Source organism: Eucalyptus grandis, chromosome 4 (genome assembly GCF_016545825.1).
Source record: "Eucalyptus grandis isolate ANBG69807.140 chromosome 4, ASM1654582v1, whole genome shotgun sequence".
Taxonomy (NCBI): Eukaryota; Viridiplantae; Streptophyta; class Magnoliopsida; order Myrtales; family Myrtaceae; genus Eucalyptus; species Eucalyptus grandis.
This window is the reverse complement of record NC_052615.1, coordinates 30,083,563-30,154,013: the sequence shown is the minus strand read 5'-3', so window position 1 is coordinate 30,154,013 and position 70,451 is coordinate 30,083,563. Positions and strand designations below refer to the sequence as shown.

General features: G+C 39.7%; 6 protein-coding genes and 2 pseudogenes across 8 annotated transcripts; 6 read left to right on the top strand and 2 right to left on the bottom strand.

The window, feature by feature from the left end:
- The first annotated feature begins 14,795 nt into the window (after nucleotides 1-14,795).
- Nucleotides 14,796-19,439, top strand: LOC104441763 (probable copper-transporting ATPase HMA5). The gene is made up of 6 exons (XM_010054978.3): nucleotides 14,796-15,209; nucleotides 15,676-17,019; nucleotides 17,195-17,449; nucleotides 17,756-17,878; nucleotides 18,023-18,502; nucleotides 18,670-19,439. The coding sequence occupies exons 1-6, from the start codon at nucleotides 15,108-15,110 to the stop codon at nucleotides 19,084-19,086; spliced, it is 2,721 nt and encodes a 906-aa protein (XP_010053280.2). The 5' UTR covers nucleotides 14,796-15,107; the 3' UTR covers nucleotides 19,087-19,439.
- Nucleotides 19,440-20,367: 928 nt separating this feature from the next.
- On the bottom strand, nucleotides 20,368-24,985 carry LOC104441761 (glutathione S-transferase T1). Its single transcript, XM_010054977.3, has 7 exons — nucleotides 24,824-24,985; nucleotides 24,618-24,691; nucleotides 23,667-23,727; nucleotides 22,883-22,936; nucleotides 22,396-22,475; nucleotides 21,375-21,580; nucleotides 20,368-20,828 (listed from the first exon to the last, which is right to left on the bottom strand). Exons 1-7 carry the CDS (start codon nucleotides 24,886-24,888, stop codon nucleotides 20,622-20,624), a joined length of 747 nt encoding a protein of 248 aa, XP_010053279.1. The 5' UTR covers nucleotides 24,889-24,985; the 3' UTR covers nucleotides 20,368-20,621.
- Nucleotides 24,986-33,949: 8,964 nt separating this feature from the next.
- On the top strand, nucleotides 33,950-34,881 carry LOC104441756 (annotated as a pseudogene).
- Nucleotides 34,882-39,333: 4,452 nt separating this feature from the next.
- Nucleotides 39,334-44,748, top strand: LOC104441758 (FT-interacting protein 7). 3 transcript variants are annotated; one of them, XM_010054972.3, is made up of 3 exons: nucleotides 39,334-39,453; nucleotides 40,753-40,873; nucleotides 41,510-44,748. In XM_010054972.3, the coding sequence occupies exon 3, from the start codon at nucleotides 41,525-41,527 to the stop codon at nucleotides 44,552-44,554; it is 3,030 nt and encodes a 1,009-aa protein (XP_010053274.2). In that variant the 5' UTR covers nucleotides 39,334-39,453; nucleotides 40,753-40,873; nucleotides 41,510-41,524; the 3' UTR covers nucleotides 44,555-44,748. The 3 variants fall into 3 exon arrangements, with proteins under 3 accessions (XP_010053274.2, XP_010053275.2, XP_010053273.2); XM_010054973.3 differs by lacking the exon at nucleotides 39,334-39,453 and adding an exon at nucleotides 39,653-39,982; XM_010054971.3 differs by lacking the exon at nucleotides 39,334-39,453 and adding an exon at nucleotides 39,653-40,024.
- An 813-nt stretch (nucleotides 44,749-45,561) lies between these two features.
- LOC104441755 (probable xyloglucan galactosyltransferase GT20) lies at nucleotides 45,562-47,346 on the top strand. The gene has a single exon (XM_010054969.2). It carries the CDS (start codon nucleotides 45,586-45,588, stop codon nucleotides 47,218-47,220), a length of 1,635 nt encoding a protein of 544 aa, XP_010053271.2. The 5' UTR covers nucleotides 45,562-45,585; the 3' UTR covers nucleotides 47,221-47,346.
- A 1,681-nt stretch (nucleotides 47,347-49,027) lies between these two features.
- On the top strand, nucleotides 49,028-51,748 carry LOC104441754 (probable phospholipid hydroperoxide glutathione peroxidase). Its single transcript, XM_010054968.3, has 6 exons — nucleotides 49,028-49,296; nucleotides 49,910-49,986; nucleotides 50,273-50,334; nucleotides 50,830-50,948; nucleotides 51,159-51,326; nucleotides 51,421-51,748. The coding sequence occupies exons 1-6, from the start codon at nucleotides 49,249-49,251 to the stop codon at nucleotides 51,451-51,453; spliced, it is 507 nt and encodes a 168-aa protein (XP_010053270.1). The 5' UTR covers nucleotides 49,028-49,248; the 3' UTR covers nucleotides 51,454-51,748.
- Nucleotides 51,749-54,511: 2,763 nt separating this feature from the next.
- Nucleotides 54,512-58,099, top strand: LOC104441753 (probable glutathione peroxidase 8). Its single transcript, XM_010054967.3, has 6 exons — nucleotides 54,512-54,662; nucleotides 55,865-55,941; nucleotides 56,232-56,293; nucleotides 57,129-57,247; nucleotides 57,510-57,677; nucleotides 57,833-58,099. Exons 1-6 carry the CDS (start codon nucleotides 54,609-54,611, stop codon nucleotides 57,863-57,865), a joined length of 513 nt encoding a protein of 170 aa, XP_010053269.2. The 5' UTR covers nucleotides 54,512-54,608; the 3' UTR covers nucleotides 57,866-58,099.
- Nucleotides 58,100-59,019: 920 nt separating this feature from the next.
- LOC104443124 lies at nucleotides 59,020-63,529 on the bottom strand (annotated as a pseudogene).
- Nucleotides 63,530-70,451: the final 6,922 nt, after the last annotated feature.

Sequence of the window (70,451 nt, the reverse complement as noted above, 5' to 3'; positions counted from 1 at the left end):
TGAGTAAAAAAAACGCGTTTGATAACTATCCAAAATTTCTGATTTTGTAATAAAATTGTGTTTGGTACCGTACTCATTAATTTTATTCCAAATTAATTTCTTTTAATTTTTAAATAAATTTTTTACTTTTTCATTTTTTCTTTTTCTTTTTCCTTTTTCTTATTCTTCTTCTTCTTCTTCTTGTGGCCGGTTGGATCGGCAAACGGCCACAAGAGGGTGGTGACCTCACTAGAGCGTTGTCGACCCTCGACAAGGCCAACCCTCATCGGCCGAACCTCGCCGGTGGCCGGGCCGGCCTCGCCAAGGCTGGGCAAGGCCTACTTGGCTACCGGCGGGGCTAGGTGAGGCTTGCTTGGCCACCGGCGGGGCTGGGCGTCACGAGGCTTGCCCAGGCCCCTCAAACGAGCTCAGCTTTGGGACGGCGGGCGACAAGTGGGGGTGGACGGCGATCGCGAGATGGCCAAAGGGAAAAAAGAAGAGTTGGTTTTGATTCTCAGATTTGTTTCCAAACAAAATCAACTTTTTTTTTTTTTCTTGATTCCACTCCAATCTATTTAAACAAAAATTTTACCAAACGCGATTCTCAGCCCATACTGATTCTGGAAACAAAAAATCAGAATTTAGTCCTGTTTGGATGGTTACCAAACAGGGCCTTAGTGATGAACATTGTCCACCGTTACAATGAGCACTAAAAACCATAAACTATGCCACTTGTAAAACTTTAAATGTTTCGCCTGTTCATTACTCAAAATATAAAACTGCAATAATGCTCGTCCTTTCAATCATGAGCAAAGATGTTCGCTTTTCTTTGGTTCAGAAAAATAATAATAATAATAATAATAATAATGCACAAAAGATGTTCGCTGAGACCGAGCAAAATCATTTTATGATTGCGTCTTCTTTGCTTTTTATCTCTCTTTTAGTGCTAAAGTCTATTTTTTGGGCTGAAGTGACCATGATTGATAGAGGAAGAGCCATATACTCTAGATGAGAGTACTGGGTGGGACACAAATAGAGGCAGATAAAGACAGTATCTGAATTTGAAGTGGCATTGACTCATAAGAGACCTAAGCATTCCAACAGAAGTATTAGAGGTGAGCGCAATGTTTTCGGCGATCAGAATGAGGAGCTCTGCAAGCGCTGGGTCGGTGGTGAAAGTGGTTGAGTGACTTCCAGGAGTCCAGGAAGCCGTTGTGTATGTCCAAGTAAGTTGGTCCGAGTCCTTGCTGCACTGTAGCTTTTGGTGCGGTAGCAATGATGTTTTTCCTGTTCCACAGGATGCATTACAATATAAGTAACACAATTTCTACTGAGAGTGAAATATTCAACGACCAATCTTGTGTTGTCAGATTATTAATCTCAGAAGAATCATTCATTGCTAGCAACAAAAGCTGCAAATGTTTTACTGGATATTTTAGAGAACAAGTTTTAACTAGTTCAATCCTACTACTACAACAAGTTGTCAAACCTTTTAGTAGAATACTGCAGTGTTTTCATAAGTACATAATATCTGGAAGAGCCGCAGCCTTCTGGCCTTTTTGACTTCTTCAGTCTTTCCACCTAAATAAACATTTCTGAAGATTTTGACAGGAGATGAGTGAGAGATCAGTCCAGGTATATCGGATCCGCATCAATGGGATGACTAGCACCTCTTGTTCTTCCACAGTTGAATCAGCTTTACTAGCGGTTGGGGGTGTGCGGAAGGTCCAGGTGGCTTTGTTCATGTATGAAACAAAAGTCTATTACAACTTGAGCATCTTAAACTACGACTTGCTAAGGCCATTGAACATACTGGATTTGAGGCCACTTTTTTCAGTACAGGAAAAGATATTCTCAAAGTTGAGGGCATCCAAACAGATAACATTTCTCGTACAATGAAAGTCGTCCAAAATTCTCTCCAGGCACTTCACAGGTTCAATCCATGGATACAGAGCAGGCAATGAATAAAATCTCCATATGCTGTAAAGCGGATTTGACAGTACTGGGGAACCTCATCAAAATGATTGAGTGGATGGGGTCCAGCCATTTCAAGGCGAGTATATCTCTTGAAGGAGAACGAGAAAGGAAAGTTCAAAAGTAACAAGAAACCGAGTAATACTGCAGATCTTTTCTATGGTCGTCATGTATATTCCCAGGATTAACTATGTATAAGATGCCAAATTTGTCAACATGCTGACTTTTGGAGAAACTTCGAGATGAATCCTGTCCACTCCAGTACAATTCATCATTGGAGGGAGATTTTATACCAGGGTTTTCAAAGTGCTGCACCGTGTTTCTTCTAAAATGAATGTTCTGATCGCTTTAGGGATGAATGCTGCATATTTATACTGTATTTACTCATTGCTGAGATCTGTGACTTCTCAAAGTTTCAAGAGCATGGATTTCTTTGACACAAGTTGAATGCTTATCTCAGTCATACTCTTAGGGAAGTATCTAGAGGATTTCTTCCCTATTATCTGAAAACCAAAAAGTACTTACATATTTCTCTCCGTGTATTTTATTTAACTGTTTCACTTTTAGGGAATTAAATGATAAAGCTTAAAGTCAGCAAACAAGAAATGAAGTTTTTCCCAAATCCCAGTAAGATGTCTTTTCTGCTGAGATCAAAAGATATGATAAGTCATGAAACAGGATTTGTGAACAGAATAAGGTCTTTTTGACTGAACCCAACCGATTTTTTCAGACATCACCTGTATAATTCAGCAGCTACCTAGGCTAGGCCTGTGTTTGATTGCCATAGTGATTTGAACAACATGATCAGTAAATTTTACCCATTAAACTGGTAAAGATTGAACAGAGAATCACTAAACCTTGATATTTAACAGCACCAAAGAAACAAAAAAAAAGGGAAGAGAGAGAGAGAGAGGGAGGGAGGGAGGGAGGGAGAGAGAGAGACTTCAGTTGTTCTGCCAGATGGATTGGGTACGTTTATGGTACCTGAGTGTGCCGAACAAAATCACGGTATCATCTTAATTAAATACAAAAATGATATAACACGCCGTAAGACTAATTTATGATATTAGGACGAATGGTGTTTCAAACAATCGGAGAAAAGTGAAGGAGTAAGATCACACTCATCAAACTAATCTCTTCGGCCACAGTCAAAAACCCAAAAGACAAGTCAATAAAAATCAGATTTTTTCAAAATTCCACGTAGCAAAATCACTCCATATAGCACCAAGCACCTTTTTTAACATCACACAAGCTAACGAGAAAGTTGCCGCTGCACAGTAAGCCGATTTAACCAGGCATGGATGAAAACCAAGAGTATTCCATGCAAAGCAGCTCATGAAGCTCTACAAACTCTGCGTCTGTACATGATTTAATCTCCAACCGAACAAATGGGTTCAGAAAGTAGAAGAAGTTCAGAAGGGGTTTCAAGAACTTACGCCTTTGACTGGGAAGAGATGATTGCGTAGAAGAACCAACGCATTTTACCAGCTAGCTCTCCGGTATGTATTGAAGAATGGTTAACTGAAGACCTGAAGAGAAGATGACGAGAAAACGATGGAGAGAGCTACGAAATGGAGGATCTTTAAGGACAAAACTGTGGCGGACAGAAAATTCAATAAGTATACCTTGCTCATTTTAGTGAAAACAAAAGTAAACAAAATGATAACCAGATAACCAGCCTATCTTTATTCTGAAATTATCTGCAAATAGAGCTTAGAACGATATCTACTTCTTTCAAAATGAAACAAGAAGAGAACTCAATTTTCTAGAAGAGTACTTCATGTTTCACATATATCTTTTGCAACCTGAGAATAAGGTATGGCGCATATTTCTTCACAACAGATCCGGCCCACTGCTTCCGGCCTCCCCTCTCGATGGGTACGTGTTGAAGGAATGACGGCGGGTGTTGTCCTCTTCACCTTCGAACAAGAGCCTGACAAGCTTCAAGTTGAGCCGCGGGGCCCCTTGGACTCTGGTGGGAGCTCGTCTCATGCTACGCCCTTGGGCCTGCGCTGCTGCGCATGAGGAGTTTCCCACCACTTTACCATGGTGGGGAACTCCATACATTTTATACGGGAAAATACCAACAAAAAAATAAAAAAATAAAACATATTATATTGATATTAATTAAATCTAAACTTTTTAATTGAACCAATTTAATCCTAAAATTTTTTATATTGGTATATTTTGACCGGTTAAAACGTGAACGTCGGCCAATGGCAAACGGACGTTGACATTAGGGGTGAGCATGGTCCGGGTTGGTCCGAGCCACCCCCTAACCCTAGGACCAATCCGTACAGTGTCGGTCCTCAATTTTTAGGACCGAGGACCGACCCTATTGAGTCTGGGACCAAGGACCGGACCAAGGACCGGACCGACCCAATAGGTTCGGTCCGGTTTCAGGATCAACCCGGGACCGATCGATAATTTTTTTCGTCTTATTTTTATACTTTCTAAAAAAGCAAACCTACAAATTCAAATTACACATCCATCGACAATACGGCATTGTGCAATTAAACTATAAATACCAATACATATTTAGCAAATCTAAGATGACACAATAATAAAAATTTCATACCTACTAACCGCTCATCGAGATATAGGACAAGATGGAAAGTTCTTGTAATCATCTATCTTTAATATTCATAATCACGTAGAGTTCACTCAACCTAAAAATGAGCTTCGCACCACTTGACTAGCAAATCACTGTATCCATTGCAGTACTACTCTACTCTTCAAAAACTTCTATCATTTGACACAAATTGAAAAGCAAAGTGCAGCTAAAATTCATTAGTACAATTAAACCATAAAAAGTCAAAATACTTAATATAAACCATGAATATATAACTTCACATCTTGTTAATTCACTTGAACTTCTAAACACCTGAAAACAAAACAAACTACATATAATTAATACTCAACAAAAGTTTTAAATTGAAATTACTATTAGTGCTATTAATAGAACAATCTCAATATAATATAATATAACAGACATTTTACTTAGGTTTGAATATATAAAAAAATTATAAATAATATAATATAATACAATATAATATAATATACGGGGTTGGTCCAGGGGTTGGACCAACCCAAAATCTTAGGATTGAGAACCCCCGTACAGTGTTGGTCTTGGAATTTTAGGACAAAGGACCGACCTAGTCCCCTTGGGGACCGGACTAGGACCAGCGGGGTTGGGCCGGACCAGGTCGACCCTAGACCGCTGCTCACCCCTAGTTGACGTGAAATTTTTTAATAATTTTTTTCTTTTTAATATTTTTTTCTTTTTCCTTTTCTTTTCTCCCTTCTTCCTCCTTGGACTGTCCTCCCAGTGGCTGGCAAGCCTCTAGCGAGGCTCATCGGCCACCGGGCAACAAGGCCCTCGCCGGCATGGCCCTCAACATGGCCCTCGCCTAGGGCCATGGATGAGGTTGTCCTCGCCTAGCCCTCACCGATCGATGGCAAGGGCTTCGAGGGCAGCTGGCAGGAAGCTCGACTACCACCACGAGGATAGACCAAGGAGGAAGAAGAGAGAAAAGAAAAGGAAAAAGGAAAAAAAAAAAAAAAAGGAAAAGAAAAGAAAAAATTCAAAAAAAAAATTAAAAATTGCCACATCAGTATCCGGTCACCGGCCGGCATCCACGTCACCGCCGCTCAGCAAAAATTAGCCGATGGATTAAATTGGTACCAATATAAAAAGATTTAAAATTAAATTGGTTTAATTGAAAAGTTTAGAACCAAAGTAGTATCAATGTAATAGATTTATGACTTTTTTGATACTTTTCAAATTTATACGTTTAAACCTAAGCCGCTTACACAGGGAACATTTTACCACCACTTGGTTTTGGATTGGTTGCAAATGTAAGGAAGTTTCCCTTGATATGCAATACGTTACCCAGAGCTCGTATCTCCACTGTCCAATCATTAAAAGTGGAATTAGCGATGCACAAGTTCATAAGAGTCAAGTTTGAATTTGATGTCTGTCAACACCAGAGTCCATTGTGAAACAAATTCTGCTGTGAACGTCTCGTCCTATTTCAACTGTGGAAAACTGGGGCACCAAGCTAAGGACGAATTTCTAGGCAATTACAAGATCCGGACCAAACCTCAAAGCAGATACCAGCACAACCTATTTCTCTCAAAAGCATAACACATTGGCAATTAAGATATTAAGTTTAGAGCGAAAAAATCAAGATTTGGGCAAATACGACCCCGTCTTTTGCATTGATTTATACTTGATTTTATGTTGAAAACCACATAGAAAGAGAAAATAATAAAAGAAGCCACGTCATTTTTTTATTATAAACTAAATTAGACAAAATTAATAGAGAAATTTGATTACAATTTTAAAAAATTTAGAACTTCATTGTACTTTTACAATAGGTTTTAGGATTTCTAGTACTTTCATCCCAAAAAATGAAAACCAAATCAACTGCCTACTTAATAAGAAAAGTATTAGCTAATGAATGACATCATTGTCTATTTTAGACTTGTCACGTGAAATTTGTGGGCGTAACTTTGAAACAATCTCATCAACTTGAAATAGCATCTAATGTTTTCGAGTACACGTCTGTAATTAAAGCTAGTTCATCAATGTCGACTTGCTTTCCACTCTCAATGGGATTAATGGTAAGGAGTTAGTTAAAGAGAAGAAGGGAAATTTCAACAAAGCGGGCTTCACTACATACACACGCTCCTAGGAACAGGAAAGTTTCAGCTTCTGTGCTTCTTCCTGGAAGAACATATGTAATTTGACGGACTCAGTCTTTTAAGTTGGGACCAGAGGCATAAAGACAACTAGAAAATTTCAAACTGAGAAAATCGTATCGGCGTGCTTCTTTCTCTTCTCTCTGGACATGACCATCCCAAAACCAAGATCACATATAATCTAAAGGACCCTACTTTTTAGGTAATATGCTGTGCACGTGTACTTTGTCGATCCGTTTCTTGATAGTTCAAATTATTCAGAAAAAAACGATTTGTTTAGTATGGTATTAGAATACAAGTAGATAGTTCAAATCCCTGACACTCACTCTCAGTGATTCACTCATAGGCGATGGAAGTTTATTAGTTTGCTATATATACATTGTTGATCCATGCCGTTCTTAATAATTTAAGGTTTTAAGAGAAATGGTTTGTTTATCGTTGTAAGTGATTCTATTTTTCCTATTTTCCTATGCCTCTCGGTGTTTGTATGACACAATTACGTCCACATTCAGTATCTCATGTGCGAAGTCCAACTTGCCCGAAAATGACAAAATATATTTTTGTTCAAGAATGAAATCGTATGGAACTGTTTATATGTTTAGATTCAGTTTGTATACTTGATGGAATTTGACATACCTTAGCCAAAACGTTTTGTATGGGATAGTCCTGCATTTGTACGGTTTGGGGGGTTTGAGTTTTGAAGAAAAATATAGTTGTCGCACAAAATTTATTCTCATCCTCTGTTCTCTCTCTTCCTGTCTAATCTTAACCTAACAAATTAATAATTTGGATTTCTTCCCAACACATTAAAATGCCACTAGGCCTTCCTAGTCGGAGAAGCATCGAAATTTGGCCTGCCTTCTTCACTAGTCCCTACCACCATGACATTTTCACTTTCATTATTCAAGTCCTAGCGAATCTCATTGATTTGAAGTACCAAGGCAAGCCAGGGTCTCCTTTGACATCCATCCCATCACCGCCTCTATTACCATCTTTAGCCTTCTATTACATTACTTCTTGGCTCTTCTTGATCACCTATCTGTGCCACTTATCACTCCAGGTGCCCGTCCTTGTGCTCAAGTCTTAATTCGAAGCCTCATGACCCTCACTGCCTCGTTCTTGATGGCTTCCCTCGCGTCATTGTTGTTCCGAGGCTCCTTCTTTTGCCTCTTTTTTCCCCTATTTAGTGCCGTTTTGTATTGCTATTTGGGCTTCACTTGCGGGGGCTCTTTCGAAAGCTTCATGGGTGGTTCGGCGCCAGATTGTACTGATTTTCTTGAGTGTGCTACTTTCGCGTCGTCTGCAGGACAGAAGATTAGCATGACCAATTTTGCCACGTACAATTACCAATATTTAGATCATATTGGCATGAACAAATATTGTACGTGAATGATATACGTAAATGGAACAAATCACAGTGTAGATTGACACTAATTTAAGTGTATTTTGATAGGGTGCTTCTTTGGTAACGTGTTGTATGAATCGTCCGGTGAGGCTGCCTTGACCTCGCTAGATCTAACCTGTGCAAGGCTGACCCTTGTCAAGTCTCGTCTATGGTGGGCAAGGCTAGCTGGCTCGCCCATCACTTGAGGCCAGCCATCAGCAAAAGGAAGAAAGGAAAAAAGAAGAAGGAAAAATCATTAAAAAAAAGTAAAATTTTTACACATCAGCGACAGTCATATCATGTAGAAGGTTGGCGTTCACATCAATGAATTCCGATCAAAATTGGCTAGATTGACTTAGTTGGCAAAATGTTAAAAAGTTCGAGACTGAATTGGTAAAAATGCGATAAATTTGTAACTTTTTGTACAATAATCTTAAGGTATTAGTTTCATAGATATCTTTATTGACCAACATTCACCAGTTTCGTCAAAAAGCATCAATGGAATACCTTTCGAAGTGTTGATCAATGAGTAAATCAATAAAGGCTGTACAATTGTATAGCATTTTGCAATAGTTAATATATTTCTTACCTTTACCAAAGAAAAATAAAGGATGTGGATAGTCCTTTGTTGATTCTTGGATTGAAAATGTAAATGATGAAAAAAATAAAAATACTGAAACTGGAGACAATTGTGTCATGTAGAGGAACTAAAAATATAAAGATGACTAGGAAGGTAAAATGAATAAATGATGTTCTTTGATTGATTAGTGGTCTTTTATACAAATTATAATTCAAATATTTTTATCTACTACTGATAGTTAACAACTACTGCAAAAAATAAATAAATAAATAAATAAATAAAAATCAAACATGTGTACGCGAATATATAGGAGTTCATCACGAGAGAGAGAGAGAGAGAGAGAGAGAGAGTTAAAACCTTTTCTTTATTTTTATCGTAAGTAAATACACTCAAACGGGGGGGAAAAACCAAGCTGTTGACTAGGAACAGATGATTTCGAAGTAGAATCGATGCATTTTAATAGCTAACTCATCAGTATCTATTAAAGAATGGGTAACTGAAGACCTAAAGAGAAGATAACATGCGAAAACGACGGAAATAACAATGGCGGATCGAAAATTCGATAATATATACATTTGCATTTTTTTTCTCAAGTATATACATTCTCATTTAAGTGAAAACAAAAGCAACAAAATTAATAACCAGAAAACCAGTGTATCCTTATTCTTAAGTTATCTGAAATTTAAAAGAAAAACTAGAACTTGAAAGGATATATCACTACTTTCAAACTGAAATAAGAAGGGAACTGAATTCTAGAAGAGTACTTCATGTTTACTGGCTTGGAATCACATATATCTTTTGCAACCTAGGAATAAGGTGCTGCGCATATTTTGCAAGAAAGAACAAAAGTTGAAAAAATCCTCCCTTTCTTAGCTCTCTCCGTGGTATAAATGAAACGAGGTGGTAATAGTTAAAATTTGATTATGACCACCGGTTTTCATTATGTTTTTATAGTGATTCACACCGTTTAGTGAATCGCCTTTAGAAAATAATTCAGGTATTATAATGTCACCTTGCAAGCTTTGCAACATTCCCTATGAAGCAGCTAGTGAAGTGAAACAGATGAGGGTCAAGATTTGGAGCAGATCAAACCAATGATCAGAGAGCTATTAACGTCGTTAATGTGGTGTTGATAAGATGAGCATGACCAACATGAGTAGCTGAGAGGAGGGCAAAAGGTGGGGGTCACTAATTGGTGCTCGATTGATCTAATACGATCCTCAAAGTGTTCGAGTCCTAATAAATTATAGTTGTGTTTTAAACTTTAGAATTGGTTTAGCAAGCCTCTACCACCAAATGAGGTTGTGGCACTCATTGTGAGTTAGATCGTGGTCCCATCATAGCTCTCTATCACCAAACCCAAAAGAAAAAAGATTAAATATTGGCCAAATGCTCCACGGCTAACTTTGAATTGCTCTTTATAAAAAGTAGAAGACCAAATCAAATGCCCACTTGATGAGAAAAGTATTCGACGACAAATGACAATCTTTGTATATTCTAGATCAGTCACATAAAGTTGTGGGAGCGCTTTCTAAACGATCTTTATCAATGTGGGATAACATCTAAGAGTATCAAGCCCATCTTTGCAATTAAAGCTAATCAATCAAAAAGTCAGGCTTGCTTTCGACTTTCAAAGGGAAATTTCCACAAATCGTCTTTCCCTGTATGCGCACTCTTCTAGGATTAGAAAGTGGAGCTTCTTCGTTTCTTCCTGGAAGACCATACATTTTCGGGACCAGAGCGATAAAGACACCACCATATATAATCTCAAGCTGAGTAGATTGTATTGGCGTGCTTCTTCTTGTTCTGGGTGGACGTCACCATCCCAACCCCGACACATAATCATATGTAATTTAATGTACCCTTCTTTTTAAGTGATATATTATGTACGTACGCATTGCTGATCGTGTTCCAATTATGTAAGTTTTTAGGAAAAACAATAGAGAAAAAGCAATCAAGAAATCCGAAAAGTTATGTTTACTATGACATTTTTATCATAATTTTTCTTGAGATATCAGAAAATTTAAATTATATTAACTATAATAAATTTACCCTAAACTTTTTATTATAACATTAAAAATTCCAAAATTATATCCACATGGCATTTTTACACCATGTCAAGATTTTATCAAATAATTTTCTAGCTAAAATGACATTGTTTTTTTTTATTGGTTTATTTAAGTCATATGAGCACCATAGCAATACCATTTCCCTTCTATCGTCCAAGTAAGTAGAGTTTTAATTGTGCTCATTGACGGAACATTGACATGAGACAAATATATTATATAGGTACAAATTTAAAGTTCTTTGTATTACAAAAAGATATTTAAGGTAAATATGTCACATTGGGCATAGTAATAAATGTGTCATATGGAGTATAATTTCAAATTCTTAATGTCTTTTTCCAAAATAATTTGTTTAATATGGTATGGAAACACAAGTCTAGTGTTCAAATCATCATACTCTCTCTCAATGATTGTCTCAAAGGCAATGGGCGTTAATATAAAAAGCCCTCCCCGGCTCTCTCCTTAATTAATTATTATCTCCTCTTCTCTCTCTTTCTGTCAAATCTTAACCCAGGAATCAATTATTTGGGCTTTCTTCCCAACACATACTAAAATGCCATTAGCCCTTCCTCAATGGAGCATCGATACTTAGATTGCGTTGTTCATTAGTTCCAACCACCATGGCGCACTCACCTTCATTATTCAAGTCCTAGTGAATCTCATTGAAGTGAAGCACCAAGAGAAGCCAGAGTCTCCTTTTGACACTCATCCCATCACCACCTCCATTGCCATCTCTAGCCTTCTATCGTATTGCTTCTTGGCACTTCTTGATAAACCATCTGTATCAGCCATCACGCCTGTTCCACGCTCTTGTGCTCAAGCCTTAATACGAAGCCTCATGGTCCTCGCTGCCTCGCTCTCGGTGGTTTCCCTGGCATCGTTGTTGTTCTGAGGCTCCTCCTTTCGCTTCCTTCCCTGCATAGCGCCGTTTGTATTGCTCTCTGGGCTTCACTCGCATGGCCTCCTTCGAATATTTCATGGGTGGGTTCAACGCCAGATTCTGCTCATTTTCATGGACATGCTACGTGTGTGTCGGCTACATGGCAGAAGATTAGGACGGCCACTTTTGCCTCGCACAGTTACACATATGCAGATGGTGCTAGCATGAACAAATGTCTCCGTAGACCGGTGCTGGTCTGAGTGTTTTGTAGTAGGGTGTTTCCTTGGCCATGTTATGTTAATCTGCAAAGTCGTCTCCTTCGTCTCGTTTGCTCTACTGGGGAAATGAGATGTTCGGATATATGCATCATCCATGGGACTTTCCGTCTAAATGGTCTACTTGGTATTTGTTTTCTTTGCCCTTTTTGGGGATGTTAAGTTCCTTTGTTTTGTCCCCTAGGCTTGTAGTCCACGGGCTAAAGCCCAGCTATCTCAGCCTCCATTTTGGTGAATTTCTTGCCTGAACCGGAGTCCAGTGGATTAAATTAGTGACAGCCATTGCTCATGTGGGTCTTTGGTAAGAACAAAGAAATGCTTATATAACTGTCCTTAACCTATCATGAAAATAATGACATTTTGGGTCACAAAAAATAAATAAGAAATAATTATAAATTATTATGAAGTCTTTTTTTTTTAAAGAATTTGTGGCTCATAACATGTTATTATTCTCACGATAGCCTAATAACTATTATATTAATAAATTCTGTAAGAATACTTGTCAATTCACAATATCAATCCAGAAATCAAGTTTAGGCAGAAATTCCTCAATCTCAAGGTTCTTGAAAGATAATGTTCTAAGAACAAGAATATATTCATATACATTCCCATAACCCAGGTTTCTTCGGAGATGATATTCTAAGAACAAGAATATGTTCTCAAATATTCTAGGAATCAAGGTTAGGCAGGAAAGTCCCCCATTCTGGGGTTCTTGTAAGGGAAGTTTCTGAGAACTAGAATATATTAATATACATTCTGGTTTGTGGACCAAGCCACGTATACTATCCTTGAATACCTTGAACGCAACTCAAATGGACACAGATGCCGCATATACTAAGGGTTGGGTGCCTTGAACGCAACTTAAACGGACATAGATGCCGCAGGTTTCGTGCTCTACGATCGGCTTCGCTTATCAAGTCTGCAATCAAACGGATTCGTAAACTTGAGTACGAGAACCTTAACGACAAGATACCTATTGACGTTGCAGGGGTATCGGTTTTACGACATATTTACATCGACCAGCGTACACAAGTCTATACATGGATTATATACATATTGCGTGATCATGCAATTCTGTCATTTCTTAACAAGCGGACAGAAAACCACGTATGGAGATGGCCGTGCATAATCTTCCCTGACGTCTTCTAACCATTTTTCGCTTTCACTGAGATTTTTCTAGATATTGTTTGCTTAGATTCAACTATAGATTGCTCTAGACACGTCAGGATTTTTTAAAAGGAGTTCTATTCTGTACTCCGCCGACTGTATTAGGAAACTGGCGTATGTTCATGTGAGTTTTACCTGCAAAATCAAGTTAACAGTCTATAATTAAATTGAAGAATTTTGAGAAAAGAATTGTGATAATTCTATTGTTTCGTCAGTTTTGTTCCCACGACGAAACATTTTTCACCGAGAGTATTCTTTGGTTTATATTTAGAAAAGATAAAAGTTGCTAATTCCGAACAAAAGATATCAAATGAAATGCGAATGTTGAATTTCCAATTTCGAACGGCAAATTGTACAACCCTAATAATGAACTTACTAAACCTGAGAACAAGTTCAAATTATGCATCACAGGAATCTAATCAACATCACAGTTTGATGATAACTTGATATAATGTCAGAATCTAATCAAAAACAATACACTGGGATAAATGATACAACCCCACAATTTAATTGACAATGTTGGACTAGGATAGAGGATACAACGCTAGAATTTAATCAACAACACAACACTAGAGTATAGATACACACCAGAATCTAATCAACAACAAAGATATAGAAGTTACAGTTATGAAAACTAAATTGTAGTATAGGAAATGTAAAGAAAAAGATATAACATGTTGATTGATTTGTCGAAGACTTTCTTATTGGATGACTTGTGGTATTTATAGAAAAGCTTGGTAACCATTGTACAATTATTTATCTTCTAGTAATCACTTCAAACCTTATGCACGTTCCTTTTTTCTTTGCAATTGACTTGTCCATTTCCTCTGCAACCGCTTTGATCATGCTCTAATGCTCCTTGATTTATCAACAACGATTTCATGGTTGGGTCTTTGGATGTCAACCGCTCCTTAACCATGCATACCTTTGGCGCTTTCCTGAATATTTCAAATGTTTTCGTCCAAAACTTATCACCAGCATCACTTAAGCAGACCCAAATATTTGTCATTATATTTCAACAGTTGAACACATGGTAGCTCCTTGCTTTGCTATCGATTATTGAGTCTTTATCCTTAAGCTCATCGATAATTGATCATATACTAATAGTCCTCTTATAATATTCATGTAATTTCACTTGACTTTTATTATACCTCCCATCCTCATGATTGGCACATGATAGTATAGTCAACTTTGAGTGTCAACATTTACATATTTTTGTACTACGATTACAAAGCTATTTATAGGACTACTTTAAATACCAACTAGGAAAAAACATATCTAAAAAGTATAGTTATAATCCCGCAAAATTAAGGGATACTAATAAATCATTTTCTAACTAATTATTTACAGCTATTTCCTAAAAATCAGGACCTAAAAATCATGATTGAATGTTCCTAATAATCAGGTCCTAGAAATCAGGATAATACAGCATAAATAAATTGTCAACTGTCAATCCGGGGACACCCAAGTTGCTTGTTGAAACCATTTTTTCAGGATTTAGTGAGAATTACGTTACTTGTTTTCTGAGAGCAGTTGATCATGGACTTTTGCTTGATGTAGGGACAGAAAGACATTGTCCTAGCAACAAGACTTCCTTTTTTTAATGAGCCAAACGAGAGCAAATCGATCACGGTGGGATTCTTAGTGGTGAACATTGTCAACCATCATCAACAAGCACTAACAACTTAAAAGTTATGCCACTTGTAAGCCGTCTGTTCATTGCTCAAGATATAAAACTGCAATAATGCTTGCCCTTTATCATGAACAAAGTTCTTCGCTTTGCAAATGAGAAAAAGCAGAGGCCATGCACAAAAGCAGATGCCCTTTTCTTGGGTCCAGGCCAAAAACCGAGATTGAGCAAAATCATTTCATGTTTTCGTGGTCTTCCCTTTTTATCTCTCTTTTAGTGCTACAGTCTGAGTGCTCTTTTCATGGGCTGAAGTGGACACGATTGATGAGGGTGAAGAGCAATATTTTGTATATAAAAGAGTTCTGGTTGGTACACAACTAGAGGCAGACAAAGATAGTATTTGAATTTAAGTGGAATGGACTCATAAGAGACAATAGCATTCCAACGGAAGGACTAGAGGCGAGCGCAATGTTTTCAGCAACCAGAATGAGGAGCTCTGCAAGTGCTGGATCAGTGGCGAAAGCAGTTGAGCAACTTCCAGGAGTGGGGGAAGCCGTTGTGGATGTCGAAGTAAGTTGGCCTGAGTCCATGCCGCGGTGTAGCTGTTGGGGCGGTTGCGCTGATGTTTTTTCCTGTTCCACGAGATGCATTGCACTAACTTCGCAGCTGATATTTTAAACTGTCGCAGTGATTCAGATGCACCATCTAAAGCATATTGTTTAGTGAATACAAAATTTCCACTTGGAGTGAAATCTTCATCAACCAATCTTGCATTTCCAGATCATTAATATAGGAAATCATTCGTAACGAACGACAAAAGCTGCAAATGTTTTACTGGATGTTTTTGAAAAATGTGTTAACTAGTTCAATCCTGCTTCTTCTGGAGTTCTACTCCAAGAAGTTCTCAAATCTTTTAGTAGAATACCGCAACGTTTTCATGAGTACATGACAATTGGAGAAGAGCCCATACTGTTCTGGCTTTTTCTGCTTCTCCAGTCTTTCCATCTGAACTAACATTTCTGAAACATTTTAACAGGAGATGAGTGAGAGATCAGTCCAGGTATGCCGGATCCACATCAATGGGATGACTTGCACCTCTTGTTCCTCCACAGTTGAATCAGCTTTACAAGCGGTCAGGGGTGTGCATAAGGCTCATGTGGCTTTAGTAACGGAAGAAGCGGAAGTATACTACGACTCAAGCATCTTAAGCTACAACAACTTGCTCAAAGCCATTGAGGATGCTGGATTTGAGGCCTCTCTTGTGAGTTCAGGGAAAGATATTAGCAAAATACAGCTCAAAGTTGAGGGCATCCAAACAGATAACCCTTCTTATACAATGAAATTAATCCAAAGTTCTCTCCAGGCACTTCCGGGGGTTCAATCTGTGGATACAGATCACGGAATGAGTAAAATCTCCATATGCTATAAAGCAGATTTGACAGGACCCAGGAGCTTCATGAAAGTGATTGAGTTGACGGGGTCTGGCCATCTCAAGGCGAGTATATCTTCTGTAGGAGAACGAGAAGGAGAAGCTCGTAAGCAAAAAGAAACCGAGCAATACCTCAGATCCTTTCTCTGGAGTTTAGTGTTCACTGTTCCTGTCTTTTTGACATCTATGGTTTTCATGTATATTCCTTGGATTAACGGTGTATTAGATGTTAAAGTTGTTAATATGCTGACTTTTGGAGAAACTTTGAGATGGGTCCTGTCCACTCCAGTACAATTCATCATTGGATGGCGATTTTATACTGGGGCTTTTAAAGCTTTGCGCCTCGGTTCTGCTAACATGGATGTTCTGATCGCTTTAGGGACGAATGCCGCATACTTATACTCTGTCTACTCATTGTTGAGATCAGCAACTTCTCAAAGTTTCAAGAGCATGGAATTCTTTGAGACAAGCTGTATGCTTATCACAGTCATTCTCTTAGGGAAGTATTTAGAGGTTTTGGCCAAGGGAAAGACTTCTGAAGCCATTGCCAAGCTTATGGACTTGGCACCTGAAACAGGAGTTCTCTTAACAATGGATGAGGAGGACAACGTAACTGATGAGCATGAAATTGATACCCGGCTGATCGAGAAGAACGATGTGATAAAGATCATGCCAGGCGCAAAAGTAGCCTCGGATGGCGTGGTCATCTGGGGGCAAAGCCATGTCAATGAAAGCATGATAACAGGAGAACCCAAACCTGTGATGAAGACCAAGGACGATGTGGTGATCGGAGGCACGGTGAATCAGAACGGAGTCCTGCATATTATGGTAACAAAAGTTGGATCAGCCACTACCCTTTCACAGATTGTTCGACTGGTCGAGTCAGCCCAAATGGGCAAGGCTCCTATCCAGAATTTTGCCGATCACATTTCCAAGTACTTTGTGCCTTTGGTAAGCAAGTGCTCTCTGTCTTTTGCGCTCTTATGAACTATATATATGAATTGAGCCTTGCACGGATCCAACAACCTCAAACCATGAAAACAACTTGAACCCAAATAACAGCACCTTCACCTACAGCAACCATTGAAAGGAAAGAATCTCGCTGAGCAAATGGTCTTTCATGCAGGTCGTTATCTCTTCAGTATCTACGTGGACTGCCTGGCTTTTTGTGGGGAGGTATCATGGCTATCCACAATCTTGGCTTCCAGCTTCCATGAGCAGCTTCGAACTTGCTCTACAGTTCGGAATAGCCGTGATGGTCATAGCCTGCCCATGTGCCCTCGGCCTTGCAACACCAACTGCAGTGATGGTCGGCACTGGACTCGGTGCATCTCATGGTGTCCTGATCAAAGGAGGCCAAGCATTGGAAAATACACATAAGGTTAGCATACAAGATATTTATGCAGCCATGGGTGACAGGACAAATACACGGTCTAAACAGCTTAAACTCTGTAGCAGATTTAACTCAATTTAGCCTTATATTAGAGAGTTTCCCCTGTTTTTCTTGTTTCTCTTTGTAAGCTCGTTTCTGGTCAAAGCTGTGATGAAAATGTGTGTATTTTCCATTCAAGTAGGCCAATGAAGAGGTGGCAGAGATGGACTGTTCTGTATCCTCCGTCCTTCCATACTAACAAACTTTGGCATGAATTCTTCCTCCATCTTAATCTTGTGTTCTGCTTTATCCTAGGTGAACTGTGTCGTGTTTGACAAGACAGGAACACTCACGATGGGGAAACCAATGGTGGTCAACGCAAAACTCTTGAAGACCATGGAGCCACAACAATTTTACGAGCTCATCGCTGCAACTGAGGTGGCCTTTCCACCTCCAGACTAACATCAGTTTAATTAGATCAATGAAATCTTTGTTCTTCACATATTGCCCACAAAAAGTTTTTTTTTTTATTATCTGATTTCTTTGGAACTGATTATCGTCAGTATAATGAATGAATGTCAGGTCAACAGCGAACACCCATTGGCCAAGGCTATTGTCGAACATGCCAAAACATTTTGGGAAGAAGGGGACAAATCAATCTGGCCAGAAGCAAGAGACTTTGTCTCTGTCCCCGGCCATGGAGTCAAGGCCATGGTTAGGGACAGAGAAATATTAATAGGAAACAAGAGCTTGATGCTGCAACACAACATGAATATTCCTGAGGATGCCGAGAACATACTAGCACAAGCAGAAAAAATGGCTCAGACTGGGATTCTAGTGTCCTTTGACCGAGAGGTGACGGGAGTGTTGGCCATATCGGATCCATTAAAACCGGGTGTACGTGAAGTTATCTCCATTCTCAAGTCCATGAAAGTGATGAGTATCATGGTGACAGGTGACAACTTGGGCACTGCTGAATCCATTGCCAAGGAGGTCGGCATTGGAACAATTATTGCAGAAGCCAATCCGGAGCAGAAAGCCGAGAAAGTCAAGGACTTACAGGTACTTAATCCATCTCCATCCATTCAACTATAAACAATCAGCCATGTCCATTGTCTCGATCCACTTAGAGTCAACATGAAGCTCCAAGTCTCTACTCGCTATCTGCAACTGATAGGAAGCTGTTGCTAGTTACACTATTAATACAATTTCACCTGTGACAATGACAGGCTTTAGGTTATACAGTTGCAATGGTAGGAGATGGGATCAACGACTCGCCAGCGCTCGCAGTAGCTGATGTAGGAATGGCAATCGGTGCTGGCACGGACATCGCAATCGAGGCTGCCGACATTGTCCTCATGAAGAGTAATCTGGAAGATGTGATAACTGCCATCGATCTCTCCAGGAAAACATTTTTCCGGATCCGTTTGAACTACATCTGGGCCTTCGGTTACAACGTCATAGGAATGCCAATAGCAGCGGGGATCCTCTTCCCATTTACAGGATTCCGGCTACCACCTTGGATTGCTGGAGTGGCAATGGCAGCCTCCTCTGTCAGTGTTGTTTGTTCTTCCCTCCTGTTGAAGAACTACAAGAGGCCAAAAGAACTGGACTCTTTGCCAATGCATGGGATAGCGACAGAATGACTTACCGCGAGGACCATTCCCATCAAGTGAACGCGCATAAGTGAGTGATGAAGAGCTACCTGACAGATCACTAGAAGTATGCAAGCAAAGTATATATTATTTACATATTAGTCCCTCAGTAGAAAGGAAATATTCTTCCAAGAAAATCCATTCAAAGATACGTTCTTAGTATCAGCATGAGTAGGATGATGGGACGGCATCTCCGACTCAACTTCTAAATGATGCAATCAAGTACTAAAATTTAACAAATTGGTGCAATCGAGTACCTTTCTTTAAGTCCATCCAACTTAAGTGATGGCAAATGCAAATATGACATTTTCTATTATTTTTTAAAGAGCGATGTTGATGTGGCATCTGCAACTCTAGCATATTCTTCTTCCTTAGTCCCTCGCCGCTTAAATCCGTCCACCACCATCATCGCCCGACTCTGGGACTGCTCCAGCTATTGGATCTCCCAACTCCAATCCACCCATTACTATGTCCTCTTTCATGGTTAATTTCCACGAAACACATTTGGAAGCTCAAGTGACCATGGCTAAGCTTAACAAAAATTGAGCAGTCATGGCGGTGAGCTTGAAGTAGCCTGGAAACTGGAGCTAGGGTGGCTAACTCAAGCGGTGCAAGCTCCATGAAGCTCGCGGCCAGAAGCTTGGAAACTGGAGCAACCATGGCTGAGCTTGACAAAGCTCAAGCGGTCATGGCCGCCTGGAAGCTGAAGCCACGGCCATGGTTGAGCTTGTAGAAGCTTCGAAGCCACCGTGATTGCCACAAGGCCAGACCTTGGCCGATTAGTGGTAGTGGCGGCAGCGTTGCAGAAGCAGTGGTGGCCGGGTGGCCCAGCCTCCTCACGTGAGCTTTGTTGGATTTTTATGTCAAACTTTTTTTTGTGACGCGACACCCATCAAGCACCACATTATTACTGTGTTTTAAGAATATAATTAAAAAGTTTACCTTAACTTTTTTTGGTTACGAGAAGACTTCGTTAATTTAATTTGCCTAGTCCTCCTCGAAAATGAAATAGATTTATATCCCACCCAAGCGACAATCTATGAATGAGTACTCTTTGCCGGGCGGCTCTCCCCACCGACCGGTCAGCCATTGCCATTGGGTTCTCGTCTTTTGATGCGGCAACATTGAGATTCCAGAAATGCACTCCCTTCTCTCTTTCAGCGGCCCTTACTCTAATTAGCTTCTAGCTTCAGAAGCAAGAGTTTTGGCTCTCCAACGTAGCAGACTTCCCCTTTTTTACTCAGTCCATCTGTACATAGGATTTGATTCCACTATTTGAAAATTAATGTGCACTTTCACAACAAACTTTAATACTGGAATTATCCTAATGTAAAACATAAATAGTTTACAGGATGGAAATCAGCCAGTAGCCAGTAAGCTGAGCTTCAACTCTGCAGGTTCATTCAATTGAAGCGTAGCGTTGCATACATTTATTAAAAGCAAACATCCCTAATCCTGGGGTAGAGACCTTTGGAGGAGAACCAAGCATCGTCACCCTAATTTCAGAAGGACATCCTTACAAGTTCTCACATTTTCGAAGACAATTTCCCTCTCGAATCAGCCCCGGTGTTTCCTCCTGCTGATCGCTGCATTTGAAGTCTTGTCTTTAATTTCATTATGACTTGATGTACTTCATCAAACTGTGGCTGCGTAGCCTTTCTTGTGCTCTCCACCCACTTTTGAACTTTCTTGTAGGGAGCTAGAATGCGATCACGGTCCTGGTCACCAAGTACCTGAAGTTAAAAACAGCATTATTAGCTTCCTTAGCAAACCAGCGTCCTCTGGGCGACTGCGCCTACCAAAGCCTCACGCAACCAATATGGTACTGCTTGAAATTTTTTTCTCGAGGACAAACTATCTTCTGCACAGCATAGTACAAAACTAGTTTTGCTAAGTTCCGGTTACTATTTTTAATCTTAGTTTACATATAATTGTATGCACGTTCCATATTCAATCCGAAGTGATTACATAATTATTACCAGAAACGAAATGTACTGAAGGCAAGCAGCTGATACATAAGTTAGGAGATAAATAAGGAAGAAAGAATGACATGCACTGAAGGCAAGCAGCCGCCCTCTTGTCCAAAATGTGATGCAATAAATTAGTCACTGATAACCATAGGAAGGCAGAATAGCCATAGCTAGATTAGCTTTCTTGGCCTACATCTTCTAACTCAATATTGACCTTATAATGCCTTAATTTCTACTCTGTCACAGGGTTCTGTCTCCCTTCAGATTTTTTTCTGTAATTATTACAAAAAAGTTCGGGGCTGAACTCACCTCTAGTTGCGTTATTTCACATACTAAGCTGAGATCAGCAATGGATGGCTGAAAGCCACCTAGCAGAAATGGACCATTGCCTTTGAGCCAGATAGACTCTATCTTCAACAAAGATGAGGACAGAAGTTTCTCACCCTCAGCAGCAGCTGCTGGGTTCAATGGTAATCCAAGCGCGGGAGCCAGAGTAGTATTCAGTACATAGGCAGCTGAAACAAAGAAAAGTTATGTAATGTTTGATTATGGTGTCTGAAGCAACAATACTCGTAAACTATAGGAAATGTTTTTCGAAGTTTGCACAATAGGCAAAGAGCCGCAACACAAGCAAAACAAAGTTAAAAATATTACATGTCAAATGTTCTACCTTCGTATGGCTCTGCAAGATCACAAAATTCAGAGGCATCATCACATTCTAAATCAAGGCAATCTAACACTAGCTCAGCTCCTATTTCACTAGAAAAGGTACTTTTCTTAGGTGAATACTCTGACACCCTTCAAATTCTGGCAAAATTCCAGGGATGCTGCCTGTCTTTTGAAAAATTAATCTGATACCCATCAAAATTGTTGGATGAACTAAACTGACGAAAAATGTACTTTTCTTAGGTGAATACTCTGACACCCTTCAAATTCTGGCAAAATTCCAGGGATGCTGCCTGTCTTTTGAAAAATTAATCTGATACCCATCAAAATTGTTGGATGAACTAAACTGACTGTACTTTTCTTAGGTGAATACTCTGACACCCTTCAAATTCTGGCAAAATTCCAGGGATGCTGCCTGTCTTTTGAAAAATTAATCTGATACCCATCAAAATTGTTGGATGAACTAAACTGACAAAATATGATAAGATGGCATCAGTGTACATTTCTTTCGCTTCAAATGGACTGAAAAACTACAGACCCCAAAACAAAAAAAAAAAAAAAGACTGAAAAACTGACCTAGAAAGCATCAATTTGTGTTATTCAGATTGAAGTTTAAAGGGCCAATCCTGTGCCACATTATCTAAAAAGGTAAAGCATTTTTAACCTGCTCCCCGTCGTAAATTGGAATGGTGCCAATCCAATGCTGAGTGTATCTTAGCTCTCCGGGAAAGATCAGCAGGGTACCTGTCAAAGATTCCAAGTTATGAAACAGCAGAATGCAGAGATTAACATAAATAAATTGTGAAAAGTATTTGAACATGATAATCATCCATCGAGTGAAAGAACACATGATCATATGGCAAAGGAAGTAATATAATTGCAAAGTGAATTTCCATATTGAACTGAATGTATCCTTCTGTCGCCACATATAAAATACAAGCTCTACATTTTCACCATGAAACCTGAATCATTAATTCCAGAATTTCCTGGTACAACGGAAGGAAGGAGCAATAGCACAGAAAAAACTTAAATTGCTTAAGATTGCTCAGCAGGAACCGAGTGATTAAACATTAATTTGAGTCCAATTCCGAACATGCACTTCCTACAGTTTGAAATGCTTTGAGTAGATTAAAAAGGATTACTGTGCTTACCAGTGATCTGCAACCCCAGGAAATGAACAACTAAGATAGATGAGAATAGCATGACTGCAAACATGAAAGTGAAACAAAAGATTATAAATCTCTGGAATATCTGCGGATAAATATAATGGCAAATAAATACATTCTAATGCAGAAGAAGATGAAAACCGGTCAGAAATCTGTTCAAGAGCATTTACCACAAACGTATAAATAACTCAAAACACAGCTGATAAGTTCACCCATGCATCAAAGATGACCTTTCATTTTCCTTCAAAATATTCTGACACATTGACAAAATTACAGGAAATTCTGAAGGTGTGTGCATGTACCATGATGTACATATCACCTTCCCCACAAAACCATATAGTCGTACTTAAATAGCAATATGGAGCAGTTCACACCAAAGAAAACTTTAGGAGGAATTAGAATTAAAGATGCACACTTGACTGCAACTAGTGATGCCTGTGAAACACACAAACATATATACCACCTACGATCCAGGATAAATATGGTCTAGTAGAGTCTTGGAGGGAATTAGTGCCACTTAATGTCAAGTTAGAATAAGAAATGCTGAAGTCAAAAAAGAAAAACTTATGATGAACCTAGGGCCTTCAGCGCATCTAACCAAGAAGCTATTTAGGAGGCGTGTTAATTTTCTAATGGACTACTTAAGATGCTGTATTTTTTTTGCCCCCTCATTTTAGGCAATCTTATGAAAATCAGAAAAAAGGTTCATTGTCTTACTCTTTCACTTCAACCTTGACAAAGCAAACAGAAAAATAAATAACTCCAGTACCTCTCAAAAAGTTTAAATCTCCCATCAACAATAGCTGGAACTTGTCCCATTGGGTTTACGTCTGAAAATATGAACCACAAAGAAGTGCATACATAAGCTTTTCTCAGCAGTAACAACTATGTTAATTGTAGCCAAGAAAGAAAAGCTGTCTACAGAAAAGCTATCTACCATTAAACAGACATGTGATGATATCCAAGTAGAGTGTCATCTAATAACTCATGATAACCTGGAAAGTACAAGGGCAGATGTCTGATCCTAGGCAGAATTTAGGGGTTATCCCGCTACGATACGAGCAACTTGTAAACCCATCAGGAAGAACAGAGCACAACCTTGAACCTTTCATCACATCTATGACTTGTTTCAACATCTTAACAATTTTAGTCGAGGGAAAGAGATTTTACCCAGTCAACATCCCATATTTAATTATCACTACTCAGTCATATTCACCCAGCTATTCAACAAAAGAATCTCATCTTTCCTTGCATCCCATATTTCTTCCTTTATGGTGCGATTATATCTGCTCAATCAGCTGACTTGTACAACGCAAAAATGGGCAATGCATTTATCATCCATCTTTAGGAGGCGTGGAGGCTCTCGAACTTATAGTGAGAGTCGAACAAAATCTGCGCTTTCCTAACAAAAGAAAGCAAAGAAAGAACCACTTCCACATAGAAATTCAACTGGAATTCAATGAATTTCCAAGCTTCATTTCCAGTTTAAGATAACACTCAAAGATTTCCTTCCACCTACTCCAATCACTAGCACGAGTAGAGACATCAGAAGCCATTAACCCTTCTAAATGTCCAAACATGGACCGGCATACCGCCGCGTCTGATCGCCATCCGATGATTATCAAAAAGATCGCATCTTTGCAGCGCCCATTTCTTGCGAATCAACAAAAAAGCGCTCGAACCCAACAAGACTACCAAATCACGGTACTCGGAGGCGCACCCTTGAATTCGGGGGACCGATGCTGGCGCTTAGCGAGGTCTATCTTCACCTCCTCGAAGTCGATTCCATTGACCCTGAATCACGCGAGCTCAAAAGACCAAATTAAAAATCGGAAATTTAAAGAAGCGGAAGAAGATGAAGGAGAAGGGTATTGACGGTGGCGAGTATAAGACGGATTTGACGAAAGGAAACCGGGAAATTCGTACTTGCAGAAGATGATGACGGCACGAGACGGCTGCGACATGCGATCTGCGTAGACCTTGAGCGTCATCTTCGCTGCTCTGTTTCCCGGCTCTCTGCCGCTGCTGCTGTTGCTCTGCTTCGGTGGAGGGAGGAGGAGAGAGAGTCAAAAAGGAAAGACTTCTGGATTGGGCAGGTGCCGTTTGTCCTTTTCTGCGGGCGCGTGTGCTAACCCTTCACTTCTCACAAATAATTTCTCATCAGAAATTATTATTTTAAATTCTATTTCTTAAAATAATTTATAAACATTTTAAGTCGTTTTTAATAATTGTCCAAAATTTCAATTCTCGAAATAAAATTACATTTAATATTATACTCAAAATTTCTACTCCAAATCATTTTCTTTTCTTTTATTAAATAATTTTATTATTTTTTCTTCTTCTTTTTCTTCCTTTCTTTCTCCTATTCTTCTTCTTCAAATGGTGAATCACTGGCCAGACGAAGGTTAACAACCTCACATGAGCGTGGCCAGCCCTCAGCAAGGCTAGCCCTCATCAACCAAGCCTCATCAGCAGCTAGGCGAGACCCGCCTAGCCACTGGCAAGGCCGAGCTAGCCCAGTCGTTGGCGAGGATTTGGCGAAGCCAAGCCTTACCGATGGCTGGGCTTGCCTCCAACGAGCTTGTTAGACTAGTTGCCAATGACCAACGACGGTGGGTCGCGGATGGCGGACGGCAGACGACAAGCGCAGTGATGGTAATAGATGAAGAAGAAGAAAATGGAAGAAAAACAAGAAAGAAGAAAATAGAAGGAGAAAATATGAGCTTAATTCTAGAATTATTCTCAAGAATAAGAATCAATTTTTTTTTATTCTTGATTTTGTTCCAAATCTACTTTCAGGAACAAAAATTTTACCAAACACGATCATATTCTAAAACTATTCTCGAAAACAAAGTAATATAAATTTTTACCATTTGGCCAGTTACCAAACAGAGCCTAAGTAAAGTTAGCCTATCTCTTCTGCTTCCTTCATTTCTTTTGACTTGAATCTTCCTTCCTCTGCAGGTTCAATACATGCGGAAAACAGGGTAAAGCCCACGAGGGGGTTCGATAACTGGGTGATACTCAACTTATTTCGAGAGTAAGGAAGAAGGTTTTTTAATTTTCTCTACACCGATAATGTTTGCACTAAGTACACAACTTTTGTAATGTTTTATAAAATTTTCCCAAATTTTTGTACTTTTCATATTTTATACTTTTTTTTTCCTAGTGGCAGGGGCCAAGTGAGTGAAGGCTTACAATCTCTCACTAGATTTGTGCGAGGGCTGCCTTGCTTGCTGCCAGCAAAGCCTTGGCCTTGCTTAGCTCTCGTGGCACTCACCAGCTACAATGAAAAAAGAAGAAGCAAAGAACAAAAAAGAAATAAGAAAAAATAATAATAATAAAAAAATCAGAAATTTCTTTTAAAAAGTTGCAAAAAAATTTAGCATAACGTGGAATAAATGACATTCATATTAGAGATTTCCAATCAAAGACTATATTGACAAATTCTCAAAAAAAATTATAATTAAATTGATATCCGTATAATAAATTTTATTTTTTTAAATAATTCTCCCACTAAACTTGTCACCTTAGCCCCATTATGTGTGACCAGAGATGACTACAACCGACACACCTAAATCCAAGCCCGCCCTTCACACACTAGACGAGATTTCCTTGAGATCGACAGTACATTGAGGAATCCAGCCTCCAACCCTCAACTTGAAAATCAAGTCATGAATCGTTAGACCGACCGTCGCGGTTGTGGGGGGCATGGCCCTTATATCTAAAGACTTGGAGAAGCCCATGCGTTTCCCCTCTGCCCTATTTTCAATCTGGGTGAAAGGCACGATAACTCTCCTTCCCTGCGTGGGACGCACCACGTATGAATTACTTAGTGCAATCCATGCTCCAAAATCTGCTACGGACTCCCATGATCTCTTACCCATAATGTTCGCATTCGCTCCTCATTTACTGCACATCATCTCACTCCTGTTCACCGGTTCGGAGCATAGAAGATAGGTTTCGTGCGGGCCAGTCTCGTTCGCACCGTCTCGTGTAATTTTCGATGCATTGATGTTTAATTGAGCTGGACGTCTAATATTCCAATCTTTTCTGTGAAACGGAGTTCATTGCGCTCGTCTCGTAGCGTAGGTTCCCATTTTGGTTTGGTTGTTGTCATGCTGTATAGCACATTAAGTATAGGTTGTGTCGTGATGTGTCGTATTTTTAGACATGTCTTCAATTAGTGTGGAATATGATATGTTGTACATGAGACTTTTTTAAAAAAAAAAAATTTCAAAACCGGATATGATAATTTATTGAAATTAATATTTAGGGCGTTGCGATAGGCAGTATTGTAATCGTAACGTGTTTATCGATCACCTTAAAAAGAAAATCAAATCGCTTTTTCTAAGAAGTTAATTGTCATTAGTAGGCATTTTAAGCTTTTTGTCACATACATATATCAACAACCCTATAAAGCTAACTATTAACCTAGGTTTAAATCAAGAAAAGAAAATCTTAGTTATAACCTAGATTCACATTAGCCTTTCAAATATATGCAAATATTGGTTTTCGACAATCATCTGTCACAATCACATGTTGCATCGCTCTTTCATTTGTTAGAAATTTGTTTAAAAAGATACCCAGTATATACTCATTATTAAATAAGAAAATTTTACGATTTTTAATGTATGATTTTTTTCCTGTATTATATGTAACTGGTATCTTGAAATTAAAATATTTCTCTGTAGAGTATGCTTAGCAAAAGTTTAAGCTTGTTTAGTAAGACCATGTTTCATTAGATTTTGAAATGGGTTTTGCTACCACTATTCCAAAGGGTACCGAAGTGCATGGTAACGAAATGGGGCAAACCGCACGCTAGCTCATTGAGGCTTCTTTTCTCGTGAAGCGAAGCAGGAGAAACTGGTGGATCCAGGAGTAGATCAGACCAGTCCGTCTCAGGCCTTGAATGACTCTCTCTCTCTCTCTCTCTCCCCTCTCTGGGACCCTCATTGTAGTGGCTGCATTGCTGTAAATTTGGTTCTCTTCTTTGTTCCGAGTGCGCACCCGCAACTCTCTCTCTCTCTCCTTCTAAAGTTCCCATTTTGGCTGATGAACGGTATAGTTTGCTAATGTAGCACCGACGTGGACGCGCGATATGCGACACGACACGACACGCCGACACGTCATTTCTTAAAAATAGAAAATTCCGATACGTTCCGACACGTTATATATTAATATATTTTTATATATAAATACATAAATAAATAATAATAATAAAAATAGCCTAGAATTAATTTACATGAAAAATATTAAATAATATCATTCATTATTTTAATTTATTACAATAATACATAAAACTTAGAGGAAATAAACATTGTTTAAAGAAAAATGCTGAAATGATATTTTTAAATTTATTTATTTATCATATATAGCATTTTTCATTACTTCTTTCATAGTAAAAGACTTTTAAAAAAACAAAACTGAAAAAAAAAAATTGATCCCGTGCGTGTATATTTATAGCAATTTTATTACTTCTATTATTATTTCTTTTTTGTATATTTATTATTTTGACCCCTCAAGTATTATAAATTTTTAAAATTGACCCCGTGCATGTCGGAATCACGTGTCGGAATTCTGAACTCGCGTGTCAGAACATGTTAGAAAGATTGACCATGTGTCAGATTTTTCGACACTCGTTGATCGCATGTCGGAACGTGTCGGACACGTGTCGAAGTGTCGGACACGACACGAAAGCTTCCGGAGAGTGTCCGTGCTACATAGTAGTTTGCCCTCTCCTTCCTGCATTCCATCACTGCTTCAGCAACCCTGTCAACAACGCGTGCTGCAGTGTCCTGTTCTTGGAGTAGCTCCAATACGTATGCACGTAAACATAGCTTGTTATGATCAAAGTTGGTTTTTTTTTTTTTTTTTTTGCACATTTTGATCTTGCCATTCCAATAAGAGGGTCCATTTTTACTTGATCTCAGCACTGGAATTCGCATTTTGGTGAGTCACGCGTCTTTGGAAAGTTCTTTATGAGTGATCGACAAACGATAATGCAATTCAGCCTTTTGACCTTCTCTCTCTCTCCCCTGCACTAAATGACAAACAGGCGTTTCAACGTCCTTATTTGGGCGCATCCTTCGTTTTCTCTTTTAAATTTTTGCCCCGCCAAACAAACATGTGGTTGTTTTCCCAGAAAAAAAGAGAACACCGGCGCTAACGGCTTCTGAAAAATCAAGAATACTTCGCCTCTGCGACGGGTTCTCTGTGAAGAGATCGTGAAATGATCCAGAGCTTCGTGGGTTTTTCCCTTTCTCCGTTCTTTCCCCCTCTGTGAATCTATCAGAAATTTTTTCATACCGCAACAGAAATTGAGAGAGGAAACGGGAAAAATTATATTTAGTGTATTGTGTTGTATCATGTGCAAGGTTCCTGTATAATGTAAAGGAAAGGAAGAGAAAAAAGGAAATAATATACAAGATTTATAATTTCCTATTCTCTAGACTAATTATGAATTAACAAAATCAATTTGTCCGTAATTGATATCAGAATATCCTAATATAATCGATGTCAGAATCTCTGGATATATTTCCAACACCCCCTCAAGCTGGTGGCTCATATATATTGAGAACACCTAACTTGCTTAATCCATTTTGCTTTAGGGCCCACATTTGTTGCATAACATAGACATCCAAAAACCTAAACATGATCATTGGCGAGCCTTACCTTTGAAAATCTGAGTTCGCATGTGATTAATTAAATAGACAGCCATGACCATACAATCTCCCCAAAAAGACTCAGAAATAGAAGCTTGATATTTCAATGCGCAAGCTACTTCCAATGAATGTTTGTGCTTGCACTCAACAATTCCATTTTGTTGTGGAGTGTAAGTGCAAGTACTTTCATAGATTATTCCATGAGAAAACAGGGATTCTTTGCAATCAGAGGTGAAAAATTCACGATCAGTATATGTATAAAATTTTTGCACAAATTTATTAAGTTGATTCTTAATTAGGGAAAGAAATCTTGATAGCAATTGAAAGTTTGACCTTTTGATTATATAAGATATGCTCAAGTAGCACGCGAATAATCATCAACAATAGTGAGAAATAATCAAGATCCATCACAATGAGGGATATGATAAGGACTCCAGATGTCCATATGGAGCAAGAAAAAATTCCACTAGCTCGAGATGCACTAGTTGGAAAGGATTTTCGAGACTGTTTAGCCAAGGGGCATATTGGACATTTTGGGTACGAAAAGCTTGCACTATACCCAACTGCGGATGAAAAAGAAGATTTTTATTCTTGCTAATCGCATTACAATAAATGCTCTTATTCAAAAAATCTAAATCTTATGGGGAATTAATCCAAAAGTATAACCCTTGCGCAAAATTAACCAAGCCCATCAACTTACCAATCGAAAGGTTCTAAAATAGACAATTTTCGAAACTAAATATGGCACAACGGGAATTTTCCTTGCAAACTCTAGAGACAAAGAGAATGTTGAATTCAAAATCAGTAATATATAAGACATTCTTGAGGATAAGATTTGGACCAACTTGTACAATGCCAATTGTGGTAACATAGGTGATATTACCATTTAGGAGTCAAATTGAAATAGGAGATTGTGTTCCTTTGTGAATATAAGAAAAGAGCTTCTTATTGTTGCATATTATATGGTCACTAGCCCATGTATCAATTATTCATGTATCAACTAAAAGTGAATTCTCTTGGTATAGAGAGGTACCTAAGAATCCAGCATTGTTATCATGTGTCTTCAATTGGCCCAGAATTCATACATTATTGTCATAGTGCTCTTGAGCAATTGCCTATGTGGCCCATCAAATTTTTGTGCCGAGACTTGATAAACGTTCGATTCCTTCTCATTTTTGCCCCTTTCATTAGGCTTTCCATGCAATTTCTAGCATGTATCTATAGTATGATGTGAATGCTTGCAATATTCACAATATTTATTTTTGAGTTTTTAATTTTGTCCACTATCCTTCCTTGATGATGTGGAATTTTTGGAGCCATAGGACCCTTTATATGCTAGGGCTAACGTGGCTAGATAGGGAGGGTCCAATTCAATTGAAGAGATGGGAGATCGGTAGCCATGTGATCCAACGCGCAACTCCCAACCATCTAATCATGTTCGCAAGTCCTAGCCATCTGATCTCCCGCGCACATCACAACTATTCAATCTAGGGTAAGGTGCACCGATCTCCCTTTTCATTGTTGCAACTACAGAGGCGACATTTCTAGAAGTTCCTTTTCTTCTCCTTTCTCCCGAGGTGCTACCAAAAGGAAATGTTGTCGAAAATGATGCCAAAAATGCCACGAGTGACACATCATCACCCACTCGCCCGTGTTCGGCTGTGGCTATATGTTGGCTTTCCTCTTGGATAGCCAATTGGTAGTTTCAACCGAACAGTGGCAGAGGATCCATGGCCAAGATTTGAGACTAGAAGAGGAGTATGAATCGTTGAGAATCAATAAGAATCTCGTGACTTTTTTCCTTTCCTTAATTTCTTTATACTGTCTTAGGGTATTTCTAGGATCCTCCAGCTACTCTTATGCTGCCTTGAGCTCGTTTTAGAGAGCGGAGAGGCAATTAAAGACAACGTGATGGTGAGATTTCCTTGTTTCAATTCTAAGATTGCCTATATTATTGCAAAAAGCTTCACCCGATCTAGACAACCATACATCCCTCTAATATTCTCCCAAAACCTTTATGCGTCTTCAATTGGCAGAAGCCTTGCTGCAACATTGGAGGCAAGGCAGTTGTCGGTCCAACCGTGGACCAACTAATTGCATTTCCGCCATTGCTACTTAAGTCACTCTTCGGCAGAGAATGGGACAACTCCGTTGAGGAAGCTATCCTTGTCCCTGGTGATGAGGGCCCACCAGAGATCCTAAGACCATGTACTATAGTTCTCCATTCTAGTAAGTAGCATCCCAATCAGTTTTAGTTTGGGTCTGTCAGCCAACGACACTAGAGGGGTTCGCTAGGCTCGGGGCGGCCGCCGACGCCAAACAAGAAGAGAAACAGCTTGAAGCCAAGTGAATATGACGGGTAGGGATTCGTCCCTTGCCTTTATCTGAATTCGATTGTTTGACCTGAAATTGTCTGGCCCGATTCGTTATTCGGGTTAGCATCTAATAGTATGTGGGGTTGCTTATCTCTATTAGGTTGAGCCCCAAAACCAAACGCTCCGAATAAGTATTGGGCACATGGCACCGGTCCAGTGGCCCATTGGCCTTGGACTAGGTACCATTGGAATTGAGGCCATAGATTCGATCAAGGTTCAAAAACAGTAGGGTTCCGATCAAAAGGTAGGGTCTGGATCTACTCTTCCTCTTGTGGTTGAATCTATGTTGATGATGAATTGGGTGTCTCTTCTACAGATGAGTTTTCGGCCATGATATCATAAAATAATTTGAATTCCTATTCAGTTTGTTGAATTGTTTTGTAGGATGCAACAACGTTTAAAGAATAAATTGAGAGAGAAAACTTGAAAAATTATATTTAGTGTATTTTATTGTATAGTGTACAAGGTTCCTTTATAATGTAAAGGAAAAGAAGAGAAAAGAGGAAATAACACACAAAAATTACAATTTACTATTCTCTAGACTATTCACAGATTAACCAAATCTATTTGTCCGTAATCGATATCAGAATATCCAAATATAATCGATATCGAAATCTTCGGATATCAACACGCCATTCGATGCATATTTTATCAGATCCCAATGTACTATATGCTAGTATAATGCTTGCATTAGTCGCCTCAAGCCATGTGTCTTAACCGCTCTTTCAGGATCTTTACACTCGTCGTGTAATGCACTTGACTCAATTATTTTCGATTATTTTACACCCTTTTTTGGCTCCTCGTTTGGCGTTGTTAAAGGTTTCAGATCATTTTACGAGGGAGACATCACTCGCATCTAAACAACTGCTGACTCTGTTTTGCTTTCTTATTTTAATCGGCTCACCTTTTCATCACTTCAAGTTGCAATCTCTCTTTATTTTGGCGATACAAATATAATATGCAGTACAAGACAGAAAACGGAGAGATCTTGTGGGCTCTGTCATGGTGCTAGTTATCATTCGACCTGTGATTCTGATGATTTGAGAAGGCAGGGTGCTAACTTCTAGCTTGTTTTTAATTAAGTATTATGCTTGCTCTTGTTTTATTTAAGAGGTTCGCTTTTGTCTATGTCCAGTGCTTCAAATTACAATGCCAGTGATAAATTTTTAATTGGTGTCCATTGAAACAGTAAGAAATTTGAAAAGCTATATGTTCCGTGCATATATGGCTAGGCGATCGATGTTCTGTCGAATTTAGATTTGATCTCGGGTTTATCTTTCATGGTTTCAGAAATTGGAGCTACTGCTGGAGTGGGTTGTGTGTGAACTAGTGTCTCGCTATTCAAAAGCTCGCTTCTTCAACAGAAAGACCCTTCTTGGATTCTTTCACTGCTAGACTTGAGCTTTAGAGGTAACAGTCGATCGTAGTCTTGCTAATCACTGATTCCTAGCTGATTCTCAGAGTCAGAAGGCTTTAATTTGTTCAGTGTGCCTTATCTTAGCGTCATGCTGAAGACTATTGTTCTCTGACTATTGATTTTTGACTGAGTTTGCAAACTATCGAAAGTTAGCTAAAATGAATGTGGATCTTGTAAAGAGACAGCCATTACCCCGTCCGCCATCCCTCTGTCTCTTGCCTTCAGCGCTCTGCAGAAGTGTTCATGTTGAATGCTTATTTGCAAATTCATTCATGTGCGCCTAGGTTTATCTCTTTGGTCTCTTTGAAAACACTCGTTGATCTCAAACTTGTTCTCAATTGAACACCGCCAAGTATAACTTGATTTCCTCCACTGAAGATGATAATAATCTCTCTCTACTTGTATTTCCCAGAACTCAAATTTGCGCTGCCAAGATCACTTTTTTATCTTTTCTTTTCTGTGTTTCTTTGTGCCTTCTTTTTTTAAGTGTAATGGTTGAATGTCTTTGGTCCTCTTACCGTGAATATGCTGTTGTTAAACCAAAAGGTGATTGCTTGAAACTTTTTCTGCTTTGCAGGCAGCTGTGATCTCGACGATGTGTAACCTCAAACTAGGAGTTGATGTTGTTGGTGCTCACGATCTTTTGCCAAAAGATGGGCAAGGTTCAGCCAATGCACTTGTGGAGCTCTTTTAAGATGGGAAGAAGTTTCGGACCACCATTAAAGAAAAGGATCTCAACCCCGTTTGGAACGAGAGCTTCTATTTCAACATCTCCGACCCTTCCATTCTCCATCACCTCACTTTGGTCGCTTACGTCTATAACACCATCAAGGCCACCGACTCCAAAAACTTCCTCGGGAAGGTTTCCCTTCCCGGTACTTCCTTCGTTCCCTACTCTGACGCTGTTGTGTTTCACTATCCACTGGAAAAACGTGGCATTTTTTCGCGTGTGAGGGGAGACCTCGGCCTGAAAGTGTACACCACCAACGACCCGAACATAAAGTCTTCCAACCCACTGCCGGCAACCGATGTCCCTCAAAAGGATCCAAGTGCAAATGTCCCAAACATGGTTTCTAACACGGGCCATGCTGAGAAAGGTGGGGTGAGACACATTTCACCACCTCCCAAACAAGTCATCAGCAACAGAAACAGCAAGCCCCTGAGCCAGAAATTCCTCACAGGGACCATGTGCCTCAACATGATCACGGGCCAAAGTACGGCATCGACCATATGAAAGCAGAACCGCATCCTCCAAAGGTGGTCCGGATGTAATCTGCAGCGTCGTCCCAATCGGTCGAGTATGCCTTGAAAGAGACGAGCCCATTACTAAGAGGGGGACAAGAGAGCGAGTACTTCAACAGATACGTCATAATATCCAGGCAGTGTCATTTAATAACTCATGATAACCTGAAAGTACAATGGCAAATGTCTGATCTCAGGCAGAATTGAGGGGTTATTCAGAGCACAACCTCGACTTCAATGACTTCAAAGCACCTTTCTTCGCATCTATGACTTGTTTCAACATCTAAACAAATTTTGTTGAGGGGATGAGATTTTACCCATTCAATATCTCATTTAATAATTGCTTATCATTCCGAAATCAATACTGTAAATGGGCAAGGTATCTATCATCATTCTTTAGGAGGAGTGGAGGCTCCCGAACTTACAGTGTGAGTCGAACAAAATTTGCGCTTTCCCAATAAAAGAAAGCAAAGAAAGAACTTCTTCCACATAGAAATTAAATTGAAATTCAATGAATTTATGAGCTTCATTTACGGTTTTAAGATAATATTCAAAGATTTTCTTTTGCCAACTCCAATCACTACCATAAGTCATCACACCCCAACTCAACAAGAACAAAGACATGACACGGCTACCCTTTCACCAAAGGACGCCTAAACATAATCAAAATTCAGCATAATATTAACATATATACATCCACATATGTATGTATGTATGACAAAAAAAAGGCAGTTGGTTATAATATTAGAGGTTTTTTATAATTCAACAAAAATATATATACATCTCTAGCAAAAATGATCTTACAAATTGACCAATTATATTTAACTCATACCAAAAAGTCTCCACCATCAAAAGCCCTCCCCGATAACGCAACTTACAAATTGACCAACTATACTTAACTCATACCAAAAAGTCTCCACCATCAAAAGCCCTCCCCGATAACGCAACGCTCACGTCCTACTTGTAGCTCGCTAAAAAACATGTAAACATAAGTACATGAGAGGAGAAAATTATCACGGCCCAATGAGTAATACATTTATTCTAAGCCAATCGAATAATTACTATGCACATTTAAAATTAAATATAACTAATTAAACAACCCTCAAGGCCAAAGTGTAATATTTCTTACTTTAACATATTATATTTATAGTAGAAATATCCACGATAATAACAAAGCAAACCCTAATGGTCCAGCTCATTAGCCAATCTCATAAAAACATACGTTAATGATCCATTCTATTGACCAATCTCATGCTCAAATATTTAAACATGTCACGAGTAACGCCCGTGACAAAGCGACCAAAATTCCCCCTAGATTAGGTCTTCGCATATTATTATCCGGTGGCTCGGCTCATAAGAAAATCCTAGACTAATATGCACATACCCACACTCCTTAGGGTTCACAGAGACATCAACCATCAACCATAAATCTCTAGTACTCCACAACCAAAATCAGAATTATATCACAAATCAAGCAATCGATATTTAAATATCAAAGCGCTTTTCAAAACCATATTAATAAATCATGAACTTTTCAAGGTTATTTCATAAGAGGTTTCACAAATCATTTATAAGCAATCATTCAAGTTGAAGTGAAAAAATGACTTCCCCTTTCAAACAACAAAACAGCATTGGAGGCTTGATCCTACTGGAGGCTTAATCCATAATGCTTTTCAAAACACGAGTTTAAAACATAAAGAAGAAATAATACCACTCATCTGTGAAAGCCAAAAACCAACCATGATTATTCGAGTCCACGCACTCAAATTTCTAACAAATAGCTAAAAAACGATTTTTAAAGACCAAATAAAACAATATAATAATGAGTGACTCGATCACACTACTTCTATTTTTCAATAAAACGACATCTATGAGCCGACAAAACACTCGCCCATAGCAGAGACCTATTGTTATCCCTTATGCACAGCTCGCACGCTAAACTTCTTAACACCATAACTTCCTCCACAGAACACTGTTTCAAGCAAGTGTACAGTCCATAGAAAGCCATTCCAATCTATTACAACAACCCCAACTCAATTGCCACAAAGCCTCACCGAAAATGCCTGAAATTTAGGCCCGAAAGTTACTATTCAGAATAGACTAGCACGCGCGACGAATTTTGAAATTTCATTCCAACAAACTGTAAGCTCGATCGGTAAAATCATACGCCTCCACTACATCACAAACTATATATATATGCGGCTCAATGAACTTTCTTTGCAATAAGGAAATGTATTGAGCGGGTTTGGTTCCCACCTCACCTGCTACTCAAGCGATTACTTTAAGATGCCAACAAAACACAAACCCAACTAGGCAAGCCAGGGGGTAACTACCAAATGAAGCCCAATGCTTATCGTGGAGATGTCAATCAGTTTTAAACTTTTTAATTTTACCAATTTAATTCTTAACATTTTAATAATTTGTCAATATGATCCTTCCAAACAATTTTGGTCGAAAATATTTAACTCAAGTATTGACCAGCCTACATAGTTCAACCAATACTGAGTACACAACTTTTATAATTTCTTAAAAACTTCTATGAAGTTTTTATATTTTTTTATCATTTTATTTAATTTCTTTTCGTTATGGCATACCATAAGGGGTGAGAACTTGCAATCTCTCACTAGATCTGTGCAAGGGTTGCCTCGCTTGCTACGAACGAATCCTTGGCCTCGCCTAGCCCTCTCTCCCTTGCTCACTACGATGAAAAAGAAGAAGAAGAAAAAAGAACAACAAAGAAATAAGAAAAAAATGAATAATAAAAAAATCAGAATTTTTTTTCAAAATGTTCCAAAATTTGTTGGCATCATGTAGAGCAATCGGCATTCACGTTAACAGTTTTTGACCAAAATTAATCAAAAATCAACATCAACAAGTCCTCAAAAGATTTAGAGAGAAATGTATTAGAAATCTTAAACTTGTCACAAAAATGTAATTGAATCCTAAAAATTTAAAAAAGTACAGTTAAGTCTTAAAACTTGTCACGAAAGTACAATCAAATCCTAAAATTTGCTATAAAAGTGCAATTATATTTTAAAACTTTCAAAAAGTGCTATCAAATGAAGGACTTGATTTGATTAATTTGACAAATTTTAGGATTTAATTACAATTTTTAAAAGTTTTAAAAGTCGATTACACCTTCTTAATAAATTTTAAAACTTAATTGCATTTTTTTAAAAAATTGGGATTAAATTGCACTTTGTTGACAAATTTTAAAAATTTCAATATACTCATTCCAAATATTTATAATTAAATTGATATGTACACAATAATTTTTTTAAAATAAATCTCTCGCTAAGCTTGCCACCTCAGCCCCAATATGTGTGACCGGAGATGACCAAAACTGACACACCTAAACCCAAGCCCGCCGTTGACACACTAGACGAGATTTCCTTGAGATCAACGACAGATTAAGGATCCAGCCTATAGTCCTCGACTTGAAAATCAAGTCTTGAATCGTTAGACCGACCGTCGGAGATGTGGTGGCCCTGGTGGGCATGGCCCTTATCTCTAAAGACTTGGAGGAGCCCATGCGTTCCCTCCCTCCTCCATCTTCAATCTGGGCGAGAGGGACAATACACTCCATCCCTGCGTGGAACGTACCACGTATTAATTACCTAGTCCAATCCATGCTCCAAAATCTGCTACGGACTCCCATGATATCCTAGCCATAGCCTTCGCATTCACTCCTCATTTACTACGCATCATTAACTCCTGTTCACCGGAGCAGAAAAGAAGTAGGTTTCGTGCGGGGCGGTCTCATTCACACCGTCTTGCGTAATTTCCGATGCATTGATGTTTAATCGAGCCGGACGTCTGATTTTCCAATCTTTCTGTGAAATGGAATTCATTGCGCTCGTTTCATAGCTTAGGTTCCCATTTTGGTACGGTTCTTGTCATGCCGTATAGCTCATTAAGTATCGATTGTGTCGTGATGCGTCGTATCTTTAAACATGCCTTCAATCATCGTGAAATATTAAGGGAGCGTTGCACGTGAGATTTTCTTTTTATTTTTTTCAATATTAGATAATATAATTTCTTGAAATCAATATCGAGGGTATTACAGTCAGCAATACTGTAATCGTAAAGTGTTTATTGATCACCTTAAAAAGAAAATCGAATCTCTTTTTCTAAGAAGTTAATTCTTATTAGGTAGTTGTATTAATCATTTTGTCACATACCTATATCAACAACCCCGCATAGCTAATCTTGCTATTAGCCTAGGTTAAAATCAAAAAAAAAAAAAAAAAATAGTTATAACCTAGATTCACATTAGCCTTCCAAATATGTGCAAATGGTTTTCGGTAATCATTGTGACGTTGCATCATTCTTTCATTTGTTGGAATTTTGTTTTTAAAAAAAATACCCTTTATATATACTCATTATTAAATAAGAAAATTTTACGGTTTTGATGTATAATTTTTCCTTGTATTATATGTAATCGGTATCTTGAAATTAAAAAAAAAAATTCTCTGTAGAGATTGCTTAGTAAAAGTTTAAACTTGTTTGGTAAAATCATGTTTCATTAGATTTTGAAATGGGTTTTGCCCCTACTATTCCAAAGGGTACCGAAGTGCATGGTAATGAAATGAGGCAAACCGCACGCTAAACTCATCGGGGCTTCTTGCCTCGTGAAGCGAAGCAGGAGAAACTGGTGGACCCAGGAGGAGACCAGACCAGTCAGGCTCAGGCCTTGAATGTCTCTCTCTCTCTCTCCCCTATGGGACCATCATTGTAGTGGCTACAGTGCTGTAAATTTGGTTTTCTTCTTCGTTCCAAGTGCCCGTCCATAACTCCCTCTCTCTCTCTCTCGCTCTCGCTCTCCGCTTCTGAAGTTCCCATTTTGGCTGATGAACGGTATGGTTTGTCCTCTCCTTCCTGCATTTCATCACTGCTTCAGCAACCCTGTCAACAACGCGTGCCACAGTGTCCTGTTCTTGGAGTAGCTCCAAGACGTATGTATGCACGTAAACGTAGCTTGTTCAGCTCAAAGTTGGTTTTTTTTTTTTTCTTTTCTCCGAGTGTATGTTCTGGACTTGCACAATTTGATCTTGCCATTCCGAAAGGAAAGGGTCTATTTTACTTGAAAAGATCTCAGCAATGGCATTTGCATTTTGGTGAGTTTGGAAAGTTCTTTATGAGTGCTCCATAAACGATAATGCAATTCAGCCTTTTGACCTTCTCTCTCTCTCTCTCTCTCTCTCTCTCTCTTCTTTCCCCCTGCAATAAATGACAAACAAGCGTTTCAACGTCTTTATTTGGGCGCATCCTTTGGTTTCTCTTTTAAATTTTTGCCCCACCAAACAAACATGAGGTTGGTTTCCCAGAAAAAAGAGAACACCGGCACAAACGGCTTCTGAAAGATCAAGAATGCTTCGTCTCTGCGGTGGGTTCTCTGTGAAGAGATCGTGAAATGATCCAGAGCTTCGTGGGTTTTTTCCCTTTCTCCGTTCTTTCCCCTTCTGTGAATCTGTCAGACATTTTTTCATAGCGCAATTTGATGCATATTTTATCAGATCCCAGTGTACCATATGCCGGTATGATGCTTTGCATTAGTCGCCTTAAGCCATGTGTCTTGACCGCTCTTTCAGGATCTTTGAACTCGACGTGTAATGCACTTGATTCAATTTTTTTTCTCGATTATTTTACGGTTTCTTTCGGCTCATCGTTTGGCGTTGTTAAAGGTTTCAGATCATTTTACGAGGGAGACATCACATGCATCTAAACAACTGCTGACTCTGTTTTGCTCTATTATTTTAATCGGCGCACTTTTTCATCGCTTCAAGTTACAATCTCTCTTTATTTCCGCGATACCGATATAATATGCAGTACAAGACAAAAGAACGAAGAGATCTTGTGGGCTCTGTCATGGTGCTAATTATCATTCTACCTTTGAATCTGGTGATTTGAGAAGGCAGGGTGCTAATTTCTAGCTTGTTTTTAATTAAGTATTATGCTTGCTCTTGATTTATTTAAGAGTTTCTATTTTGTCTATGTCCAAAGCTTCGAATTACAATGCCAGTGATAAATTTTTAATTGGTGTCCATTGAAACAGTAAGTTGAAAAGCTATATGTTCCGTGCATATATGGCTAGGCGATTGATGTGTCGTCAAATTGAGATTTGATCTCGGGTTTCTCTGTCTTTCATGGTTTCAGAGATCGGAGCTACTGCTGGAGTGGGTTGTGTGTGCAACCAGTGTTTTGCCATTCAAAAGCTCGCTTCTTCAACAAAAAGACTTTTCTTGGATTCTTTCACTGCTTGACCTGAGCTTTAGAGGTAACAGTCGATTGGAGTTTTGATAATCACTGATTCCCATCTGATTCTCAGAGTCAGAGGGCTTTGATTTGTTCAGTGTGCCCTTGACAGATTCAGATTGTTATAGCTTATTCAGTAGATGCATGTATGTAGCTACTTAATCATGTACATGCTGAAGAGTACTATTCTCTGACTATTGATTTTTGACTGAGTTTGCAAACTATTGAAAGTTAGCTAAAACGAATTTGGATCTTGTAGAGAGACAGCCGTTACCCCATCTGCCACCCCTCTGTCTCTTGCCTTCAGCGCTCTGTAGGAGTGTTCTTGTTGAATGCTTATTTGCAGATTCATTTGTGTCTGCCTAGGTTTATCTCTTTGGTCTCTTTGAAAACATTCGTTGTAATAGAACTTGTTCTCAATTGAACACCGCAAAGTCCAACTTGATTTCCTCCACTGAAGATGATAATTATCTCTCTTTACTTGTATTACTCAGAACTGAAATTTCGTGCTTCCAAGATCACTTTATTATCTATTCTTTTCTGTGTTTGCTTACTTTCTTTTTTAAAGTGTAATTGTCGGATGTCTTTGGTCCTTTTACCATGAGTATGCTGTTGTTAAACCAAAAGGTAATTGCTTGAAACTTTTTCTGCTTGGCAGGCGGCTGTGATCTTGATGATGAGTAGCCTCAAACTAGGAGTAGATGTCGTCAGTGCTCACGATCTTTTGCCAAAAGATGGGCAAGGTTCATCCAATGCATTTGTGGAGCTCTCTTTTGACAGGCAGAAGTTTCGGACCACCATTAAAGAAAAGGATCTCAGCCCCGTTTGGAACGAGAGCTTCTACTTCAACATCTCCGACCCTTCCAATCTCCATTACCTCACTCTGGACGCTTGCGTCTACAACACCATCAAGGCCACCAACACCAGAAACTTCCTCGGGAAGGTTTGCCTTACCGGTACTTCCTTCGTTCCCTACTCTGATGCTGTTGTGTTTCACTATCCACTGGAAAAACGGGGCATTTTTTCACGTGTGAGGGGAGAGCTGGGCCTGAAAGTGTACATCACCAACGACCTGAACATAAAGTCTTCCAACCCACTGCCAGCAACCGACATCCCTCAAAAGGATCCGAGTTCAAATGTCCCTAACATGGTTTCTAACACGGGCCATGCTGAGAAAGGTGGGGTGAGACACACATTTCATCACCTCCCGAACACGAATCATCAACAGAAACAGCAAGCCTCTGAGCCAGAAATTCCTCACAGGGAGCATGTGCCTCAACATGATCACAGGCCAAAGTACGGCATCGACCATATGAAAGCAGAACCACATCCTCCCAAGCTGGTCCGGATGTACTCTGCAGCATCGTCCCAACCAGTTGAGTATGCCTTGAAAGAGACGAGCCCATACCTAGGAGGGGGAAGAGTTGTGGCAGGCCGCGTTATTCGTGGTGACAAGACAGCAAGTACTTATGATCTCGTTGAGCAGATGCATTTTCTATATGTGAGAGTCGTTAAGGCTCGTGAGCTTCCGGCCATGGACATTTCTGGTAGTATCGATCCGTATGTTGAGGTGAGAGTGGGGAACTATAAGGGAATTACTAGGCACTACGAGCAAAAGCAAAACCCGGAGTGGAACCAGGTGTTTGCCTTCTCAAGGGAGCGGATGCAAGCGTCCGTGCTAGATGTTGTCATCAAGGACAAGGATCTGGTCAAGGACGACTTTGTGGGCATTGTGCGGTTCGACGTTAATGAGGTCCCTCTTAGGGTCCCGCCAGATAGCCCCCTGGCACCGGAGTGGTACCGGCTTGAAAGCAAGAAGGGAGAGAAGATAAAGGGGGAGCTAATGTTAGCAGTTTGGATCGGCACCCAGGCTGACGAGGCGTTTCCCGAAGCTTGGCATTCTGATGCCGCAACACCTGTCAATGCTACGCCGATGGTCTCGGCCCTGATACGCTCGAAGGTCTATCATGCACCGCGGTTGTGGTATGTGAGGGTTAATATCGTGGAGGCCCAGGACTTAGTTCCGACTGAGAAAAATCGTTTTCCTGATGTTTACGTTAAGGCTCAGATAGGGAACCAGATAATGAAGACAAAGGCAGTTCAGGCTCGAGGCTTCAATTCCTTGTGGAACGAGGATCTTTTGTTCGTTGCTGCCGAACCTTTCGAAGACCATCTGATCCTTTCAGTTGAGGACCGTGTAGCCCCTGGCAAAGATGAGATCCTTGGGAGGGTCATCATCCCTTTGGGGTCGGTGGAGAAGCGTGCAGATGATCGGATCGTCCACACTCGTTGGTTCAATCTAGAGAGGCCTATAGCCGTGGATGTGGATCAGATAAAGAAAGAGAAATTTTCGAGCAAGATCCATCTCCGAGTTTGCCTAGACGGAGGATATCATGTTCTTGATGAGTCCACCCATTATAGCAGCGATCTACGGCCCACAGCTAAGCAGTTATGGAAGCCATCAATTGGTGTTTTGGAACTCGGAATTCTGAATGCCGTGGGCCTTCACCCGATGAAAACACGAGACGGCAGGGGCACATCTGATACGTATTGCGTTGCCAAGTATGGTCACAAATGGGTCCGCACGCGTACCATTGTCGACAATCTGTGTCCGAAATATAATGAGCAGTATACTTGGGAGGTTTTCGATCCGGCCACAGTTCTAACGGTAGGCGTATTCGATAACTGCCAGCTCGGAGAAAAGGGTGCAAATGGCAACAAGGACCTGAAAATTGGGAAAGTGAGGATCCGCATTTCGACCCTGGAGACGGGTCGTGTCTACACGCACACGTACCCACTCCTAGTGCTCCATCCTACAGGAGTAAAGAAGATGGGAGAGTTGCATCTGGCAATACGGTTCTCGTGCACATCTTTAATGAACATGCTTTGCACTTATTCGCGTCCGCTTTTACCTAAGATGCATTATGTGAGGCCCTTCAATGTGATGCAGCTCGACATGCTCCGCCACCAAGCTGTCACCATAGTGGCGGCGAGACTTGGCAGGGCCGAGCCTCCACTTCGGAAGGAGGTGGTGGAGTACATGTCCGATGTGGACTCGCACCTCTGGAGTATGCGCAAGAGCAAAGCGAACTTTTTCCGTTTGATGTCAGTTTTCTCCGGATTATTTGCTATCGGAAAATGGTTTGGAGATATTTGCATGTGGAGAAATCCCATTACGACTGTGCTCGTGCACGTGCTCTTCGCAATGCTCGTCTGCTTCCCGGAGCTGATACTGCCCACTACATTTCTGTACATGTTTCTGATCGGAGTATGGAATTTCAGGTATCGCCCCAGGTACCCTCCCCACATGAACACCAAAATCTCGCAAGCTGAAGCAGTACATCCTGACGAGCTGGACGAAGAATTCGACACATTCCCGACCACGCGCAGCCCGGATCTGGTGAGGATGAGGTACGATCGGCTCAGAAGTGTGGCTGGTAGGATTCAGACCGTGGTCGGCGATGTGGCGACACAAGGAGAGCGGCTTCAGGCTTTACTGAGCTGGCGGGATCCACGTGCTACGGCCATCTTTGTCACTTTCTGCCTCGTCGCTGCGCTTGTTTTGTACGTAACCCCCTTCCAGGCGGTGGCAGGATTGGCCGGATTTTACATGATGAGGCATCCTAGGTTCCGTCACAGGCTACCTTCAGCTCCAATCAACTTCTTCAGACGCCTGCCAGCCAGAACTGATAGCATGCTGTAAAAATGTAAAACCGATGTCCTGGCCTGTCTAAATCTATCCTAGTTTTCTTTTCAGAGTGAATCTTGTATTGTGGCCTTGCGGTCCTGAGTTCTGTTATTAGGTAATAACTTAAAGACTATCACTGGATTCAGCTGTTTTGGGCAGACCAGCTTCGGACGTATAGCAGTCGAGAACTTTGTTCTGGTTAGATATTACACTCGGCCGCCCATGCTTGCCGTGGCAAGCTAGATTATCCACATCTACTGTTCTTATCAATCATACATGCATCAATGACTCGACTATGAGAAGAGTGAAGTCAACCACGGCAAATATTAAGTCCAGTCCTAACATTTGTTAAATCCGTTTACTTCTATCCTAAAACTTTCAATTTGCATGTTTTAAGTCCTAAAACTTGTAACTTTGCTTATTAAACGTCAAGACAACTTTTGGGTCTTTTGGAGCTCTTCCCCCTTGATCTTCCCATAACAAAGTCAGAGATTGGACAAATGACCATGTCTACATGCCAAACTCTGGGACCAGTCCTTATCTTTATGGTGAATTAGCCTAGTGGAGATTCCGTATGTTAGGATACCACGAGTTTTGTCTAAAGAGGAGCAGAAAACAAATAGAGAATTGACCAAGACATCACCACAAGAAATATATTCTGGAGTTCCAAAGTGGATGATACGGACGTTTGAGCATGGTTGGTTGGGAGCTATCCAAATTCAATGTATTTTCAAGTGGTTTCGAACCCAAATTTATGCCAATAATACTGGAATTAATTATTTAGCTAAACGGCAGGATTGACCCGTTTTATATTCTTCTCGGCAATCGTCAACGGTGCTTTCGACAACCCATTCAGGGAACATTTCAACAACGACATTCTTTCGAAAACGTGCATGCAGCTTCAAATACCTTTCAATCAGGACGTGCACACCATGTTCAGGATCGCTGGCTAGAGACAGAGCAGCCTCAATTCGCTAGAAAACCGAAAGCCAAAGAAAGCTCACGAAAGCTATGCAACACAACCACCTCGTCCCCTCAGGAAAACAATGGCGATCTCGGTGTCCAAGAAGAATACCAGAGCGACCAAGAAGGTGGAAGAGAGACGAGACTCTTGCTGTGGCTTCTTCAACAGCCTCTTGTGCAGAGTCATTTTCAGAGTCCCTGCTGTGATTCTCCTCTTCGTCCTCATCTTCTTGTGGTCCTCCTCGGCCACTATCATATCGGGAAACATGGTCCACGTCTGCGTTTCATCGCGCAAGCTCAACAACCTCTACTGCCTCTCTGCAGGTGCACAGCCCAATTTCGAAATTTCCCTTCCCGTGGTCAGGAATTCCTCTACTTCCACGGAAGCTATGCCTGGCGCCATCAATAGAGAAACAAAAGAGACTGTACAGCCTGTTGCGGTTGTCAAGAACGCCTTTGATGATGCACGAGATGATGAGGTTGCGATTGCCATGAAGTCAGTCGAGGAGCAGCTGGAAATGCAGCGGTCATGGATCTCGCACTCGAACAATCAGAATTGTGACGAAAGGGGGATATTCGTGTACGACTTGCCTCCAAAGTTTAACAAGGACCTCATATCTCAGTGCAACGACATGATTCCTTGGACTGATTTCTGCAGATACTTCACGAACGATGCCATGGGCGAGCCAATACCGAAGCTCGGCAAAAACTGGTACCAGACCCATCAGTATTCTCTGGAGCCAATTTTTCACTCCAGGGTTCTGAAACATCCTTGCAGGGTCTACAATGAGAACGAGGCAAAACTGTTCTATGTGCCATTCTATGGTGGCTTGGACATCCTGAGATGGCACTTCAAGAATGCGACAGATGACGTGAAGGACGCATTGGCATTGGAGCTCATGAAATGGCTTCAGCAACAGCGGCCATGGCTCAAAAACTCTGGCAAAGATCATGTTTTTGTGCTGGGCAAGATCTCATGGGATTTCAGGAGATATAGAGGCTCCAAATGGGGGAATCAGTTCCTGGAGCTTGATCAAATGCAGAACCCGATCAAGATCCTGATTGAACGCCAACCTTGGCATCCATACGACGTCGGTGTCCCCCATCCCACCAGCTTCCATCCGCACTCGGATGACGACATCGTCTCCTGGCAGCAGAGGATCATCGGTTCGCGCCGCAAGCACCTCACGAGCTTCGCCGGGGCCACAAGGCCTGAATTGCCCGACAACATAAGAACGTTGCTGATCGACCAGTGCAATTCAGCCGGCGAAGGGAAGTGCCACTTCCTGGACTGCCGCTCTGGCCAGTGCGCTGGCCCCGAGACCGTCATCGAGCTCTTCACAGAGTCTGAATTCTGCCTGCAGCCTCCCGGGGACAGCCCGACGAGGAAGTCGCTATTCGACTCCCTTGTGGCAGGCTGCATACCGGTGCTGTTCGACCCTTTCACGGCGTACTACCAATACCCGTGGCACTTGCCGGAGGACCGCAGCAAGTTCTCGGTGTTCGTGGACCAGGAGGAGGTGAGGCAGAGGAAGGTGAATGTGGTGGAGAGGCTAATGAAGGTGCCCGTGCAGGAGAGGGAGGACATAAGGAGCTACATCGTGTACGAACTCTTGCCAGGTCTGGTCTACGGCGATTCGGATTCGAAGTTTAGCAAGTTTCAGGATGCTTTCACCATAACGATGAACAATCTGCTGGAGAGAATGACAAGACTATAGCTGACTCCATTAACACGTTACAAAGCGATTTTTTCTTCTTCTTTTTTGTATCATTTTGTGGTTTTGGGTTATTCATTAAGCTTTTTGTTTATTTGTCTGTACAAGATAAAGATCCTGCAAATGCAAAGGAAGATGAGATTATTTCTTGAGTTGATTGCAACATCTTTCCTCTCATATTACCTCTAATCCGACCTTCTGCTAACTAATAATCTTAATTAGTATATACAACTTACTTTGTCTTTGTATACGAGGCTTAATCACTCAACCAATCGGAGTAAAAAGATTTAATTTCATTGACAGAAGCCATTTTCAAATACATTCGATCCAAAAAAAAAAAAATGTATTTGAAAATGACATTTTCTTTCCAAACGAATCGATTTAAGTTTTAAACAAATTGTCCGCGAACTAATACTCAGGATTGGATACAGGAGGCGTTCATCGTCCATTGGATATAACTCCAAACCTGAATCGTGTGAACTGAAATGTTCTAGAAGCCGCAACCAAAGTAAGGCCACCTAACAAGCGGCCAGGAAATGGTAAGGCTGTTCACATCATTGCACATCTCACGGTTGAATATCTTTCCATTACAAGCCAGAAGTAGGAAATACTTTAGGAGGCAATTTCAGATCATTCTTAAAAATACTATCGAGTACTTGCTACAATTAAATAAAATAATAATAGAACTATCGAATATATCAATTCGCCTAATTAATATCGTGAAATTTCAATGCTCTCTTAACATGGCCATTGAGTAGAATGCACAATGACCTCATTTTGCTATAAAAATTATTTTTTTATAACAAAAGATACAACGGTGATTTAAGCATTTTATGTTGAGAAAAAGAATTGTCAATGTGAGAGTTCCGAATTATATCATGACATCATTTACCCAATTATTCTAATTTGATTGATTAATTAACTAAAACACTTTTAAAATTGAAATCCACAGTTTGATTCCAAATGTGAATCATAATTAAATCAAGGGAAAATTTTAAATAATGACTCATAGTGTTCTCATCTTCTCAAACAAAGACTTAAAATAGTACTCATATCAATCTCAAAGAAGGGCCTAAAGTGGTTATGGCTCTTTCAATCTAAAACCTAGTCTCATTGGCCTACAAAAAATTCCGACTGATGAGGGGTGTTGTCCAAATACAATTTAAATTAAATTAAATTAAATTAGATTATAAATTAAAAATTAAAAAGAGAAGAAGGAAAAAAAAAAAAACATAGGTGGGAGAGCGCTCCCTCCCGCTCGACCTTCGCCTGGTCTCGGCCCGGGGTTGTCAAACCTCCCCTCTTGGTCTTTGCCTTTGCCAACGATAGGGTAGCAACCATAGGAGGGAGGATGCTTATTTGAAAAGAAAGAAAGAAAGAAAAGTTTTAAAATTTTTAAAAAGACGAAATCGCCCTTCACATTTAGTGAGTGCATGTCCTTCTTTACACTAATACATGCACTTCAAATAATGTTCGTTTCAAGTTTTATTTGAAAAAATAAGAGTAATTTGAGTTTTTATTTAAAATAATATTCACTTCAAATCATATTTAAAAAAAAATGATAGTGATTTAAGTTTTTATTTGGAATTTTTCCTCAAACCAATGTCCGGATTGGCTTACGTATGCATTGACGAAATTCCAAGTTTCTAGAATGCCCGACGCAGGGAGAGGGTGAGCACATGGACACGACCAATCTACGTGGAACCTATAGCGCAAGCCACGTGGCGCAACCGCGTACGCAATCCCGTACGCATGGTGGACTGAAAATGTATATATAACGCCCTCGCTCCACCCGGTTTCCATCATCACATGCTCCGTTCTTCTTCCGCTCGTCTTCTGCCCCGAACAAGTTCCGCCATTAAAGCTTCTTCCTCGCATCTCCCCTCCTCCTCCTCCTCCTCCCACCCGAACCCGACCGTTCCGATCCCTCCTCGATTCGCGTCATCTTCGCCGACCGGAAAAGGATTTCCTTTTACCCCTCATCGCAGCCGCAAGGTACCCGAGTTCGCCGCTTAGAGATCGAGTCGCGCGATGACGAGCCAATCCCAGAAAGCCTCGGTTCACGACTTCACCGTCAAGGTCTGGGTTTTGGCCGGTTTTCTTAATAACTCGTAAAGGTCTCGCCTTTTTCGTGTTTTCCCTGTGGATGCGTGAGAGGGCTTGGGTCGGTTATCTTGATAACTCGTAAATGTCTCGCCTTTTTCGTGTTTTCCCTGTAGATGCGTGAGAGGGCATGGGTCGGTTTTCTTAATAACTCGTAAAGGTCTCGCCTTTTCCGTGTTTTCCCTGCGGGATGCGTGAGAGGGCTTGGGCCGGTTTTCTTAATTAACTCGTAAAGGTCTCGCCTTTGTCGTTTTGTGGGATTAGTCGGGCCAAAAGTTCGTGTGCTGGATTTATAAAGTGAAACGAAAGTAGGAATTTCTGTAGAACTTGTAGACATGATCTTCTGATAAGTACCCTTTTCAAATTTGTATTAGATGTTTGAGGAAGAGAAATAGGTGGGTTTGGCGAAGTTTTAGTGAAATTGGTCGTGCTCAGTTCGTAGCGCAAACTGCAATAGCATTTTCGCCTTGAGTCATATTACCGTTGAGTTTGTGTTTGTTAATCAAGTTTGTTCCATGTAACCACAAATTGGTTTTTTCGCGATCCTTAATGTGACTTTCTGTTTATTCCATGTTTGCTTTTGTTGTAGGATGCAAGGGGGAATGATGTCAATCTCAGCCAGTACAGGGGGAAAGTCCTGCTGATCGTCAATGTTGCATCGCAATGGTAATCGTTTGATTGATGTTCAATATTCCTTTTTGGTCTAAGATTAATGAGAACATATCTCACCATATTTACGTTCCTGTCCGTGTGGAATAGATTTAGTGCAAGTGCCAATTTTTTGTTTCTGTTCTTTTATCCCGGGTGCTTCAAAAATCTGTATGATCATTTCAACAGATGACAATTGACCAACAAAGTTTCATGAGCAAGCTGTGGCCTGCCAAATGATTTCCTTTGATTTGAGATTCTGGTTAAGATTCTTACTGGTGCGTGCTTGCTTGTTGTGATGCAGTGGCTTGACAAACTCAAACTACACAGAGCTGAGTAAGCTTTATGAGAAGTACAGAAATCAAGGTATGTTAGTTTTGTTTCTCCCTCTTCGCACAATTTGAATTAGCTCCGATGCACTAGACAGTGATGGCTCAGACCAAGCTATTACACTGGTCCCAATGTAGCTGTTATTTTTCCCGGGAGGAGGACTAATTGCTGTCTTCTTTCCTTATGGTTCCTTCATGGAATGAGTTCATGGAACATTGTAATTTTAGTGAAATTAGGACTTCTGCAATGAATGAATGCACATTTGGCGTCCTTTGTTATAAATTGTGAAGCACAGTAGAAGTGGCCCAACGGAGTAAAGGATTTGCAGTCACTTTTGTTCCCTGACAGATCTTCCATTATTACTTTGATATGGAGCAGTCACATGTCGATCTATTCAACCTTCCGCATCAGACCCAACAATGTCTTACTTTTGTCTAACAATTCATTACCCTGGAGTATCAATGGTTTGCACAAATGAAATTTGGGTGGGAAGATGTAAGAAGATGACTCTATTCCCTTACTGCAATACAGGTCTGGAGATTCTGGCTTTTCCATGCAACCAATTCGGATCTCAGGAACCAGGGACCAACGAGCAGATCCAAGAATTTGCCTGTACTCGATTTAAGGCTGAATACCCCGTCTTTTCTAAGGTAAATTTTTTTATTTGTTTTTGTTTTCTTGGTAGAAGCTTCTGTCACGATGCTGGATCCAACTCCAACATGGTACGGTAGAACTGCTTACGACTAGGATCTTAATCATACAAATAACTAGATAGACATTGTGGATTTTTAAACCTTCTTCTCTCTCTCATTACTGGTGAGCAAGATAGTAACAACATTATATGCGTGCACTTTATACAGGTTGATGTGAATGGTGCTAATGCTGATCCATTGTATAAACACCTGAAATCTAGCAAAGGCGGGTTCTTTGGTGATGGCATCAAGTGGAACTTCTCCAAGTTCCTGGTCGACAAAGAGGGGAATGTGGTCAATCGTTACGCTCCAACAACTTCACCCCTAAGTTTTGAGGTAAAAGTAACTGAGCGCTTGTTTCACGTGCCATATATTCCTAATCCTTAAGTTCATTTCTGAGTAATGCCGACTGTTTCCCTTGTGATTGCAGAAGGATGTGAAGAAACTGCTGGGAGTCGAGTGAATTCCAGAAGGGTAGATAGTTTCTGATTCTGGTTGATGAATAATAATGGAAGCAGATTTGGGGAGTTCCTTTTGAAGGAGACCTCTTACGTATGGATGTTGTTCAATTACGCTACAATTCTTGCAGCTAGTAACTGTAGCTAGTAACGTTTTAATACTAAGTTTCAAATAGAACACTGTTTTTCCATCTGTTTTCAATCTCTTCCCTGCGAAGCTTCATTATCGGCTCAAGCTAGGAGTAGAAGGAAGTGTAATACAGCTTTAGTATCTGGGTTATAACATACGTGGGATGATCATGCTTAGTGTATAACTTATGACGGCAAAGATTTTCTGGAAGCGAATTGCCAAAGAGAGAAAGGAGGTTTGAATGGAACTTTGGAGAGGTAGAATGCGAAGTACGGAACTATAGAGTTAGACCAAGAAAGTCGCATTTGCTACGCCCAACGAGACATGTTTTCTTGAACCTATTTTTGAACTGACCATGTCCATGATCCTTCAGCCCCGTGTCACTTAAAAGGCAGAGCTAAACCAAGAGCCGCTCATCTGAGCCGGCGGATTCGAATTCTGCTGCGCCCGGTCGATATGTGTGAGCGGAGTCAAAGCTCTTGGGGAAGGAAGGTGAAGGGAGTTTGAGAGAGAGAGCAATTACTCCATATTACAATATGATCATCCAAAATAAAAATTACATTTTTAACAATAGAACATATATGCACACGGATCCGAAAATTTTGGTAGACGATAATTAAGTGAAATCATTTATAGTATGAAGGAACTAGGGAATAATAGTCAAGTCAGTTAAAAGTATAGAAAAATGAAGATACTTCAAAATTTGAGGAGAAGTGTTATATATAGAAAAGATTAAAATTTTGATATTGAAACGTGTATAAAAAAGAAAATTCACACTCATCCAAATAATATATTTCTAAAACAATTAAATAAGAATGTTTAAGACAGAATAAAAATTGAGATCCGCGCATTATAAAACTTGCAGCTATGCATATAAGAACTCTAACATGTCTTAGATGATAAGGAATATTGTTAAATAAGTGAAATATTATATTATTTGGTTAGGTGAATCTTATACAGCATTAAAGTGTCATTTTGCGAACACATTTGAAGAGGTTGAGTCAACTGTTTATCACGACAAAGGCTCCTCGACCGAATGACAGCACGTCTGGCACTTGCCCACGAACGACTTAATTTTCTTCCTGGACGGATGCATGAGAGAGAATCAAAAATCTTGCTACTGTGTTTTACCAATTCAGTCAAGCTTCTGGCCAGGCTATCAACTTAAATAAGTTTCACGTCGATGTTATTAAAAGTTGCTATGAGAATCTACTAGCAACAATGGCGGATCATCTACAACTACAAAACAGACAAATGCTTGGGCATACCTTTGCAGATTGAGGCGGATCCAAAAAGGAAATGTTTGTTCGAATTCTAGACCGTGTTAATAGCAAAGTTGAAAGCTAGAAAGGAAGTGCCCATTAAGGCCATGGTGCAATGCATCCCCATTTATGCAGTGTTATTTTAAAGTACAAGTACAAAACAGACAAATGCATGGATGTCAAGAGCCTGTATGCTAACGTTTATTTTTTTCCCAATTTCTGTTATTTTGTTCTCCGAAACAAAAAATAACAAAATCCATTTAATAAAACTTTTTGTTCTTGAGAACAAAAAATCTATTATTTTGTTTCCTAGGAACAAATTTCGAACAAAAACAAAAAAAAAAAAAAAGTAGTTTTTGTTCCTGGGAATAATTTCTAGAAATAAGCCAATTTTTTTTTTTTTATTTTCTTTTGTTTTTCTTGCTTGCTACGGCCTTGGGTGGCTGCTTGCCAACCGCCGGCCACCTCCGGCCTGCCGCGACCACCATCGACCGACCGCCAACCGTCGTCGACCATCGCCCCACCTACAGCGACCATTGTCACCGCCACCGTCTAATCGTTGTCGCTACTGCCCACAACCCACCAGCCACCCTCAACCTCCAATGATCGCCACCAACCACCATTGCCGCCGCCACAAGACCGCTAGCCACTCGTTGTCACCGCCCCTTGACCACCGTCGCGCCGCCACCCGTCGCCGCCAATTGCCGCTACACGATCGCCACCCACAACCCACCGGCCACCGCCGATGTTCGGCGGCCGGCGATCCTACGGCGGCAAGTGGCGACGACGGGCGGCAATGGGCAATAGTCGGTGGTCCATGAGCAAGAATAAAAAATAAAAAATCATACTAAAAGCATTTTTATTTTTTTTCTATTTCAAAAATAAAAATTTTGTATTGTTGCCAAACACACCTTATTTTACTCAAAAATTGTTTCTCAAAGTAGAAATAGAAAAGAACTATTATGTTCCTCAGCCAAAAAGTATTACCATACGCACCCCAAGTGGCTCTGGCCATCATACTTATTTTGGACAGACCTTGACAACTTTTACATATTTTTAAATGTTTTTGAATTTTCCTTTATTCTTTTTTTCTTTTATCATTTCCTTTTTCTTTCACCTATGGTCGGTTGGCAACCATAGCTGATACCGACCACAAAAATAAAGAGAAAAATTTTAAAATCAACCACCCGCTTCAATGGCTCTATTAGTAGTTCTTCCCCATCGTGGGGGACCTACTGATCCCTTACTCAAGGGAGAGGGTTCAAATCACCACGGAATCGCCTGCATCTTACTCGGTGGCTAGGGTGGTGGGTCCTCCGGTTTGCCCCCAAAGTTTACTCCAGCCGTTCGTGGTGTACGAGACTTACCTCGTCATAAAAAAAAATTAAAATCAAGAAATATTTTTAAAAATAAATTGTTCATCTCTATTAATCAACTTAGTATTCCATCAATAATTTCTAATAAAAATTAACTCGAAAGATTCTATTAATAAATTATCAAAAAATTTAAGACTAAATTAAAACAAGGTTCAAAAATGAATCGGCCACCACATAATATATTTATGACTTTTTAGATAATTTTCCAAATTACAAATCATACATTCCTAAAATCACATAGGGTAAAGTATAAAGATTCGAAAAATCAAGGTGCGAAATGCATATTTAGCAAAGTTTGCAGGTGCCTTCTGTAATTGTTTTTTTTCCCCTTCGCCCTGCTTCAAATAGGCAAAAAGTTTAGGAGCCACGTTGAGTTCGGACAAGAAGAGGCGATGACGAGCCAACTGATGCAGGACCCGCAACCAATTTACGAGCTCGCTGTCAAGGTTTGTCCCATGAGTTCATCACCCACCTCAGAAATTTCAAACCTTTTCTGGATCTCTCCGTGATGTCGGGTTCTTTCTTTGTCTGGCTCTGCGAGTCTGAATGTTTTCTGGGCACAAGCCCTTTCGCAACTAGCTTTGTGAAGCTTGTTCTTGAACCGAACTGTTTCGATGAAGAGCTTAATAGTGGTGATGAGAATGTTCCCTTTTGGACGATCGGCCGTTTGTTTGGGATTCTTGAATCGGCCCGACTATTATTACTGTCGGAAACATTGAAAGATTGCATCTTTGGTGTGAATGGGTGATGAAAAGCTAGTTGACTCTGCGTGGCAGTATTTGTTGGGAGCTAGCTGAATGTTCTCTGGGCACAAACTCTTTCGCAAGTTCACTAGCTTTGTGAGTTTGCTCTTGAACCGAACTGTTTCGATAAAGAACTGAATAATGATGATGATAATGTTCCCTTTTGGTGGATCAGCCGTTTGTTTGGGATTCTTGAATCGGCCCGAGTGTGATTATTGTCAGAAACATTGAAAGATTGCATCTTTGACTTGAATGGGTGATGAAAAGCTAGTTGACTTTGCGTGGCGGTAGTTGTTGAGAGCTAGTTGAATGTTCCCTAGGCACAAACTCTCTCGCAACTTCACTAGCTTTGTGGAGCTCGTTCTTTGACTGAACTGTTTCAGTAAAGAGCTTAATAGTGGTGATGATAATGTCCCCTCTTGGAGAATCGGCCCTTTTTTGGGATTCTTAAATTGGCCCAAGTATGATTATGTTGGAAACATTGAAAGATTGCACCTTTGATGTGAATGGGTGATGAAAAGCTAGTTGACTTTGCATGGCAGTAGTTGTTGAGAGCCAGAGGATACTTGATATATTATATTGAATCATTTTTGTTGTCGCTGGTGAGAAACAGTGGTGAAGAGATCAATCTTGGGGCCAACTGAATGGCAGGAGGTCCTTTTGTGCTTCTTTCCCTTTTCAGATGTTGCATTCTAAAAGGGTCTCTTTTTAGCCTGTTCCTTCATTTTGATATGTATATTAAGAATTAGACATTTCGCAGTCTCTTCCTGCTGCACTAGTTCAATTGGGGTGACCTTTCTGGCATCTGACTGAAGATAATGTTTTTCATTCCCCCATTATATGTGAACTTGATGGAGCTTCTTCAGGCAATAAATGTCTAAAGCTTTTAGTTCTTTAAAATGCAGGATGAGAAGGGAAATGATGTAAGTCTGGGTGAATATAGAGGGAAGGTCTTGCTTATTGTGAATGTGGCCTCGAAATGGTATGTACCTTATCCACCTTGTCTTTGTTCTGTCTCTTGTTACCGAAATTTTACTGAGGAAAACAAATATGATAGTGGATCTGAGGAAGAGAGATTTTGTAGAAATACGAAGAGAAGGGAGCGCATGGTGATTGTTGTTAGCATGAACCTTTGAATTCGGAGATATTGTTATGGAGATGTGATGCATTTACTAGCTTAGTTTCGTTTTACGCTTCAACAGCTCACCAAATGAATATTCTCTAGTTTTTCCCTGTAAATATATTTACTCAATTGTCGTTTGGTTTTGGCAGTGGATTGACTAACTCAAACTATACCGAGCTAAACCAGTTGTATGAGAGGTACAAAGATAAAGGTGAGCTCTTCAAACTCCATGTTTGAGTTCCCATCTTCCTTAGGTGACTAATCCACCAGGGCTGCAGAAGTTGGAATTTTAAAGTAATGATTTGTCAATTCTAATCCTTGGTATAAAACTATACTCTGGAGTATGGTGCTGAGGATGGAAAAGAGCTGAGGTACTACTTCACTGGTTGAGTGGATCTGAGTTTTTGTCATCAACCTTCGTGGACAAACCTCTCATTCTTTCCATCTTCCATTCTTTGGTTTTAAAACTGGTTGAAAACTTTCACAATGATCTCTTAACTTATGGTGCTCACTCTAGCTGTTATCATCTTAGGGATGATCTTATTGTAAGCATAGTCTTTATCGGCCACTCTCCAACACTTTTCACATCACTACCAGTGTTGAATTTTTTGTGTGGCCTACACTTCTGATGCTCTGAAGATGATGTTCTCCATCAACTTCTTTAGATGAAGTATTCTCTTACTTTGTAGAGCTGGCTCTGGTCAAAAAAATCTAACCCGCAGATCTTGGAATGTGACATTTACTGCTAATATTTATGTCAGCAAGGAGAAAAAGGAATAGAAAGATCAATACTCATATGTTTGGTCCTTCATTCTCACTTCATTGACCTAATGTATATTTCTATTCTCCAATTTGCAATACTCCGTTTGCAAATTATGAGAGTTTTTCTTGTGTTAGCTCTATTTCCTTTCCAGTTTTACTATGCACATTTGATTTGTGACAGTACTAGATGTTTGGTGGCATAGAAATTGATTATCCTGAACCAGAATTGTGAGAAGGTAATGCTTGAGTGACATTGGGTTTTCCTGATAAGTGAATTGGTGCAGGCTTGGAGATACTGGCCTTCCCATGCAATCAGTTTGGTAATGAGGAACCAGGAACAAACAATGAGATCAAGGAATTTGTTTGCACCCGCTTTAAGTCAGAATTTCCCATCTTCGATAAGGTCTACAGGCAATGTTTTTGGTCTCCTACTTTCTGAAAACCTTGTTTAGACACAAATTTAAGTTACAATGGCTTGACCGCCCCTAAGATGTAAATGCCTCATTATATTCAAGATGCTGCTTGAACACTTAGTTTCCTTTGTTCGCATAATTATCACCACCAAAATCTTGAATAGTTTCTTTCTTTTCCAAATTCTGTATTTGTGGTCTGAGGTCTGGTTCAGCAACAAGGAATGAACATGCGACTTCCTTTTCTTTTCTTAGATCGAAGTGAATGGGGAAAAAGAAGCACCACTATATAAGTTCCTGAAATCAGGGAAATGGGGAATGTTCAAGGATGATATTCAGTGGAACTTTGCCAAGTTCCTGGTAGATCAGAATGGGGTGATTATAAATCGTTATTACCCAACGACATCTCCTCTTACCATTGAGGTATACCTGCTTACAGATCATGTTTTTCTCCAATTGATGCTTTGGGATCATGTGGTCTATATTTGATCACAAGTTGGTTTCCTAGATGTGCTTGAATAACGAAAACACTTTTATGTCCATTTACTAAACTAATGAAACAATGTCTGTGGCTGCAGGGGGACATGAAGAAGCTGTTGGGAATTTCATGAAGGTCAGAAAAGGCTGGTGTGCGCAGTCAATTCTCATGCACTCTTGAGACTTATGAAATATCTATGCATATTGTGCTAGCATGTGTATAATATGTGTGATTCTGGCCTCAGGGTGAATTCTGTAATTGATAACAGATCTTGTACTATTAGCTCCACTGGGTATTGTTTGATCGAATTTTGTGTGTGTTTGAACTGAATATCTAATGCATCGTGAAAGCTAATGCTCTTCTCTAATTTTGTTTTATTATTATTAATTCAGTTCATGTTGCAGAAGTTAAATCGAGTCATTGCAGAAGGTAAATGTGGGTTCTGCTGCTTCATTTTGTTTAGGACTATTTTGCTAGACTTCCCCAATTGTCTGACTCTGTTTGCTTTTATTTGGTTATGAGGTCCTTTGCTTTTACCGATCTAAGGTTGTAGAACAACTAAAATTCAGCAAGTGCTTTGGACATTTGCCTAAACTTCATGTTGTTTGAGGGGTTACGTTTCCTAAGATTCAAGATGACCTACTTATGCAGCATAAAATCCGACCTGGTCCATTTTATGCTATCATGCCCAAAGGCTTTTCAAAGTATTTAGTTGTATGAGTTGGCTCAAATTCCGCTTGCTCGAGATCTCTTTGTTTTCTTTAGAAGCTACTGTAAAAATAATTGTACAATGAGGAGAGTAAGCTCAAAGTTCAGTGAATAAATAAAAAGAGAAAAAGTAAGCCTGAACCTCGAAAATCTAGTTTGATCTCTTCTCTAACTGTTCCGCTCATTTGCTTTGTAACCTAAAGATTGAGATAATAATTCCACTAAATGCCATGTCTCACTGTTGAACTTCTATACGTCCTAAATGCTAGTGCTAATTCAGTTCAGCTAATTGTAGATTATCGTAATGAATTAGGAACATCTCTTGCTGTTCCTCTCTCTTGGGCTTAGAAGAAATGGTGATGTAGAGACAAACTCATAAACCCCGCCACTTCAAACACATCGATTCTTTTCTTTTTTTCAACTACAGTGAGCCCCCCCATCGCCATATTCGTTACATGGTGATGGATAGGCAAGTCTTATTTCATTGAGTTGCAATATGGGAATTTGGAAATACAAACTTGCTAATTCGTCTCATACCTTCTTCGGTATCAGTTCATGGACCCATCTTCAGAAATTCCATCAGTCCTCAGACCAGAAGACCCCCGTCTCCCCCCAATCGCTCTCGGGAACGCCTAAAGCCTTCCACACCGCTTTCGACGCATGGACAATATTGTTCGAGCAAGGTAGCTGGAAATCATGATCCCCGTCTTACCCCATTGTGGAGTCACACTCATCGACCACCTTCGCCTTCACGCTCCTCCCGTTGCCATGGATAGTTATCTCCTTGTCGCATCTCTCCCCCTTATTGAACCACCCGGTCGATAGTGCCACTACCGGCATATCGTCAGAATGGAACTGATTATCGCACTTAGAAGGCGTGCCTGGTTCCCCATCCTCCTCGAAGCTGTTTACAGTCAATATTGCCTTGGTGCGTTTCCTCACGGGGGCGAGCATTTGTAAGTCGTGTAAAACTCACCTTTCTAGCAGCATGCGGCGCCGTCATCGGTGTGGCACTCGCCCTGAGTTCCTTGGACCTTGCCACTAGGCCTGCATACTTGTGCCTCGGCAATCACCAAAGCGACCACCATGGCAAGGACAAAGATCAATACACGAGAGCAAGTTGAATGGTGAAGCTTCATTTCTTGATATATTGAGTTCTCACTTCCCGTTGGTTTCTTGAAGTCTATTTCGAGGGGGTACATATGTAGTGCACTGGTGACATAACAGGACACCTCTTTGGAGCTGAAAACTACGTAAAATCTAATGAGTCAACTTTGTAATGTCAAATGAACGAAAGAATTTTTTTTTTTTTTTAAATTTGAGAGAGAGAGAGAGAGAGAGAGAGAGAGAGAGAGAGAATCCAGTTGTTCATTTAGATAAAAATTCAAAGTTATGTTGACTGGGTTTTATAGGCAATTGGTAGATGACGGATTCATTAATCAGTGACTTCTCTTCTCCTGTTGAAGGATTTTTGCGTTCCATGGAAGATTAAGCGTGAGATCCTTGTGAGGCCTGGAACCTGGTTAAGGAACAAAAGCTTGAGGATGAGCAGCTGGAATCTAGGGAGTCATACCTTGAACTCATCGACCTCTTTCAACGGGCTTGGAATCTCAAACGGCCACTGGCCAGCCAAATAGGAAATCTCTTGAATTTCAACCGTGGCTTCTAGGTGGGGCTCATGACATTCCGACTGCTGTGAGTCGATCAGTCCATGTGGACGGTGTCCATGCTAGTATTTCTCCGTCGCGTATGGACCCAACTGGTCATTAACGATCGTCAGATGATGATACAAGGTTTATGTAGGGGTCCTTACATCGATGGTCAAGTTTCACATCGACCGGGCGAGAATTTCCACATCAGCCGGCTCATCTGCTTAGTCATAAATCCAGACAATTGCAAGAAATCCAGAAAAAGCATTCAAAGGACGACCTGATGACAAATCTTCTGATGTGTGGCACGGCATATTGAGCGACTCTCGTTTCTGTCTTATTTGCAATAGGAGCTTTGTTGTTCCAAGTTTGAAGAAGACGACTGACATGTGGATTCATATGTAGAGGCATCAATTATTGAGGAACCCTTCACTCTAAAGATGAAGAGAGTTACATTAACAAGAAGGCTGTCCATTTTCACACAGACGACAGTAATCATCTGTCGAATGAATTCAAACAGTTCATGGAGCAGACCGGCAACACCTAAGCAAAATTTTGCAAGATCTACCACACCCAAAACAGCTGATGAGTGGCTCTTTTTCAGAATGTCTTATGTCAAGAAACTCAAGGAAACATCCATTTCAGCCATGCCCTGTCATTTTAAGAAGTTCCTCACAAATCAGAACCATTGCACTCTAAACCATACAGTACACAATTTCATAAATATAACAGACCACCAGTCAACAGTGTCGGAGGTAGCTGGTAGCCGAAACATTATTTTGACTTTAGTAGGTGATTTCGTGAGCTTATGATGGCTGACTATGTGAGCCAATCCATGGTAGGGGCAAGTGGCAACTGTCGGAAGCAAAGCGACTTTCTTGTATATCATGTTTAGGACTCCATTGGATTAGATTAAAGCTTTAAGCTGATTTGTATAAAAATTTTGCTGTCAACGACTTCAAATTGCAGAGGAGAGGCATCAAAACGCTACAAAGCCTGTAATGGAACCTTGCAGGAGTAAGGCTCTTGCGCATTTATGAAGACAAAACCAGGAAGGAATTTGTTTGCACTCGCTTTTAAGTCAGAATTTTCCATCTTTGATAAGGTCTACATGCAACTCTGGTCTCTTTACTTTCTGACAATATAGCCTTCTTTAAACGAACTTTTAAGTTACAATGGCTTGACCACTGCTAAAATGTAAGTGCTCCATTATATTCCGATGCAGCTTGAACACTTCGTATCTTTCTGTTCTCATAATTATCTTTACCAAGCTTCTTGAACAATTGCTTCCTTTTCCAAACTCTACATTTGTGGTCTGAGGGCTGTTTCAGCAACGTGGAATTGGCACTCAACTTCCTTTTTCTTTCTGTTAGATTGAAATGAATGGGGAAAAGGCAGTGCCAATATATAAGTTCCCGAAATCAGGAAAATGGGGAATCTTTAAGGATGCAATTCAGAGGAACTTTGCCTAGTTCACGGTAGATAAGAATAGGGTGATTATAGATGGTTATTGCCTCACAACATCTCATTTTATCATTGAGGCACCATATAGCTGCTTATGGATCATGTTTGTTTCCTTTAGATGCTTAAGGATCATGTTGTTTATAAAAATAATTCACAAGACAGTCTCCCAGATATGCTTGAATCATGAGAAAACATTAATGTCCATTTGCAGCACTAATGGAACAATGTTCGCAACACGCTGCAGGAAGCAATAAGAAGCTGTTGGGAATTTCATGAAGGTGACAGAAAAGGCCGGTATGCACTGTCGATTCTCATGCCTTATTGAGACTTTTGAAATATTTATGCAGATTGTGCTAACATGTGTATCATTTGTGTGGTATTGGCCTCAGTATGACTTCAGTAATGGATTCCAGATCTTGTACTTTTAGCTCTAGTTAGTGCTGTTTGCTCAAACTATTCACGGTTTAAACTGAAGACGGAATGCATTGTGAAAGTCGATGCTCTTCTCTAATTTTCTTTATTTTTAATAATTTACTTCATTTTTCAGAAGATAAACTGAGTCGTTCTTTCAACAAAAGGGTTACACTCAATTTGGGTTTCTGCTGCTTGATTTTGTTTGCTCTTTTTTTCCTGTTTGTCTTCCCTCTGTTTTCACTAGAATTAGTTTGCTAGACTTCCCAAATTCGACTGTCTATGGCTGTGTTTGTTTTTATTTGGTCCATGAACCAAAATGCGGCAAGTGCATTGGACATGCGACTGAATTTTTTAGAGTTTGGTGGGTTACACTTCCTGTGATCTGAGATGACCAACATATGTGGCATAAAACCCGACCTGGTCCGTTTGAAGCCATCGTGCCTGAAGGCTTCAAAGTACTTGGTTGTATGAGTTTGCTCAAATTATGCTTGCTCGAAAACTAGTTCTTCTAACAAGCTACCATCAAAATAATCCTTCAATGAGGAGAGTGAACTCAAAGTTCAGGGAAAAAAGCAGAAAAGAAGGAAAAAGCAAATCCTGAGCTTTGAATTTGTAGTTTGATCTCTTCTCCAATTGTTCAGCTCATTTGCTTTATAAGCTAAGATTAAACCGCCTAATGCCATGTCTTACTGTTGAACTTATATATGTCCTGCGTGCTAGTTCGTCATTGAGTAGCAGTAATTGCAGATAGTTATCGTATTGAACTAGGAACATCAACTGTTCCTATCTCTTCAGAAGAGAAGTTAATATAAAGATAAACTCATAGACCCTCCCACTTCAAACACATCATTTTATTCGTTACATGATAAATAGGCAAGTCTTATTTAGTTGAGTTTTATTATGGAAATTTGGAAAGAAAGAACTTGCTAATTCTTCTCACAAGTTCTTAGGTACAAGTTCATGAACCAATCTTCAGAAATGCCATCAGTCCTCTGACCAGAAGATCTCCATCTCCCCCCAGTCACTCTCCAGAACTCCCAAAGCCTTCCACACCGCTTTCGACGCATCAACAATATTGTTCGGGCATGGTGGCTGGAAATCATGTTCCTTGTCGCACCCCATCGTCGAGTCGCACTCGTCAACCACCTTCGCCTTCATGCTCCTCCCGTTGCCATGGATAGTTATCTCCTTGAAGCATCTCTTCCCATTATTGTACCACCCGGTTAATAATGCCACGATGGGCGTGTCGTCGGAATGGTAATGGTTGTCGCACTCAGAAGGGCCGCCCCCATCCCCGCCCTTCTCGAAGCTGTTTATGGTCAACGTCGCCTTGGTGCGTTCCGTCACGGGAGGCGAGCATTTGTAAGTCGTGTAAAACTCGCCGCTCTTGCAGCAATCGGCACCGTAATCACTACTGCACTTGCCCTGAGTCCCTCGGAGCTTGCCGCTAGGCCTGCATACCTGAGCCTCGGCAATCGCCGAAGCAGACATGACGGCAAGGACGAAGATCAATACATGAGAGAGATTTGAATGGAGAAGCTTCATTTCTTGACGCACTTGAGTTCTCGCTTCCCTTGGTGTGTTGAAGTCCATATTGTGGGGGGTACATTCATAGGGAACTGGTGACATAAAAGGACAACTTTGGAGCTGAAACTACGAAATGTCTAAAAGGACAACTTCGCAATGATAGATGAATGAAAGAATTGTCTTTTTTATAATTTTTCCTTTGTTGTGTTTAAAGTAAAGAGAGAGAATCCAGTTGTCCACGCGTATCATAGGCATGACCTCATGGAAGGTGTTTTATTGGCAATTAGCAGACGATAGATTCATTGATTGGTGAGAATTCTTTTTTCTAGTGGTAGGAGTTTCTTTTCTGGCTTTCCTTGGAAGATTCAGCGAGGGATATCTGTACGGCCCTGAATCCTGTCTGAAACAAAGCATTTGAGAGGATGAGCAGCTGGAATCTGGGAAGATCATACCTTGACCTCATCGACCCAAGGCTTGGAATCTCAAATGGCGACTGGCCAGCCAAATTGCGAATCTCAACCGTGGATTCTAGTTATCGCTCACAAGATTCCAACATCTTGTGATTCAATTAGTCCATGTGGAATGGATTCGTACAACAAATTTTGCGCACGAGAACCGGACTCATTGTTAACTATGTCGTCAGATGATATGAAGTTTATGTAGAGATCATCACATAGATGGCTGAGATTTACCCAATCCATGATAGAACCGAGTCCAGGCGAGAATTTCCACCTCATTCGCATCATCTGCCGAGTCATAAACTTGGGCGATTGCAAGGAATCCAGAAGAAGCATTAGAAAGATGCCCTAGTGACAAATTCTGATTTGAGCTTTGTTGTTCCGAGTTTAAAGAAGACGACCAACGGGCGAACAGATGAATGGATTAATACGTGGAGGAATCAATTATCGAAGAATCCTTCACTCTAAAGATGAAAGAAAGTTACATTAACAAGGAAAAGGCTGTGCATTTTTGTAGGAAACGGATTCCTGAAAAACAAACCGATACTCAAAACAATTGAATACCGAAAACAAAACGAGAAAACGTACTCAGGAAACATACAATACCAATTGAAAGGTATATCACAGAGACAGACATATACTTTATTTGCTACAGATTAAGTACTCGTTATGGTCTTAGAGGAATTAATTGAAACCTAGAATTCCGTTCTTCAAGAGGAAGTACATCATTGTCTCAAAAAGAGAAAAAAAAAGTGTTATTTCAAGAACTACTTCCAACGTTCTTCATTTTTTCCTATATATTACAATTATTTTCACTTAAAAAATAACTCTCCATTTCTTCTTATGGGCCCTTCCCTTCTAGGCCGGGTTTGACTTAACATGGGCAGACAGGCCTGGCTTGACCAATCAAATAAAAAACGCATTATCTCTCACTCTCACATGGTAAACCAATCAGAACTCTTTATTCACCTCTCTGTAACGTTCATACTAGTAGATAATCCGTATGACCAGCATACTCGTTGTCACACATCTATTATGAATATATAACAAATCAAAATGATCATCAAATTTTTTAGTAGATATAGTATGCAGTACTCTAGATCGATTGATCACATTTATATCTCTTTTGATCTCTTTATAATAATGACATATCATATTCACAATTACGATTATCTCAAAAACAATCATAATTAGTCGACCAGTAAATATAAAACTAGAATGTGATATCCCAAACTCGATCTTTCTCTTTTCTTGAAATTTTCAATTTCAATTTAACTTCATTTTCTAAAAATGTCACATTAGATCGAATCAATTCATGATCATTGGCAAAATTTTATGATAGTAAATATTGAATATAAATATTGAAAACAAGTAAGAGTCATGAGGGCACTAAATTGATGAACTATTTTCATCAAAAGTCTCACACAATATAAAAGTTAAGATCAAAATTTTTACCACTCTTATTGGTCATCTCATACATACGTAGTATGTAGAGGTGTCAAAACCCATTTATGGACCCATTTTTAGTTAAATAGATCGTTAATGGGTCAAGCTGTATTTCCCAAAGTACCCATAATGGGTTTTAAAAATAAATAGACTGAGATAAGTGGGTCTTAAATGGGTCTGAAAGCATACCCATTTATCAACCCATTAAAAATGAACCCGTTTACTCTCCCTCTTCGACTCTTCATTCTCTTAGTTTTCTCACTTAACCTCCATCGTACTGCAAGTCGGGACTCGAGAGGCCGAGAGCTAGCCGGCGACTTCCTTTGTCTTTTTCCGAATATTTCAACTTCTACGTTTCTTCTCCTCCTTCTCCTTCCGCCGTCGGCCACCGCCGCCGGGGACGGGGTTGATCTTCGCTGATTGAGTCCACTGGGATTTGCTCGTGTTTGTTGTCGGGTAGGGAGATCTAATTCTAGGTACCGAGGCGATTTTTCCCCAAAGTCAAGCCACTTCGGATGCACTTGTATGTTGCGTAGATTCGGAGCATGAAGTTGGTCCGGGTTCTTCAAGCTTCATCAAGCTCTTGTGCTGAATTGATCGATTAGTATTTTGTTCGGATTGAATGTATGGGTCTGTGTGGTGGGTTATGGTGATTGCCTAATAATGTGTTTTAGATGTTCGATGAATTGTCTAGGAGACATTGTTAACGTTGGAAAAATTGTTTCTTGGAATGTGGGGTGAGACTTCTTTTGGGCATCATTTGACTCGGTTTCTTGTTCGACAGAGTGTGCTACCTGGTTGTGTATTAATTTATTGGATGGAATATGTGCGGATTGAATTGCTACCTTGTTTTTGCAGGCAGAGGCAAGATAATAAGTGGGAACATGATCTTTAGACATTTTTCCTTGCTAGTAAATTTTAATATATGCAATTGTTGCAGGCTGGTGCTTTTGCTATCTTGAAAGAACTTGTGGTTGTATTGCCAGATTGTCTTGCTGACCACATTGGATCACTTATTCTTGGAATTGAAAAGCACTAAGTGTATGTAAATTATCCTTTTATAAATGTTTTGTTAGAGTTTTTTGACTCCATGATGTAAATGATCTACCTGTTATTTCTATGGCTATTAATCGTCATGTTTTTATATGTTTCAGGAGAAGTCATCTACATCAAATTTGAAAACTGAGGCTTTACAAGATTGGTGTTGACTTCACATTCGCCTTCTATTTTCCATCCTTACATAAAGATATAATTCCTACCTTTGCTGTGTATATAAAGTGTTTATGCTACTTGCTTCCTCAAGAGTTGGGTTTATACAAAATCAGCTACAGCTGGTGGTGTTTACTTTCTCTGTTTTTATTATGATGTTTTAGGCGCTTTCCTCCCCTGTTTTATTGCTGTTGGCGAGAGATATTACAAAGTCACAGCAAAAGCATTATGAGTTTGTGGGGAGCTTGTTTGTGTTGTTCGCCCAAATATTGAGGTGGGGTACACTCATCTTATGATTTAAAATTTCTTAGTTGACATGTCAAGACATAACGAGGATCAAGGAGAATATTCAACTACCAAACGATCCAAGAGACGTAGAGTTACATCCTTAGTTCATGAGAACGAGGAAGATAACTCTACTTGCTCTATGCGTTCAAGAAAACACACTTCGATTGTATGGTCTGAATTCAAAAAATTCACAGATTGTGATGGCATGAGTAAGGCTAAATGTAAGTGGTGTGAAGTAACTTACATGGCTAGTCATGGGAAAAAAAAATTTTGCGTCATTTAAATACTTGTCCCAACCGAGAGGTTAATGTTGATGGTTCTGTAGTACAATTCAACTAAGGTGTGTTTAGAGATATGCTTGCAAGAGCGATAATCAAACACAATTATACATACTCTTTTGTAGAGCATGAGGCAACAAGAGAATTGTTTAGTTATCTCAACCCTAATGTGAAGCACATATCAAGGAATACAACAAGAAGTGATGTGGTAAAAGTTTATGAGAAAGAGAATGGAACTTTGAAATCCAAATTATTGTCTCTTTCGAGCCGAATATGTTTGACTTCTGACCTATGGACTTCTATTACTATGGATCATTATATGACTGTAACTGCCCATTATATTGATGAGGATTGGGACTTGCAATCAAAAGTCTCGTGTTTCTCCTATGTGCCACCTCCATATAGTGGTGTTATACTTTTAGAAAAATTGCTGACTTTGTTGAGAGAATAGGGCATTGAAAGAAAGATCTTCAGCATCACTTTAGATAATGCATCATACAATGACAATATGATTGATATTTGGAGAAATACACCTTCTGTGAGATCCTCTTTGTTATGTGATGGACAATTTTTTCATGTGCGTTGTGGTGCACATGTTTTAAATCTCATTGTACAAGAAGGTCTGTTATTGATGGATCCTTACATAATATTAGAGAAGCTGTCAAGTATGTGAGAGCTACACAAGGGAGGAGAGTAAAATTTGCCGAATGTATATCGCAATCGTGCTTAAAGACCAGAAAAAAGTACGTCAAGATGTGGCTACAAGATGAAATTCTACGTATCTAATGCTTGAGGGTGCCCTTTTCTTTGAATGTGCATTTTCACATTTGAAGTTAATTGACTATAACTTTGTCACATGTCCATCATCTGAAGATTAGGTCAGAGGAAAGAAAATTGCTTTCTTATTAAAACCCTTTTATGATATTTCTACTCTGTTCTCTGGAGTTAGATATCCCACGGTGAATTTATATTTTTATGGAGTATGGCAGATTTAGCTTCGTTTAATACAAGCAAGGGATACTGAGGATGAGGCTATTAGTTCTATGGCTAAAGCAATGCTCAAAAAGTTTAAAAAATATTGAAAGTGTTATAGTGTTGTCTTATCATTTGCTGTTATATTGGATCCTCGCTGTAAGTCCTTCTTGGAGTTTGGATATGGATGATCATGTAGAATTTGTACGAGGCATTCGAGAAAAACTATATACACTTTTTGATGAATATGTGACCTCTATGTCTAGAGATTATTGCTTTACTTCTTCAACTAGGTAACATTTCAGTTGAGGACATCAATGAAAAGATGACATTGATGAGTATGATATATTTGAGAGTGAACACTTTGGATCACAATCTACTAAGTCACAATTAGATTTGTATTTGGAGGAGAATAGGCTTGATAGAAAGAAGTTCCCGGATCTCAATGTCCTTGATTATCGGAAGACTCATTATCATCGGTATCCCGAGTTATCCCTCATGGCACGTGATATATTGAGCATAAGGTATATTTACTTTGTTTGATGTGTATGCAGAAGCTAAGGAAGAATTTGACGATAAATGCTCAATTCAAATCTATAGTGTGCAAACTTGCATTCCGAAGGATCCAACTGCACTTTGGAATGTTGAATTTGTGCAGGCAAAGGAGCTTTTGAGCCAGGATGCAGTCACCGAGAATTTGTGCAGACAGTGTGCAAACTCTATACACTTTTTCATGGTTCCTCCAAGGATGTAAATAATAAAGTGACAAATCTTGCACCAACCTTACTGAAGAGGCGAAAGGTTTTGAAGACTAGAATCGATGAGCATGGGTCATAAATGGATTGATTAGCATTTTTATTTTTATTTTGGTCGGCGGATGCTTAGCAATTTAATGGGTTTTAAATAGGTTGGCCGATGAACTTCTCTGGATGCAGAAGAAAAAAAAGAAAAATAAAAAATATATTTTTTTGAAAATTTATTGATTGGATTTGTATTGCTTGGAAGTTTTAGTAATATAATCTTTAAAAAAAAAGAATAAGAATAAGTTTTCCTAAATTTGGTTAAATATGAAAATATTTTATTAATATGAGTCGGGTCCGGTATAAGTCGAAAAATTTACATTAAGCTTAAATGGATCATAAATAGGTTAATGGGTCAATTTGGGTCGACCCATTAATGACCCGATCCAAACTCTAGCCAACCCACCCGTTTGACACCTCTAGTAGTATGATATATGTATTGCGATATTAATTCATTTCCCATGGAACGTATGTCTACACTTTCAATACAATACAGTTGATAGTTCAGACATACCTAATACCTAACTTGAGTTCACGCATCTACTCTTTTACAAAATCCATCAGAATTCATATCCGACATCAAAGATAGATAAAATATAGAGGTTATTTTACTTTTAGACATAGTAAATATTATGTCATTATCTTAATACTCAATTAAGGTAATATTTATATTTTAAGTTTGAGCTCTCGATTATCACTTAGATAATAAGCTTAAAAACGGTCTCATCTATATTTATCACATAGTAAATAGAGGCAATTACCCATACGAGTGGGCTAATCTCTTATTTTTCCAACATACTTTCTCAATTTTATATGATACACTAAGCATTAAAATGCATAAACGTCAAAACAAAAAACATAGACATTGATAATAAAAGACAACTTCATTAAATGTAAGCACATAGGGAAATTACAATATTAAGTACATCAGCCCCTATACAGTCCTAATGATGTTACAAGATCACAGAACACATCTCTAGGTATTGGTTTTGTCATAGAATCTGATATTATTTTATGTGTAGATATGTATTATAAGTTTATATCTTTTCATGCAATAATATATTTGATATAATTATAATTTCTATCTAAATGTTTGATCTTACCATGATATTTTGGATCATTGGTATATATTATTGCTTCTTGTCTAACACAGTTAACCAATAATGAGTTTACAGCATTCTTAACAATACTTAAATGATCCATAAATTTAGAGGTAGATTTCTTTTCACATAAATCTCATCCCCAATTAGCATTTGAGTAGCCTTTAAGTTGTAGATCATTTTCTTGATAACTCAACATATAATCAACAATTCACTTTAGGTATCTTAGTATTATTTTGACAGCTTTCTAATGTGCTTGACTTAAATTGGATTGATATCTACTTACTATTCAAACGGCAAAACATATGTTAGGTCTTATACACATCATAGCGTACATTAAACTTTCAACAGCATTAGCATAAGGGAACATATTGCATTTGTTCCTTTTCTTGAGGAGTCTTTAGCC

What these genes read in the sequence shown, in the direction of transcription:
- LOC104441763 (XM_010054978.3), top strand. Translation starts at nt 15,108, where the DNA reads ATGTTTTCAGCAACCAGAATGAGGAGCTCTGCAAGTGCTGGATCAGTG. An exon ending in AAGCCGTTGTGGATGTCGAA is followed by an intron (nt 15,210 to 15,675) that starts GTAAGTTGGCCT and finishes ACATTTTAACAG; the next exon opens with GAGATGAGTGAGAGATCAGT. An exon ending in CCAAGTACTTTGTGCCTTTG is followed by an intron (nt 17,020 to 17,194) that starts GTAAGCAAGTGC and finishes TCTTTCATGCAG; the next exon opens with GTCGTTATCTCTTCAGTATC.
- LOC104441761 (XM_010054977.3), bottom strand. Translation starts at nt 24,888, where the DNA reads ATGACGCTCAAGGTCTACGCAGATCGCATGTCGCAGCCGTCTCGTGCC. An exon ending in AGATTTAAACTTTTTGAGAG is followed by an intron (nt 22,937 to 23,666) that starts GTACTGGAGTTA and finishes TCATGTTTGCAG; the next exon opens with TCATGCTATTCTCATCTATC. An exon ending in GTGAAATAACGCAACTAGAG is followed by an intron (nt 20,829 to 21,374) that starts GTGAGTTCAGCC and finishes TTTTAACTTCAG; the next exon opens with GTACTTGGTGACCAGGACCG.
- LOC104441758 (XM_010054972.3), top strand. Translation starts at nt 41,525, where the DNA reads ATGATGAGTAGCCTCAAACTAGGAGTAGATGTCGTCAGTGCTCACGAT.
- LOC104441755 (XM_010054969.2), top strand. Translation starts at nt 45,586, where the DNA reads ATGGCGATCTCGGTGTCCAAGAAGAATACCAGAGCGACCAAGAAGGTG.
- LOC104441754 (XM_010054968.3), top strand. Translation starts at nt 49,249, where the DNA reads ATGACGAGCCAATCCCAGAAAGCCTCGGTTCACGACTTCACCGTCAAG. An exon ending in TGAGAAGTACAGAAATCAAG is followed by an intron (nt 50,335 to 50,829) that starts GTATGTTAGTTT and finishes ACTGCAATACAG; the next exon opens with GTCTGGAGATTCTGGCTTTT. An exon ending in AATACCCCGTCTTTTCTAAG is followed by an intron (nt 50,949 to 51,158) that starts GTAAATTTTTTT and finishes CACTTTATACAG; the next exon opens with GTTGATGTGAATGGTGCTAA.
- LOC104441753 (XM_010054967.3), top strand. Translation starts at nt 54,609, where the DNA reads ATGACGAGCCAACTGATGCAGGACCCGCAACCAATTTACGAGCTCGCT. An exon ending in TTTACGAGCTCGCTGTCAAG is followed by an intron (nt 54,663 to 55,864) that starts GTTTGTCCCATG and finishes TTTAAAATGCAG; the next exon opens with GATGAGAAGGGAAATGATGT. An exon ending in CATCTCCTCTTACCATTGAG is followed by an intron (nt 57,678 to 57,832) that starts GTATACCTGCTT and finishes CTGTGGCTGCAG; the next exon opens with GGGGACATGAAGAAGCTGTT.